The sequence below is a fragment of the Neophocaena asiaeorientalis genome, unplaced genomic scaffold (assembly GCF_003031525.2).
Source record: "Neophocaena asiaeorientalis asiaeorientalis breed wild unplaced genomic scaffold, Neophocaena_asiaeorientalis_V1.1 scaffold141, whole genome shotgun sequence".
NCBI lineage: Eukaryota > Metazoa > Chordata > Mammalia > Artiodactyla > Phocoenidae > Neophocaena > Neophocaena asiaeorientalis.
The window spans coordinates 2,428,944-2,501,032 of record NW_020174267.1 but is presented as its reverse complement, the minus strand read 5'-3'; the positions used below and the strand labels follow the sequence as shown (position 1 = coordinate 2,501,032).

The window sequence follows — 72,089 nt, the reverse complement described above, 5'->3', positions numbered from 1 at the left end:
GGAAGGGTAAATCAGGCTTCTTGATGTCAATTACTCCAGAGAGGTGGAACCAAGTTAGGTTTGGTTTGGTGAATTTCTCTGAATTTCCAGAGGGGTGATATAAGAGCCCTCTCATATCAGAAGTAGTATTTGCTGTTGTCCTATCCAGTACCACGTGTGAAGGGGTAAAGAACCTATTTCCAGATAGGAAGCTTCATAACGCTTCCAGCATTCCATGCAGGGAAATGATTCTTCTTTGCCTGGAAGTTTAGACTGACTCCTTGGTTATGAGGATGGAACAGAGATTTTTCTCCGAGAATAAGTTGTTGGTTCCTGCTGGGTGAGAACATTGGAATGGGATGTCACTACTCAAAGCAGTAAGGCTGAGATTGTCAAGTGATTCGTCCCCTCTCACTGAGATAGCACACTGATGCCTCTGTCAGGACTTTTCTGGCATATGACACATTGGAGAAATCAGAGTGGTGAGCATATGTGTATTTTTACAAAGGCACATACCATACTGTTGATAGAAAGGCACACGTTGTGGGAAAAAAAATCTGCTGGGGGGACTCAGTGCAGTTTCTACTCATTGAAAATCTTGATCAGATGCTGAGCAATCCTGTGTCAGGCGTGATTTTGGATTTACAATGCAGCTCTAAGCTTCATGGGCAGAAAACAGCCACACCAATACACACAGGAGTCCTTTATGAATCTCTGCGAATACAAATCCCTAGTCCTTTACTCCCACCAAGCTGGTGATGTGCTTCCTTCTTCAGTTGTCGTAAATGACTCTCAGCTACACGTGTGTGCGAGTTACCACCTGCACCTCCTCATTCCCTCAGCTTTTACCACAGCAGCATCGGCCCCTGATTGCAAATGCAACTTAGGGGGTGTTTTGTACCTAGAGAGAGCAGCGCCCCAAATGTTGCTTTAGGGAGGAAGAATTCATGATCACTCATGGCAAGGCTAATAACACTGGGTATAAAGAAAAGCTGAGGTGAGGGAGGAAATAGTCCTTTATTGCCAGCTGATCTGCCCCGTCAGAGATAAGGGGATCCTTTGGGCTGGACAGTTGCATCAGTTGTCATCTTGGTTGCAGCTCACCCCTTGCCTGGTCCCATTTATCTTTCCCCTGATATTGTTCATGACTCAAAGACTCCCATCCACAATAGAGACTTCAGATAGGTGGGGAGGAGAATTAGGGGCTTGTAGACACTTGGTGATAGGCGACTTGGATTTAGGCTTAGACGTTATAGGATCTCCATTTTAAAACATCCAAATGTTCATTTTGTGCAGTTTGAAATGTGACTTTCAAAGATGACCCTAATCTCTGGGGAGTAGATAGTCCGTCCAACCGATGTGAACTTTGCTAGACAGCCCGTTTTTGCTTCCCCGTGAGGAATTAAAGTAGATATGCTAAAAGGTTGTACCTCTTTCAAAGCCGATTCTCCCTGCAAGAAAGTGCTAAACCTCAGAAGGCGATGGAAATGGCCGATAAGGCGTCTGGTCGGTGCCACCGCCTCCGTGGGTGGCTGCTCTTTTGACACATCTGAATTCAGAGCGAGAGGCTGTTGGTAACAAAGTCTTATATACAAAATATCCACTGTCAGAAAGGTTTGCGGTATAATGAACACCCTTATCCTCACTCGAATCTTTACAACAGCTTGGATGACTTTCTAATTGTGGCTTAATATAGTTAATTATGGCAACCCTTCCCCATTTTCCAGGATGATGCATTAATATTACAGATCATTAACGTTACTAAATTGGCATAATGATACAGTAGATTTAACGTCCTAGTTACGTTAAGACCTGCTTTATAATTTGGCTCCTTTGTTATTTGCCTTACATAGGAAAAGTATGCAAGCAAGCCTCTTAACAGTAGGCTGCATGTAACTACTTGTGTCATTTTCCCTAATAAATTATTGATATAGAAAACCCCAAACGGAAGACTTCTTCATCTTCAGACTGTATGGGAAGCCAACATTTTCTTTCTAATATCCTCTTCATCAGTATAAAAGTTAGAAAGCTGCAGCTCTTGAGCCAGGTTTTATAATTAGACAAGACTGTATTTTACATCTGCAAAATACTCATGCTTAGTGGGGAAAAAAATGAGAAACGCGATATGTTCCATTCTGTTGCAATGGTTATACCATTTTAATCTCTTAAGTTCAATATATATCCTCTAGCAGGCTAGACTTCTAGGATTTCATTTTTAGATCCTTAAGGCTGCATATATCTGTCAAACCAACATAATGAATTTAAAGTGCTAATGCCTAGAAGACCAGAAAAACATTGAAATATATCCTTGGTTGATTAAATTACCACCTCCAGCTACTTTACATTCTTATGTCCAAATAGATTTTCTTTTTACTTACCAAGTGCTGGATCTGGAAGATGTGGAAGATGTAATTTTATGGTAAAAACATGCACATGTCTTTAGACAAGAGCGTTTTGTTTAAGCATCTTTTTAAAGTCTGTAGAGTATTTCTGTGATAGGGCTTGCAATTTGATTACGGGGCCTTTCAATTATGCTCAACCTGCAGGTTAACCAGTAACTTTCAAGCATATTCTTGGAATGGAATTTATGTTAAACATCTGAAGTACTAATATTCAAATGTTCATGACAACAATATCTAAAATAATGTGAACTTGTTTTGCAAAAATATACAGCAACCATGAATACTAATCTTTATGTTAAAAAAGTTGTGTCTTCAGGAACTGCTTCGATTGACAGACTGACAACTCGAGATAGCAAAAATGACTCAGAGATATTCCCTTCTCCTAAACAGGGTGGCTTGGTCGTTTAAGTAGTCTGTCACTTAAAAAGATGAGACCGGGTGCAAAATCTTATTCCTCCTTGTAAAATGGGCAGTCAAAATCATCCTAGAAATAAAAATGCTGTGGACCTGAGTGGGGAGAAAATATTGGTTTTCCACTCAACTTTTACTGCTGGAATTTAAAGTAGAACCAAATCTGAAAGATTAGTCATGTCTTTCTATATGCCTGTACTCAGAGACTTAAGAGTAGTACCTGTACACACTTACCACGTGGTCTGGTTCAAACACATATATGAACACACACATACACACTCAATCACACAATCACAGAACTCAAATGTACGCATATTTCAGTAATCGCCCTCACACAAAAGAAAAGTAGCAGCAAATGTAGCTGCAGGATGTGGGGCTCAAGTTCTAGCGGAAGATGGCTCATTACAAGCATCCACTGTTGGACACCTTGTCCTGGCCACCAGGCTCTGGAAGGACCAATTCTGACCATACGTTCACCGTTCACACCCCTCCGAACCTGACCAAGGGGGTGAGAGAATGGTCCTGCCATTCCAAGGGGAAGTTTCTAGAACCTTGCAGTACTAACACATGGTGTAAAGACAGTGGGTATCAGTGGTTAGACATTGGGGTGCTGTGATGTCGGGGGGTGAAACTAAAGACCGAAATGAATGAAAAATAAAATGACAAGTATCAGAGGAAACAGGGGCAGGCACCAAAGGCAAGAGAGCAGATTTGTAGTGCTTTGAAATGAAACATTATAATCCCTCCGACAATCCTGTTGACTATGAGCTATAGCACTAGGAGTACAACACAGGGAAAAAGATACATTGTGGGATAAACAGCTTCTTATAAGGTAAAACTGAATGGCCAAAATAGATGAAAAATGACACACAATGGAAAGAAAAAAAAAAAAAATGAGTCAGTGGCAATACGAGGAAAAGGCAAAAGTGAACAGAGGACAGAAAGGCAGAAGAGAAAAAAAATGTAAATGAGTGAGACAAAAAAGCCAAAAGACAAAAAAGAAAAAGAGAACAAGAAGGGGAAAGAAGTAATATTTTTCTTGATAAAAATGCACAAAAGGGAAGATGAACTTTGTTCTTTCTCTCTTTCTACTCTCCTCTCTCTTTCTGCTCTTCGCCTCGCGGCACGCCAGCCTGAGCTGAGAGCTGTAATGTCATTAAATTGCAAATGCTTTCTCATTTCCGACACACACTGTTTACTTATCTGGCAAAAACATATGTTGGAAGGAATCCGTTAAATTCTGCCCATTGCCTTGGGTAAAAGTGCAATGGAAACGGACCCACCGAGCGTCCTCTTTCTTCTTCTTTAGCACTCCCCTTATCTACAAGACGGCTTCGCAGAAAACTGGCTAGTTCAATGAAAAATGAAGATACAGCGGGAGATTAGGGAAGAACACTGAGCACAAAATTCCTGGAGAGAGGGTCACTCCATTGCAAATGATTTCACTCCTCTAGATCTGCATAAATTACTATTTTTAAGGCATCTCCAAAGTCTGTATATTTTTCTCACTCTGTCAAACATTTAATTTCACGCCCCGTGTTCTGAATATGCTAAAATGCATATCTCTGATGCACCTTTAAGCCAGAAAAACGAATGCAAAATTGAAGATAAAATGATGTGATTTGCACTACAAGCCTATTACTTGAGGTATTTACATATAGTTTACCTCTGCAGTTCTGAGGATGATTTATTAAAAAAAAATCTGGATTAAGCTCATATAAATATGTATAAATCTTTGTTTAGAAAATAGATTTTGCAGCTGTTGTGTCGAAAAAGTTCTTTAAGATTCTGTGAAGAATTTTCCTTTGAGCATGCTTTGAGAGGGAAAAAAAGGGGGACAGAATCTGACATTCTGCTTTGGTTGGGGGGAGAAAAGCGTATTCCACCATCCGGCAGTTATAAAGACTCCTTTATTGCCCTTCCTGGCCCAAAGCAGGTTGGCCCCTCCTCGGTCTTTTATTATACTTATTTAATTTTCTTTTTTTCCCCCTTTTTTGCTTGGGCCCAAATAATAGTGCCCTGGATTACTAAACTCAAATGAAATATCGGTGTTTAATGACTGAAACAATCGTGAGCCTTTAGGATCTGCCCCCTCACGCAACCTCGGCCCCTTCTCGCGCCTTTTGTTAATACGCTCTCTTCCAATGCATCCTCACTGACACCAAGCCCGGGACCTGCCGGGAGCGACTTCCAGCTACCGATTTGAAAATGATTATTAACACACTGCAAGCAAGATCTCTTATCCGATGGGAAAGCAACTCTAAAAATACGATGACTGCTCTAAACAATCCCCACGTGTGTGTTTTTGCCCCTCTTCCTCTCTCTCTCTTTCTCCCCCTCCCCGCCAATCTCGAGTTTTGCCTCTTTGTCTGAAAAATGCTTTATTTAGTCCGGGCTCTCCCACACCCCTCTGATCCCTGTCCCTCTGTAATCGTTGTGGGGGAATTACTCTTTGCTATTTTCTTGTGAGGCTTTGGGTTTAGGAGAATTTAGATAACAAAGTTGACTAATTCAGAGCTGAACACACATTGGACTCTGCAAATATACCTCCTGCCACATGATAAGGGCAGGGCCAGCTTCTGGGCTGCACCTGCCGAGATGCTGTGGGAACAGCTGCTTCTGGTACTGGGTACAGGGAACAGCTATTTCTTCAAAGCCTGCATTAATCCTTTCGCAATTAAACAAGAAAGGGATGTTTACAGGCATTTGATCGCTTTCAGGGGGGAGATACAAGTTTGCTTACAAAGACTGAATTCCAGTTCTGGTGTGCGGCGCCGCTTAAAGTTGACTAATGACAATTTAAAAGAGCGAAACTGCAGTCATTTTCAAAAGTTAAGTCATTCTTTTTGCACAAAATGGCTGAACAATCCCCCCTAGTGGTCTGTTTCCTGTTACTGTGATTTATGAACACTCTCCTTTCCAAAACTGCCCACTTGGTTTGTTTATAGGTTCATAGCAAAGAAATTGGAAGAAAAAAAACAACAACCAAAGTCAGACTATTTGGAATTGAGATGAGCTTTCACTGAATTCGTCCTTTCGACACCCAGACAGAGTCGAATTTCCCACAAAGTGATGGGGCTAAACCCTACTGTAAAGCCAGCTTTCTATCTCAAGGGTTTTCTCAAAACTGACAAATAACCTCAGAGCTCTGGTGTTCACACTCCCCTCACCGAAATCAAGGAATAGACCAGGGGTGTGATGCACTCAAAGTGCTGGGTTTGGGTTTCTGAAGGGAAAAGGAGTAAATCATGGAAATGGCCTGTGCCTTTCTTTCTAGAAGGTTTGGCCCCAACTGGATTATTTCAATCCTTTAGGATAGAATTACCTTTAAATGATTAAAGAACCCTGTTTCTCAAGTGTAACTGCTAAGAAAATGCCTGGTCATTGATGCCATCCATTGTCCCATCCTTCTGTTGACTCTGTGCACGAAGGTGGGGAATCCTGCTTCCGTCAGTGTCTGCAGGCGAGATGAACTGCCTAACATCCTCCACTGCTTCCCTCTAGGCCACCCAACACACGAGGCCAGCTCTCACTGGGTTGAGGTCACCCAAGCATTTCAAGCTCTGAACACTGAGATGAGGAGACATCCCATTCCCCTGAGCGCTGGCTTCCTTTCCGTCGGCCATGTTCCCAGTCACGCTCCTTTTCCAGACTAGATAGAAATGGAATCTAGCATATCCACTGATCATGGAAGAGACTAGATTGCATTGCCCCTGGACAGCTCAGATGGGGAGAGTATCAAGATTTCTTATATTACTGGACATCTTAGTCTGTTCAGGATGCTACAACAAAATACCCCAGACCGGGTGCCTTATAAAGAGCAGAAATTTACTGCCCACGGTTCTAGGGGCTCAACATCCATCACGGTAGGGTTCTGGTGAAGGTCCTCTTCAGACTGCTGCCTTCTCACTCATGGTGGAAGGGGGAGGGCTCTCTCTGGAGTCTCTGTAAGAATACTAATCCCATTCATGAGGGCAGAGCCAGTCACCTCCCAAAGGCCTCCCCTCCTAATACAATCACATTGAGAGTTAGGATTTCAGCATATGAATTCGGGGGGTGGGGAGGACACACATCCAGAGCATAGCAGTGGAACATGGGAGAAGAAGAATATTAAATATTTACTAAATATTCATCTACCAAAAACAGTGCAAAATAACCCTAAAACCCTAAGCCCTGACTCCCAAGAAGCTTATGACATAAGAAAAAAGTAACATCAAAAAACAAATCCATTGCCAACCTCCTTGCACTTCAGCCTTAAAGCTTGCAGACTTTTAAGTCTGGTTTTCTCCCAAATGTCTAGACTATTTTTTTCAATAACACTTGGACTTGGCTTCATTTCCTTCCTTTCAGTTTCTTCAGTCTCTGTCCTGGTCTACAAAATCATCATTTCTTGCTAGAAACATCTCTGGGAGCCCCAAGGCCTCTTTTTATTTATTTATTAATTCATCTTAACCCCAGTTGCAAGATAAGATCTACCTAACCATGTAACTTTCCTTCTCAGAAGTGTGCTCCAGTTCCCAGCTACATCATCGTGAAACTTAATCTCCTTAGCTTTGAGGCCCCCTTAAAAGGACTGTGGCCTTTTCAATCAACCATTTAGTAACAAAACTGTCACCTTCCTCTATACGTTAGACCATAATTGGATAAACCTGTTTGCTCTTCCTTGAACCACGACTTAGATTTTTACATGTACACATACCCCTCCTGTGGAGACAAATTCACTGTCAGTCTAATGAAGCTTAGGCCTCAGGGCCTATCACCTCGGTCATTTCTAAGAACTTACACCTAATTTTGCCTTTGTTTCTTAAAGAGGATCCTTCCCCACCAAATTACATAACTTTCAGGCTCCACAAAATTGGTACCTGCCCCAGCCCCTCATCATTGCACCTGGATGTGAGCATTCACTCAGTCCAGAAGCTTCTTAAGACCTACACACATGCCAGCTCATCCTCTCTCTGAATTACATGTCTCACTTGTGCATATTATCAGTTTTAGAAGGTTGAGGGCTTTTCCCTGTGATTATGTTAACTTTTCCATAAGATGATCTAGTGAACGACTCCACAGTAGAGACTATCTTTTTTTTACATTCTGTACCAGAATATCAAAGTGTTGGTTTACTATGTGTAATGTACTGAACAAACATTTGGCTGACTGTTTCTGAGGAAGTTGGAAATTGTTTATTTATAGGTATCAATATTAAAGATTATTAGAGGCTAAAATTGTAACTTCCCAATCCCAAGGTCATTCAAATCAAAATCAAAATAAGCAGATATTTCTGGAGCATGTTCGTTGCTGCATCTTTAAACTTTGAATGGGTGGGTAAAGAATACTTCTTGAATAAGTCATACATAAGTCAGGACAGGGGTGAAGGGTGAAGACTGTTACCCATTGGCTTATCACTAAAGAAGCCAGGGGAATTTAATTGGCTTCTGGCACGGGCTAGACCCAGACATCAACCTCTTCCATCATTGGTTCCACTGTCTTCTGTGTTGGATTCACTCTCAGGCAGGTCTAACCCATGCACTAGCACGACCTTCAGAACCTCTAAGCATATATCCCATTAGCACAGAAGCCCCAGAGTAAAACAAAACAAAACAAACAAACAACAACAAAACTCCTTTTCCCCAAAAATTTCCAACAAAAATTGTGTCACTGGGCCAACTTGAGGCACAACCTGAGTCACCTGTCCCTCCTGACCTGTGCCTGGGGAATGGGCCAGGCCTGGGCCACATATGTGTCTGGGTAGTGGGATGGGGGCCAATCCCCCATTGTTTTTTTCATTATGATTGAAAAAACAGCAGGAGGTGGTTTCCTAACAGAAAATTGAGGAGGCCACTTTCATTTCTTTATAGAAAAACATGAAGAATAATTACGAAGTGACAGAAATCTTTATAAACTGGTGGTTGAAGTATACGTTGGCAGAACTGCTGTAAAATATAGTTTGGGATTGTCTTGTGAAGTTGAATATGTGTGTTGTCCCTGACCCAGCAGTCCTGCTGGGTCAGGGTGTGTCCCAGAGAAGTGTGTCCAGAGAAGTGCTTCCACACACGCACAGGAACATCCACGGCAGCAGTACCCAGATTACCCCTGAGTTGTCTGGAGTTGCTAGGTGGTGGCAGTCCACCACCCCTCATTTATGAGCCAGAATACTTGTATAAAGAGAAACGTCCCCTCATCTACTGGTACAGTTTACATAGGTAAGACAGGGTAAACATTTGATTTTTTTCCCTTTTATCAATTTTCAAAATCAAGATTTAGTTTCTTTCAACTTTTTGGTATCCTTATGAACTCACATGTTTAACTGTGTTTGATGCATTTTAACCCATTGCAGTTTCTGTTCTTAATAATATCAAATTGTTCCATCTTTGGCTGCTGGAAACCTTTTCAAGTTGGCTCCAAAGTCCATTAGATAAGATCCTGGTCATCTTTAATAGTTTCCTTTCTTTCTGGCTTGACAAGATGCTCTGACATCATCTTAGACATTCCCTGCCCCAAAGCAGCAAATTCTGCAAGAAGCCCTAGCTCCTTTGAGGGAGAAATGATATATGCAGATGGCACTAGAGGTGCTCATTGCTGCTGGGTTCACCATCGTTTCTGGGTTTTTCCAGTGGACAGTACTAGGCGTGAATATATACTGAAGATAAACTATATCAAGTGTTCATAATGATAGTTCTAATTTAAATTCAGGGCTGCAGGGTTTTACTTAAGCCCTTCTATATTACATTGTATCTCTCTTCTACATTGAGAATGCTGGTTCTCAAAGCACTTAATATTCGATCAAAAAAACTTGCTTTTAGTAGTTGATCATTTTTACTAATTGGACAATTTAATTGACAATAATGTTTCAATTGTTCTTACAGTTTTAATAGTTTACTCAAAGAAAATTATCTTAAAGATATCACTATTTTCCTACAGAAAAATTTAAATTGCAATATTTTACATTTTAACTAGTTCAAAACATTATGGGGGGCTTCCCTGGTGGCGCAGTGATTGGGATTCCGCCTGCCGATGCAGGGGACACGGGTTCCTGCCCCGGTCCGGGAAGATCCCACATGCCGCGGAGCGGCTGGGCCCGTGAGCCATGGCTGCTGAGCCTGCGCGTCCGGAGCCCGTGCTCCGCAACGGGAGAGGCCACAACAGTGAGAGGCCGGCGTACCGCAAAAAACAAAAAAAAACATTATGGGATATCCCACTTCTCTTCTAGTAATGTTAGTGATATGTAATGTTGGCAGTGTTAGTATTTTCCTGTTTGGGGCTTGAAATTCAAAAAACATGACTTTTGACTTTTAGTCAAATTTAGTCAGATAAGTCTTCTGTTCACACATTCCACATGTCTTTCTGTGTAAAACATGTGATACTAAATTAGAGCAATGATTATTTAGTTTTGTATTAAAGAATGTCTTGTGAGAGAGCCTGGAAATGGCTTACAATGGCGTCAACACATAAAAAGACAGGCCCAAACTTTCAGTTCCTCGCTGGAACAATAAAAATTTTATCAACCCTCCCGAGCAGGTTAGTGGGGAGGTAGGCTTAAATGCCAGTCTAGGATTAAATGCCTGAAGGGTGGGTTCCTTCCTAAGCAGGCCCCTCTCCCTTCCTTCAGGAAAGTTAAGAATTTAAATGTATACAGAGTTATATCACTAAGTGATGGCAATGGAATGATCCTTGAGCTATAAGAGGCCAATGTCCACACATGTTCTTTCCACTAAGATAAACTGTTATGATTTTTAAATACGTGAACTGGGACTTCCCTGGTGGCCCAGTGGTTAAGAATCTGCCTTCCAATGCAGGGGACGCAGGTTTGAACCCTGGTTGGGGAACTAAGATCTCACATGCCACGGGGCGACTAAGCCCACGCACCACAACTACTGAGCCCACGTGCCCTGGAGCCTGCACCACAACTAGAGAGAAGCCTGTGCGCCGTGAAGAGCCAGTGCGCCGCTATGAAAGATCCCACATGCTGCAACTAAGACCTGGCGCAGCCAAATAAATAAATATTTTTTTTTAAGTAAAAAATAAAATAAAATATGTGAACTATCCACATGCCTAGCTCTCTACATACTCACATTGTATCTTGTATATATTTGCATATATATGTACACATGTGTATATGGCTATAAACTCATATATACACATATGTGAACGTGTACATATATTATACATACATATATTCATATATAAATAAAATAAAGGATAAGTATGTAGGAAGTCAGGCATTTCTACAATTCATAGATATATCCAATACATATATATGGCTGACACAGCCTCTTCAGGTAATGAGTTTTTTATATTAACTACGTGTTTTAACAGCTTGTCTTTAAAGTATATGCTTATTTTAGATCATAAATCCAAGCACCAAGTTTACCTTCCAGTCTTGAACCTTGTTTAAATCTCAGCTTGTGCTCAAGAAATATTAAATTGTTACCATAATGTTACAGGAAACAGAGTGAACAATTCAAAATCAAAGGTCATACCAAGGAAAAAATTAAACTGGTCATTTATGGAAAAGCAACAGTCATTGTGATCTTAACTTTTCTAACCAAGATAGACTATTAAAAAAAAGAGCAATGTTCCAAGTAGATTACACATGAAAGGAAGTGTACTGATTTCTGAAATCCTTACTTATGTAGATGTTTAATAGTGCAAAATCTGGCCGCTGAGGCAGGGTGGGGCAACTTAATTTTAGCATTTCAACCATAACTTTAAATTTCTCACAATTCCAAAATCAATCAGGCAAAAACAAATGTTATTAAATTTTGTGTCACTTGGTGGATGTAAGGAGAGTGAACTAAACTGTATACTTCCAACACACAATTCCACAAATGTGGAATCCAGTGAGTGAATACATAATAAAATGAAATGAGACATATCTGAAAAGTAGCTGCTGTACTTATGTGCTAATCACACCTCAAAGCATAACATTGTTTGTTTTTTTTAAATAACAGAAGCAATAAAATCCTATTACGGATTAATCTTGTGCCAAATTTTGTTTTTTAATCAAATCTATTCTGAGCTAAAGAAAATTCAAAAATGCAAATGAAGGGCCTGATCCTTCAGATCTTGTGAATACGTAAAGGCTGATACACTTCAAAGATTCTTTTTTTAAACTCAAAAATTAAAGTCATCGTGAGACAGAGCAAAACATACTTATTTGTAAACATTTTAATTTTATATTCCATGTGAAATTTCACCCTAATAAAAGTCTTCAGGAGGGAGGGTTTAAAAATCCTGAAGCTAGATGTTTACTGAATAAATACTGCTCTAGTCTGATTTCTCACATATGTACCACACTTTTAGACTGCAAGTGAGAATTCTATTATTTCACATGGCAAACCAAACCAAACAAGAAGAAAACCACGTTCGAAAAGAGTCAGTGCTCTCAAATGTGCAGCCCCGTCCTCTCCGGATACACACACCACTTGAACACAAAGGGTGGGTGAGTTCATGGAAGGGTTGTTAGTGCGGCAGTCCCCTGTGTGTTCCCTCCACCGGGGATGAAATATTCATTAGTAGACCTAAACAAACTCTTCAGAACATTTTTATCTCAAAGTGAGAAAATGCTATTCACACAGGCTGTTAATGAAGCCATCCACCATCTTGTTTGATGTTGTTCTTGTAGTTAAAAGGAGCTCTGAAAGGCCTCAGGCAGTGCCTACTCTCAGTTGGCAGCTGTTTTATCCTTTGTGGGGCAACTGTGTAGCTGTAACACAGACTCTTCCCATAAAATGCCAACCCACATGCGGCAAATGCAAAATACACCAGTATTCATGGACACCAACTACATAATATCAGGTATCACATAAACTACATTTTACTGCATGAGATCACAGTCTGTAGAAGGACATAATAACATATCATTATAAGGATGCTTCTTCTTAGAATTCAAAGCATAAGAAAGAATGTGTTTTGGTTTCTGTCCTAAAGCCAGAGAACCCAGAAAATATTAGGAAATAAATGTATACTGTTGGTGTAATACATTAAACATGTGGTTTGTGCATCCATTTTTCATAAGAATATCTCACACTACTTAGAAGCAAATATATCATGGGAAAGAACTTCACGTTATTTTGAGATATGTGTATATACACATATGCACAAAACTATAAGTAAAATGTATAAGATTGAAAATTTACATCAAGGTTGTAATGACACAGTCAAAGAAATTTTAAGATGCTCTTATCATTCACACAACTACTACTTCTGTCCCATTGGATGGGTACAGTTATTCAGAAGATGGTTTTGCAGTATTTGTAATGGAGTGGAATGGTTGCCAAAGTCCATGGGGACTGTGGGGAAAGTCACCAAACACAGTATTCTACACCCAGGTGACACACAGGCATTTCAAACTCAATGCCTCAAATATTAGACTCAATATTTAACCCCAATAAAATTGCCCATCTTCATGTATTTTCTATTTCAATGCATGACACATTACCTGTGCTGGGCAGAATCCTAAGGTGAACCCCAATGACCCACACTCTTGAGTGTGGACAGGACCCGTGAGTATGGTGGGATAGCACTCACACTCACTGTGTGTCAAAGGTGAAGGGATTTTGCAGATGTAGTTAAAGCCCCTAACTGGTTGACTTTGAGTTAATCAAAAGGAAGATGAAACTGAATGGGCCTGATTTAATGAGGTGAGCCCTTTAAAAGAGAATCAGAGAGATTCTCCTGCTGGTTCTGAAGAAGGAAGCTACTTCAGATGTAATACATTGGGAGAGGACCACATGTGGATGGCCTCTAGGAGATGAGAGTGACCCCTGGCTGACAGCCAGCAAGAGAATAGGAACCTCAGTCTTAACAGGTGCAAGCGACTGAATCTTGCCAGCAACTGCATGAGCTTAGAAGAAGACCTTGGGCTCCAGGAAGGAAGATGGCCCGGCTGCTACCATAACTGTACCTTTATAAGACTCTAGGCAGAGGACCCAGCTAAGCCATGCCTGGTCTCCCAACCCATGGAAACTGACATAATAAATGTATGTTGTTTTAGGCCACTAAGTTTGTGATAATTTGAAAATTGGAAAACTCGACACAGTATACTAAGGCAAGAACCTGTAAGCAGAAGCATAAAGGGGGAACATCTAACACAGCCTGGGAGAAGGGTGAGCCAGAGAGGCTTCCCAGAGGAGTTAACACTTAAGATGAGCCCCAAAGATCAAAAGTCAGGGGATTCTTATTAGTAAAAAAATCATTAACAAACATCTTCCTTTATTCTGTAGTTCATGAGAACCGAAATGAATGAGGGTGTGTACTGACTTAGGGGTTTCCTTCCTAAGTTCAGTGTTGGTACTTAGGGGTTCAGTACCAACACTGAACTTTTTTTTTTTTTTTTTTTTTTTTTTTTTTTGCGGTACGTGGGCCTCTCACTGTTGTGGCCTCTCCCGTTGCGGAGCACAGGCTCCGGACGCGCAGGCTCAGCGGCCATGGCTCACGGGCCCAGCCGTTCCGCGGCATGTGGGATCTTCCCGGACCGGGGTACGAACCCATGTCCCCTGCATCAGCAGGCGGACTCTCAACCACTGCGCCACCAGGGAAGCCCAACACTGAACTTTTAAGGCTCCAGTGTCTAACCTTTGGCCGGTGCGAACATGTTCAATCACTAAATTCTTTCTAAAAGTCTAAACTAAATTGCTCTTACTATAGTTTTGAATTATTGCGTATAATTGTCATCTGTGAAATATAAAAGAGCTATTTCCTCCATCGACTCTTTTATTCACATTGTTTATTTGTTTTTTAAGAAGCCCCTCTGCCATTTCTTGAATCTGTAACTGTCACTCATTCACATTTTCTCATAGAAACAACTACACATTGCTTTGTTTTCTACACTCTTCAATATATCCATAGTCCTCTCAAAATACTAAAATCCAATTGAACTGGTTTCAGTAACAAAATAATGCATTTCCAGCTCTTCCATGTAATGTTTCTAAACATTTAGTACATCCAGGCTTTGTAGAGTAAAATATACTCTATTGTTTAGTAATATTCAACAGTAGTCCAATATGAATTTTTCTTTTATACCCTGTGCATACTTTTTTTTAAATTTTAATTAAAAAAATTTTTGGCTGTGTTGGGTCTTCGTTGCTGCGTGCAGGTTTTCTCTAGCTGAGGTGAGCGGGGGCTACTCTTCATTGCAGTGCACAGGCTTCTCATTGCAGTGGCTTCTTTGTTGCAGAGCACAGGCTCTAGGTGTGCGGGCTTCAGTAGTTGTGGCTTATAGGCTTAGTTGCTCCGCGGCATGTGGGATCTTCCCGGACCAGGGCTCAAACCTGTGTCTCCTGTATTGGCAGGCGGATTCTTAACCACTGCGCCACCAGGGAAGCCCCTACCCTGTGTTACTTAGTTATACCCCCATTTTATGTGAAACAACTTTGTTAGCTATATTCATAGCTATGAATACAATGGCATCTTTTAAAAATATTTTTTAGGTAAAATTTATATAGAGTAGAATGCATGGATCTTAAGTGTACAATTTGGTGAATTTTGATGTGTGTACATCCATGTAACAAACATCCAATCAAGATAAGAATATGTCTAGTACGCCATAAAGTTCTCTTTGTCCCCTTCTAATCATTTCTCACTGTTCATGTTTCTATCACCACAGATTAGTTTTGCTTGCTCTAAAACTTCATATGAATGTGAGCATACTCCTTCATGTATGGCTTTTTCTTTTTTTTTTTGCGGTACGTGGGCCTCTCACTGTTGTGGCCTCTCCCGTTGCGGAGCACAGGCTCCGGACACACAGGCTCAGCGGCCATGGCTCACGGGCCCAGCTGCTCTGTGGCATGTGGGATCTTCCCGGACCGGGGCACGAACCTGCGTCCCCTGCATCGGCAGGCGGACTCTCAACCACTGCGCCACCAGGGAAGCCCGGGTTTTTCTGTTTAACATAATGTTTTTGTGATTCACTTATGTTGCTGCGTATATCATAGTTCATTCCTTTTTATTGCTGAGTAATATTCTATTACATGAATATAGCACTATTTTTTAATTCATTCCCCTGTTTACAGATATTTGGGTTGTTTCCAGGATTTGGCCATTCTGACCATTCTTATTTAAGTCAAATGACTTGTGGATATAAGTTTTTTCCTTCTGGATAAAGACCTAGGAGTGGAATTGCTGGGTCTAGGATCAATGTTCATTTAACCATATAGGAAACAGCCAATAGGGAATTTCCTGGCGGTCCAGTGGTTAGGATTCTGTGCTTTCACTGCCGAGGGCACAGGTTCAATCCCTGGTTGGGGAACTGAGATCCCACAAGCCGCGTTGTGTGGCCAAAATAAATAAATAAATAAGAAACTGCCAATAAATTTTCCAATGTGGGTGTATCAGTTTACACTCCCAACAGCAATGTATATGAGTTTGAGCTGCTCCACAGTCTTACTATTTAGAAACAGCCTTATTAATTTCAGCCATTCTACTGGGTGTGAAGTGGTATTCGGCTTTGATTTGTATTTCTCTGATGATAATGATGTTGAACATATGTCCATGTGCTTATTAATCATTCATATATCTTTTTTGTGTTCAAGATTTTTGCCCATTTTTACAAATTAGGTTGTGCTTTTCTTATTTGATTATAGGGCTTCTTTAGTCTGGATAAAGTCCTTTTTTGGATATATGCATTGTGAATATTTTCTACCAGTCTGTGTCTTACCATTCATATTTTCATGATATCTTTTGAAAAGCAAAAGTTTTGATTTTGATGAAGATACTCTCAACTGTCTCTAAGCTTCACAAAAAGCTTAGTGCTTTTTGTGTCTGAAGAAATTTTTTGCCAACCTGAAAGTCACAAAGTTTTCTTCTAGAAGTTTTGTAATTTTAGTTTTTATATCTTAGTCCTATTATTCCTCTCAAATTAATTTTTTGGGTGTGGTATGAGGTAGGTGGTTCAAGGTTCATTAGTTCATTATTATTTACATACATCTATCCAGTCATTTCAGTACCATCTGTTGCAAAGACTTTCCTTTCCTCATTTAATTGCCTTGACATGTTTGTTGTAAAGCATTTGATTATGTAAGTGTGGGTCCGCTCTGGACTCTATATTCTGTTCCACTGATCTGTCTGTCTTTACACCAAAACCATATCATCTTGATTATTGTAAGTTTATAGTAGGTCTTAAAATCAACTCATGTGAATCCAATTTTGTTCTCATTTTTCAAGAATATTTTGATTACCTCTTTAAAATTATATACTGTTTAATACTAATAAATATAATTTTTGAAAAAAAGTCACTTTTTTTAAATAAAACATTTCAAAATGGATCTTTTGGCCAACAAAACAATAGCCAACACAGTCCCTCTTTGCCGTGAGGGTCTTGACAAGTCTGTTTAAATAGATTAGCAGTCTTATATCTTATGTTGACATGTGTACATAAAATCATTCAAGGAGAGATTTCTGCACTCCCATGTTCACAGCAGCATTATTTACAATAGCCAAGACCAGAAACAACCTGAGTGTTCATCAATAGATGAATGGAGATTTCATGTATATATACTTAGAGTATTCAGCCATAAAAAAGAAGGAAATCCTGCTATTCGCAAAACCATGGATGGACCTTGAGGGCATTATGCTAAGTGAAATAAGTCAGACAAAGACAAATACTGTATGATTTCATTTATATGTGGAATCTAAAGCAACAACATGACAACAAAACCAAACTCATAGAAAAAGAGATCAGCTTTGTGGTTACCAGAGGCAGGGGGTGGGGAGAGGCGGAATTGGATATCAAGAGGTACAAACTTCCAGTTTTAAGATACGTAAGTACTGAGGATGTAATGTACAACATGATGACCATTGTTAGCACTGCTATGTGCTATATTTGAAAATTGTTAAGAGAGTACCTCCTATGAGTTCCCACCACAAGGAAAAAATAATTTTTTTCTTTTCATTTTCTTTATTTCTTTTTTGTATCTATATGAGACGATGCGTGTTAACTAAACTTACTACAGTAACAGTAATCATTTAACAATATATGTAAGTCAAATTATTATGCTGTATACCTTAAACTCATACAGTGCTATATGTCAATTATACCTCATAAACCTGGAAAAAAATCATTCAGGAATGTGTGTGAACAGAACAAACTTTGACTCAAATTTTAGAATTTCATTTAAAAAATTTTTTAAAGAAAATGTTGCGATGACAGAGGGACATGTAAATGCTACATACTATTCCTGAAGAAAGCATTTTACAGCTCTTACCAATGACATGCCTATTTTTGAGGCCATGCTTAATACATTTTTTATGGAATGTATTTGCAAAGGGATGAAAACACGCTTAAAAATTACAATTGTTAATAATGAGATGAGTAAATACACTACATAAAACATAATAACAAAATAAAATAAAAGATTCTTATTTTCTTTAACACACCTCAAAAAAGCATAATAGTTAATAAAAATGAGCAATAATCTGGTTGATGAGAAAGATGCTATGCTACTAATAAAAATCAGCCTATGTGGCTGATTGACCTAGGAGATTCGAATGCTTTTCTTTCCCCTCCCCACAAGTACAGCACAACAGCAACAGTGAAGGACTCCTCCCAACAAATGCCCTTCCTATTCTTCTCCTGGCTGGGGCTATGAATGTTTTGGCAAGTCTGTGAAAGTATCTTCTGCAAACGTGAGAGACCCAGGATGTCCATCTTCTATGCAGTATAAAACACTTCACTTGAAGTTTGCTTTAATCAAAAGAAGGGAGTATCATGGGGCAGCTAATAAGCTTTAGAGCTTGACACACTCTCAGTTCTGTCACTTAACTGTGTAACGTTGGGTAAATTACTTAATCTATTTGAATGCATTACCTCTCAAGGTTGTTGAGAGGATTACATTATAGAAAGTACTTGGCCAATGCCTTGAACTCTGTAAGTGATAAGTCACCACTGCTGGTTTCTCTTTTAGATTTTCCCCAGAGTAGATGAAGCAAACACTTACAAAACAAATATGTCCAAATAAGCATATGATTTACAAATTCAGTGCATTTAAAATTACTTAAAAACCACAATCACCATATCCCTGAATACTGGGAATGTGTAACAGTGGGAAGTGCATATTAGACTGGGAACCTGGGCCTAGATTCCAGTCCTGAGTCTGCCTCTATGTGACCATGTGACCTTGAGCAAATTATTTACACCCCCTCGCCCCTGCCCAGAGCCTCTAGATTCCTTATCTGCAAAATGAGGGGATTGTTTTAAGAGAATCTCTAAGACTCCTTTTCAAATCTGTGATTGTAAGATTTGACTAATTAATATAATTGCCACTCTGTTCAGAGTCAAACTAGTCAAATATTTATGATAAAACGTTTCAAATCCCCTCACTCCCCTCTAGCACTTAGGGAAGATGTCAAAGCTATGGCAAAGAGGGAGCCTGAGTCATTTAACTAATTAGAAAGCTTTTGCAGAAGAACGCTTACTAGCAATAAGACTTTACACTTAATATGGCAGAAACAAATGTCTCCAGTGTCACTTCGATTGGTAGGAAGACGTGGCCTCTGATCCTTCTCAGGCTGACCTCCCACAATAATACCTTTATCACTTGGACTAGTACAGCTCTTAACAAATTATCATACAAATCCTTTCTTCACTAATCTCAGTTATAACTTCGACAAATTAGTTGTCCTCATGGTATAGAACATTTGAATATTAAAGTTTAAATCCTGGATGTATTGGAAAAGAAAGTCTCCTCATCTTTCTGTATCCTCATTTGAAGAGAAAAATGCCTGTGTTTCGATTCTAAGATGCATCTATGTTTCAAATTTTAAGATCTTGAAATTGAATGCATCTAATAGTCGATGTGTTTGGAAAGCATTGTGTCATAATTTGGTTAGCAGTAATTTGTTTCTTAGTAAAATTAACGGTGAATCTTAAAAACAATGGAATCTTAGATTCAATTACATACAGTAAAATCTCGCCAACTGAATACAGGAACTTGTGTAAGGCGCCAATGTAATAAATGGTCTTCAAAAAGTCTCGTCAATTGTCAACATAAACAATAGGGACCTACTGTATAGCACAGGGAACTATATTCAATATCGTGTGATAAACTGTAATGGAAAAGAATCTGAAAAACTGAATCACTTTGCTGTACACCTGAAGCTAACACAACATTGTAAATCAACTACACTTCAATTAAAACAATTTTTTTAAAATTGTCAATAGGAGAATGGACTGAATGTTGTCTAAAGTTCTTAGTTCCTAATGTCTACAGAAGTCCTACATGAATGCAAGGTCTTAGTATTAAATTGAATCCCTTCTGCAGAATGAGGAAATGTGCCAACACAAGCTAAGATAAAACCATACTGGCCACTATGATTTCCTCATTGGCCCAGAAATCAGATGCTGAACTCTACAGATTCTTTTTATCAGTCTTCCCCAAACTGTATTTTATTCTCAGAGATAAGTTGATGTTAAAAAGTAAACATTTTGGGGTTTCCCTGGTGGCTCAGTGGTTAAGAATCTGCCTGCCAATGCAGGGGACACAGGTTCGAGCCCTGGTCCGGGAAGATCCCACATGCTGCGGAGCAACTAAGCCTGTGCGCCACAGCTACTGAGCCTGTGTGCCACAACTACTCAGCCTGCATACTGCAACTACTGAAGCCCACACGCCTAGAGCCCATGCTCCGCAACAAGAGAAGCCATCACAATGAGAAGCCCATGCACCGCAATAAAGAGTAGTCCCTGCTCACCACAACTAGAGAAAGCCTGCACGCAGCAATGAAGACCCGATGCAGCCAAAAATAAATTAAATAAATAAAATTTAAAAAAGCAAATATTTCATAAACTTAAAATCAGTTATAATGTCTATAAAATAAACATGTATTTGTTTATAAAAATATAAGCAGCAAACAGTAAAACTTATGTATGCAAGTGCAATGTCCCCATTTACAGGCCACCTTCCCATGTCACAGACCTAATCTAATGAAAATTGTCACAGTTGAAACATTTCTCCTATTATTCTACGTACTGTTTAAAAAATAATGAAGACTAGAAATTAATCTTTTAAAAAATCTTTTAAAAAATTACATAAGACTAGAAATTAATCTTTTTAATTTTTCTTATTATAAAGGGTAATACATGCTCCTTGTAGAGAATTTGGAAAATGCAGAAAAGAATAAATTAAATAATTTGAATTCCACCACTCTGAGATAATCATCACTAAGATTTGAATGCATTTTTTCAGCCTTTTGTATAGTTCTATATACATTAGTGTAAAGTTGGATTCAGAGGGTATTGGTATATGTGCCACATATGTGTAAAGTTTATGTCAATTTTTTTCACTTATGCTTATTTTATCATGACCATTTTCACATTAGTAAATATTCTTCAAAAACATCTTGGTAAGGTGGATTGGAACAATTTGGAAAAACAAAACATTGGATTCATACCTGACTCTTTAAACAGTGATTGTTGACTCTGTTTGCACACCGTCAATCACCTGCAGAAATTCTAAGAAAAATACAATGTCCAGACCCCACCCTCAGAAAGTCTAAATGAATTAATTAGTCTGGGATGGCATCTAGACACACAAATTTTTTTCTCATGTAATTCTAATGCGTAGCCCTGGATGAGAACTATTGTTTTACATCTAGATAAACTCCAAGTAAATTTAAAAATTGTGAAAAAAAGAAACCATGGAATTAGTGAATAAAAATGTAACTGTATATATAATCTTAGGGTACTAAAGAACTCTAAAGGCAGAAACATCAAAGGAAAATATTCATATATTTAGCTGTGTGAAAACTTTACATTTCTGAATGCCAAAAAAATCACAAACAAAATGGAAAAGCAAACCACAAACTAGTAAAAATATTTCCAATATGCATTATAGGTAAAGCTCTTAGGAAGTATAAAGGAAAAGATGAAGAACTAAATAGAAAAGGTCAGGTATAGGTAAATCACCCAAGAAAAAAAAAGTCACTACATATATGGAGATAAAGAAGCATTTCCTCTTTAAATGAAAAAAAAGCTGATCTTCACTTCAGACTATATTCCTCCTTTCCTGACTCCTCACCTGCCACTCATAACCCAGGGGCTATACAGTAGCGTTTACATTTATACCCTGAAGCTTTACCTCATTAAAGAAAACCAAACTCTAAGCAAATATATTGAAACTAAAATACGAATACATAAAGAGGAGAGTCACACTGACACATAAAGGTCTCATAAAATCAGATGCAAAGGAACATAACACCGCTTTATTACTGAGTCCAGCTCTGCACAGGTTCAACTCTCAATCAAAGGAAGTCTTTGCAATCTGCTGCAGTGCCTTTACTCTTATTAGAATGCATACTCATTAGTTTCTGATTGCTCCTCTACATAGAACATGCCATTTTTGTACCTCGGTTTCCACATCTCTTGTACAGTATTCATATTTTATCTCTAAAGATTGTAATAAATCACTTCAAATACAATAACCCATTTAAGAATTGATTTTATAGGCTGAAAGGCACACCTTTGGTGATGTGATCGCAATCATCAGATGCTCTGATTCTCCTCAAGCCCGTATTATACGGTGTGTACATAAATGATGCAGCAAGGATAGGAGAGGTGATTATAGGCGAATGAGTCAACTCAACCCAAAGTGTACTTCCTGGTTTCAGGGTGTATCCATAGAAACCCTTTGAAATGTTTTGTTTTATTAATTTGGCTCCTTTCTATTTTTCACTTGTGCCAACACTTTCAAGATAATGCGGTTTAGACATGTCATAGCTGTTGAAAGTCATAGCGTGAGCTTGAGCTGACAGTGGTGTATCATCAAGAACTAGAAACAGCAAAATAACATTATGGTAAAGAGTATGAGAAAAAAGAAGACAAAGGGCAGGAAATATTGCCTTACCGACTTAAAGCAGAGCCCTGGGGGAAGACACCTGGTTCGGAGCACAGTGATTCTTTCAACACTGTGAAGGGGTCCTACTGGATAGAGTGAGAGAGATGGGTTCCCGGAAGCTGAAGAGCAGGCTGTGAAATGTTGCTCTCTGGAAAGGAATTTATATTTAAAAAGGTGAGAGATCCATGACCTTGAAATCTAGATATGAGCCATAATTTGTGATTTTTGATATTGTTCTTAAAGCCTGACTTTACTACATGTAGAATGCTTTCCATCTAGAATTCTCAAATTAAGCTTATGAACCACTCTCTATGATTTTAGGAACAATCAAAGATAGAATTTACAGGGGCTTAAAAGGATTGTTAGTTTGGAAATAGTAAACTTTAATAACTATTGAATGCCATTTATTTCTCCAGACCCTGATATCTTTACAAAAGGAAGAAAAGAATATTATAGTTTACTAATCTGATAAGGAACTTTGGTCATAGAAATTGGTGTATCTGAGAAGAAACCACTTTCTACTTTAACACCCCCCTCCCCCCCAAAAAATCTTTTACAAACACTCTAACTCTGGATAAGTCTTAAAAGCTAATCTTCTGAAAGATCTATGAGGCTCACAGGCTAGGCAACAGATTTTAAAGTTTATTTTGTGTGGGTGTATGTTGGAATGTAGTCACGTGTGAATTAGATAGAATCTTGAATATATTCCAGTCAAACCTACTTTCTGTTCTAACCACATATGTACAATTATTTAAAACAAACACTTTCATCTCATGGACATTTAAATATTATCTCTATGAATGAATAGATTAGGAAGAACCTCTGGTTCGCTGAAAGTTTTGCACACAACCTTCAGGTCTATAAATAAAGAACATCGCACTGAGTAGGCACAAGCACCATCCATAATCTTTACAACAATCCTATGAGTTAGTAATATTAGAACCCATCTCTCACTTTTGGACACTCCTTACTCTATTCAGTAAGACCCCTTCTCCATGCTAAAGGAATCACTGTTTGCTCCAAAACCAGATTACACATGGGAAAATGACTGAAAAACGGCAGAGCCAGGATTGAAATCAGTCTGCCTTGTTAAAAAGTCCCTGTTCCTTCTAGTAGGTAATACTACCTTCTAAATATGAAAGATTTTGGCACCTTTTACAACTAACCAGCTATACTCTAAAGCATCTAGTGGCAAAAACCCTGAAATATAAGTGATGCATAAAGCAAAAATTCAAAATAATACAACTGATTTTAAATGCACTTTTCAGATGACTCTTGTCTTTCAAAGACATTTACAATAGCCAGGACATGGAAGCAACCTAAGTGTCCATCAACAGATGAATGGATAAAGAAGATGTGGCACATATATACGATGGAATATTACTCAGCCATAAAAAGAAACGAAACTGAGTTATTTGTAGTGAGGTGGATGGACCTAGAGTCTGTCATACAGAGTGAAGTAAGTCAGAAAGAGAACAAATTCCGTATTCTAGCACATATATATGGAATCTAAAAAAAAAATGGTTCTGAAGAAACCCAGGGGCAGGACAGGAATAAAGACGCAGATGTAGAGAATGGACTTGAGGACATGGGGAGGGGGAAGGGTAAGCTGGGACGAAGTGAGAGAGTGGCATGGACATATATACACTACCAAATGTAAAACAGATAGCTAGTGGGAAACAGCCGCATAGCACAGGGAGATCAGCTCGATGCTTTGTGACCACCTGGAGAGGTGGGTTAGGGAGGATGGGAGGGAGACGCAAGAAGGAGGAGATATGGGGATATATGTATACATATAGCTGATTCACTTTGTTATACGGCAGAAACTAACACACTATTGTAAAGCAATTATACTCCAATAAAGATGTTTAAAAAAATAAGAAAAGACATTCTCAAAGAATGAGAGAAACTGAATGTTTTCATTCTCTAAACTGCTAAAGTTTATACCCTATTAACTATCCTAGTTTTTAAAAATCTCATTAGTTTGGGATGGTAAGACTTTCGAAAATATATGGTTCTTCATCAGGAAATCTGATACTACTACTCACTAGTTAATAGAACAATAGAGAAAAATCCTATCATCATATTCTTGGATGCTGAAAGGCATTAGACAACATCCAACATCCATTTTTAAACACTTATTTTATTCTCTAAATTATGACACAAAATTGATTTTTTTAGTGTGCAGCTTTTTGACTTTCAACACATGCATAGATTGATGTAGCCACAAGTCAAGATACAGAAAAGTTCCAACACCTCCAAAATCTCCTTGGTGTTACCCCTTCATAGTCTTACCCTTCTCCCACCTGTAATTCCTGGCAAATACTGATCTTTTCTCCATGACTATAGTTTTTGTTTATTTGAAAATGCCATCTGAATGGAATCATGTAGTATATAATCTTTTAAGACTGACTTTTTTATTCAGCATAATGCCTTTGAGACTCATCCAAGTTGTGTGAATTAAGTTTGTTTCTTTTTATTACTGACACTATTCCTTTGCATGGATATATCATACTTTATAAATTTAGGACATGTGGGTTGTTTCCAGTTTTTTATGATTGTGAATAGAGCTGCTATAAACATTTGTGTACAGATTTTCGTGTGAACGTAAGTTTTCACTCCTCTAGGGTTATGACCCAGAGGTAGGATTGCTGTGTCATATGGTCATTTATTTAACATTATAAGCAACTGCAAAACAGTTTTTCTGGAGTGGCTGTGCCATTTTGCATTCCCACCAGCAACGTAGGAGAGTTCCAGATGCTCCACACCCCTGGTAGGACTTGGTGTTTTCAGTATTTTTATTTTAGCGTTCTAATAGGGGGTATCTCACCATGATTTTAATTAACATTTCCCTAATGGCTAATTATGTTGAACATCTTTTCATGTGCTAATCTGTCATCTATATATGTTCTCTTGGTGAAGTGCCTGTTCAAGATTTGGGTCCAACCATCAGACCCGGGCCCTCTGCAAAGCGCTGAGTCCTAACCACTGGACCACCAGGGAATTCCCTGGTCCATTTTTTAATTGGGTTGTCTTCACACTGTAGGGTTTTAAGAGCTCTTTACACATTTTTTAATATAGAGCACTTTATTGCATAAGTGATTTAAAATATTTTCTCCCAGACTGTAACTTGTCTATTCATTCTCTTAACTGTGTCTTTTGCAGAACAAAAGTTTTCAATTCTAATGAAGTCAAATTTATCAATATTTTCTTTTGTAGATTGTGCTTTTGGTATGTCAGAACTCTGACTAACTTTAAGTCACAAAGATTTCATCCTATGTATTCTATAAAAGTTTTAGTTTTGTAGTTTTACATTTAAATCAATGATTCATTTTGAGTTCATTTTTGTATAAGGTGTGGGGTTTATGTTGAGGTTCATTTATTTTGCACATGGATGTCCGATAGTTCCAACACTGTTTGTTGGAAAGACATTCATTTCTCCACTGAATTGCCTTGGCATCTTTCTCTCTTTCCTCTTATATTTCTCCGGAAGGGACTGTGTAGAATGTGGTATTATTTCTTCTTTAAATGCATGGTAGAATTTACTAGTAAAACCATCTGGGCCTTGAGATTTCTATTTCAGAAGCCTTTTAAACCTTTTAAACAAGAATTCCTTAGTCATTATAGGACAATTTTGGATATTTAGTTCATCTTGAGTAGGTTTTGGTGGTTTGTGGTATTGGAAGAGGTAATCCATGAGCCCAGTGAATCCCTGCATATGCCTTTGCTGGGTATGTCAAGAATGCAAGGCTCCAAACACTCTCTGTCTGGGTCTTTCTCAGGATTGTGTCTGCAGTGAGAAAGGTGAGGTAACTTCTCCCTCTCAACACAAAGCCAGTTACAAAAGAGAGAAATTCCCCAAGTTCAGAGTTCCTTGAGGGCTACACAAATCCACTGCATGTGTAACATCCATCTAGTCTTACCAGTATTGCCCCCATGGACTTAGAGGTATGTGTAACCAATGCAAAACAGCCTGAAGCTCATGGTGCTTACTGTGTTCTGAGTAATAAAGTCCTTTGTCTCTGACCTAGGAGTCTGATGTGTTCTGCAGCCTCCATGAAGCAGTAACAGGTTAACTAGTTAGGTAGTAAGTAGGGTAAAATCTCAGACCCTTCATAGTTCTTTACATATGGTTTTCAGGAAATGATTATTTAAACTAAATTGTCATAGTAATGTCAGCAGAGGTTTTGTTTTTGGTTTTGTTTTGCAGTATTTCCTTGTTAGTCTGTAAATGTCTGCCGAGTCTGATATCTCCTCTTTTTTTCCTGATAACAGTAATTTGTGTCTCTTCTTATTTTCTTTGTCAATTTTATTAGCAGTTTATCAATTTTACTGATTCTTTTCAAAGAAGCAGTTTTGGTTTTATTGATTTTCTTCATGGTTTTTTGGTGTTCACGTTCATTGATATCTGTTTTTATCATATTATTTCCTTCCTTTTGATAGCTTTGGGGTTATTTTTCACTTCTTTATTTTCTTCAGTTGGAAGCTGAGATTATTAAGACTTTTCTTCTTTTCTATACAAGCATTATTTTTTAAGTTTTCTTTATGTCTTTTCATGCTTGATAGCTCATTTCTTTCTTTTTTAAATTTTTATTTAATTTTATTTATTTACTTTTATTATTTTGGTTGCGCTGGGTCTTAGTTGCAGCAGGTGGGCTCCTTAGTCGTGGCTCACAGTCTCCTTAGTTGCAGCTCACCGGCTCCTTAGTTGTGGCATATGTGCTCCTTAGATGTGGCATGTGAACTCTTAGTTGCGGCATGCATGTGGGATCTAGTTCCCTGACCAGGGATTGAACCCATGTCCCCTGCAATGGAAGGCGATTCTTAACCACTGCGCCACCAGGGAAGTCCTTATACAAGCATTTGGTGCTATAAACTTCCTTCTAAGAAATACTTTTGCTTCCTCCCACAAATTTTCATATGCTGTATTTTCATTTTCTGTCAATTCAAAATATATTTGGTAAGCCATGGTTCATTTAAAAAGTGTTTGGTTTTCAAGTGTTTGTAGATTTCCCAGTTATCTTTCTGCTCCTGATTATGATCAGAGAGCATATTTTGTATAAATTCAATTCTTTTAGACTTGTTATGGTTTATGACCCAGGATATAGTCTTTTTTTTTTTCAGTCTATTTTAATGAATGGTCCATGTGCACCTGAAAAGAATGTATATTTTTCTGCTGTTGGGTTGAGTGATCTGTAACTATCAACTAGATCTGGTTGATTGGTGGTGGTGTTCAATTCTATATTCTAGCTGATTTTTTACTAGTTCTGTTGATCACTAGGAGAACTCAGGTCTCCAACTATAATATGAGTTTGTCTATTTCTTCTTTCAGTTCTGTCAGTTTTTGATGTATGTATTTTGAAGATCTATTGTTTGATGTATACATTTAGGATCGCAATGTTGTCTTAGTGAATTGTCCCTTTTATCTTTTAATCCTTTCTTTATCCATGGTAATTTTCATTACTATGAAGTCTATTTTGATCTTAATATAGTCATTCCAGCTTTTAGTTGATTATTGTCTGCATGTGTATATCTTTCCCATTATTTTATTTCAACTTACTTATATCATTATATTTGAAGTGAGCTTCTTACAGATAGCATATAGTTGGGACATTCAAAAAAAATCTATTCTGACAATCTCTGTCTTTTAACTGGTGATTTAGAACACTTAAAGTTAACGTAATTATTGATGTGTTTGGATATAGGTCTATCATTCTGTTGTTTTCTGCTTTTCTATTTTTCTCTGTTTTCAATTCCTTTGTTTCCCCTTTCCTCTTTTTCTTTTCTTTTTTGAACATTTTTTATTATTCCATTTTAATTTTCCTGTTGCATTTTCGAAAAAAAATATATAGTTTGTTTTTTTCTTAATTCTTATTCTAGGGATTACAGTATAAATATTTAACTTTTCAAAGTCTACTTGGAACCACTTCATGTGGAATGTAGAACTCTTACCACCATGTTACCAAAACGAATTAACCTTGTTCTGGAGATACTAGCAATAAGGAGTAAAAATGAGAGGTGTAAAAGGGAAGAAGAGAAGTTAAATGGTCATTATTTGCAGATGACATGACTGTTTATCTAGAAAGTACAAAAGAACCAACTAGAAAGTTATTATAACTGTTAGGATATTTCAGCTGGGTGATTGAAAGCAAAATTAAAATACAGAAACCAACAGTCTTCACATGTAAAACAAAAGCCATATGCCACATATAATGAAAGAAAACATTAAAATATCTTAGGCATTATCAAGAAATGTATAAGTTCTATATAAAGAAGTCTTTAAAAAGTAATTGACAAACACACACTCATATTTAAAAAATAGAAAGGTATTTCATACCAGTTTCATGAATCACTATGGAAGCAACCACAGTTCAGACAGTTGATGACATGCTTGGCTAAGGAGCCAAAAGGACAAGCTACCATCTGTGAAATTAACATCCAACATGTTAAGGAAGTCAAATCCCTAAGTTGATACGGAAATTTAATACATCCCACTAAAAACAGTAAACAGGATTTGTTTTTCTTTTTAAAAAAATCAGAAGAAAAAGGATTCTAAAGCTCATATGAAAAAATTGGCAAGAATAATAAAAAAAATTATGAAAAAGGAGAGCATTAACAGGAAATTACCCGTATCAGACAGTAAGGCATATTTTAAAGCTACAATAATTAAAATAGTGTGGTATTAGACCATGACTCAACAGTTTATTGAAAAGGCTTAAAAGTCTCCAAATAGATTAGCTACAAATCAATAAATAAAACGTGGATTATACAATATATGATGTTGCAATAAGGGGGCAACCATCTAAAAAAAATTAAGTTGTATCCCTAGTTCACATTTTACAGCAAAGCTAACTCTAGGTGGATCAAAACTTTAAACATATTAAAAAAAAAAGACTGTTAGAAGAAAATATGAGGGGTTAAACATAATCTCCAAGAGGTAAGGCTTTTCTACCTATGACACAGGTAAAACGCAGTGGCCATTAAAAAAAAAAAACTTTTAATTCTACCTGTATTTTAAAAATCTATAAGCTCAACTGAGCTTCAGTGTGCAGAGTATTTGTTGGGGTTTCACTACATGGGCATGATAGAGTCTCTCACTGACCACAGGGTTGAACTTAATCCCCATCCCCTTTTCCCTCCCCAGAGGTCAGGCTGATATCACTGTGATTCAAAGCCCCAACCCTCTAATCATATGTTTGGTCTTTCTGGTGTGGTCAGCTTTCATACTGAGTCATCTCATTAGCATAAACTATCAGTTTCCACCATGAATAACAAAGACACTTCTAGCACTCTGGAAGTTAGGGGAAGAGGGCCAGGCAAATTTTTAATTCCAAGAGTTAAGAGGCTACCTGTAATAGCAAAAGGCTGGAAACAAAGTCTAGTAACAGAGGACTGATTTAAAAAATTAAGATTCATTCATAAAATGGAATTGTAAGCAATCGATGAAAAGATGGGGCAACTCAGTAGTTAGGGATACAAAATAAACTGCTGAATGGGATGCTCCGATCTGTGTTCCACATATGTTTATATATACATGGGGCCATCTCTAGAAAAATATACAAGAAACTGGTAACAGAGGTTGAATCCAGGGGAGGGAAATAAGTGGCTGCAAGGACTTGCTTTTTTACCCTTTTCAACCTTCTAATTTTTGTACAATCAATGACATATATTACCAATTTAACAAGAATAAAACATTAACAATGTATTTGAACATTTCTATGAGGATACTGAACATAATTTATAATTTAATCTTTGAATACTAAGGGCTATTGTCATGAGCTATATTGAACAATAAAGCTCTAAGTGTCTATCGAGGCACACAGGGCTGTTTTCACCCACACTAAATGACCCCAGGCTGCTGTGATTTGAGTGTTAGGGTCATTTTTAGTTTTTCTTTCTCCCAGCTGCTTCTGACTACTGTCAACATTCCTTTCTCTAGCTAACTTAAACGTCTTTTAAATTGGTGCTTTTAGTGCGGTAGACTAAAATGCCAGTCACATGGTCCCAATACAGTCTATTTAAAACAAAGGGAAACTGGCTCTTTGACAACTTGAGGAATTCTCTTAAAATTGATGAGTTTTAGAGGTTAGACTTTATTTAACAACTACTTGACCACTCAAGATTTTTACACATTCTCAGTTCCATATAACTTAATAAAGAACAGCAAGGCATTATTGAAGTCGCTATATAGGAGGTATTGCTAAATACATGTCTGAAACTTTTCCAGAATTGCTTTTATCCATTCATTCAAAAGTATTTTTGAGCATCTAGTGTGCACCAGAGAATGTTCTAGGTGCTAGGGATACAGCAATGAACAATACAGACCATGGCCAAACTCCCTCAGAATTTACATTCTAGTTGGGGAGAGAGGCAAGAGGCAAAGATAAAGCGGTACTATAAAGAGAAAAGAAAATACTGTAATAGAGTGATTAGGATGGGGTGCAGCATTAGACAGGATGGTGTATCTATAGGGTCTGTTCAGAAAAGGAAAACCACTAGGATCTCTCTCCCTCTCTCTCTCTCTCACACACACACACTCCATTTTTAATATATAAAATAAGGCATTTATTATAGGGATTCTAGGGGGCTATTCCTTTTGTGTCTGGCAAGTGAGAGGGAAGATGAATGTGACGTGGGGAAAGCAAAGATGCACTGGGACCTGCCAGGATGAGCAAAACCCATGGGAATTGGGTGGAACTCATGAGAATGGACTGCAAGTCTCCAACCTCGATAGTGGGGTTGTCCTGCACAACCCAGCACCCTTTGTCATAGAGTAATACACACATCTGGCCCAGGAGTCAGAGAAGCTGAAGGAGGTGACCCAGTAGGAGCTGGTGTTCTGTGGACCTGGCTGCTGGCCCACACACCAAGAAGGTGAACCAGCAGATAAGCAATAACCTGGGTGAGCAGCAACAGTGCGTGCCTTGCTTGGACCTTTCAGTTTTAAAAACAATCTGCATCTGGCTACTTTAATTCAGCCCACTAAATCTTACTCCAAACATCTCTTTGACCCATGCTATTCTGGCATTATGCAGAGGTAATTCTGAGAAACATATCTCCAGCTTAGCTACGTTGGCCTCATATAAATCCACCACCGATGGTCAGAGGTCTCCGAAAGATATCTGAGCTGACAACTTGAAGGATGAGGATTCAACCATACAACCACATCAAGATTTGGAAGAGAATATTCCGGGCAGAAGAAATAGCTAGTGCAAAGGCTCTGAGGCAGTGATATAAATGAGGTATTTTTGGATGATGAGACAGGGGCATAGTGAGAGGGACAGTGGTATGAAATGAGATCAGAGATAGAGGGAGGGACAGATCACGTGGGGCCTTGTAGAACATGGTAATGAGCATGAGTCACTCTTTTCTAAGTGCAACGAGAAGCAAGTGGAGAGTTTTTAATAAGACAGCAGTAGTTTGATCTGATTTACATTTCTAAACTATTTTAAAATAATTTCAAATAGGGCTTCCTGGTGGCGCGGTGGTTGGGAGTCCACCTGCCGAGGCAGGGGACGCGGGTTCGTGCCCCGGTCTGGGAGGATCCCACATGCCGCAGAGCGGCTGGGCCCGTGAGCCATGGCCGCTGAGCCTGCGCGTCCGGAGCCTGTGCTCCGCAACGGGAGAGGCCACAACAGTGAGAGGCCCACATACCACAAAAAAAATAATAATAATAATTTCAAATATAAAAGGCATCAGGTTAGCACAAAGAACTCCATCATCCAGGTGATTTCCCTTTGCTTTGTGGAGACTGGGCTGTAGTGGGCAGGACCACCCCTTCCACAACTCCAAGCTTCTTGCTCTTCTATGTAACTGTCACTCCTAGAGCACAATGTGCGTGATGCCCTTGGAGTTGTGCAGAGAAGGCACCCAAGTGTGGAAGCAGCAATATTACAGAACTACTGCACAAGTTCAGTTTTCAGATCTCATTGGAAAACCAATCTCATTATTTTAGTCTCAATTCATAAATACATGTTGGAACAAAAATTGCTATTACCTCTTCAGATCTAGTCTCAAATTTATTGGCTATATCAAATCACTTCTCAAAAACAAAGAACCTTAAAGATTTGACACCACTGAAGCTATTTAAAGTGAACGTGTCACAAATAATTCCAGATTTCCAAAGAATTTCCAGAGAATATGCATAACTGCCTAAAGGAAACATGGTGAAGGGGCCAATGTTTATGCTGATGTATAGATTCTAGTCTCCTTATGTTAGAATTGGTCTTAGACTTGTATATCTCCCATTTTCATGAGACATGGCTTATTTTCCTCGAGATCATGAAAATTTTTCCTAAAGCAAGCTCTTCTGCCTGGATTATCTCTCCCTGCTAGCAATACTGTATGGCTGAAAGCCAAGTGTTCAAATATTGAGGGTACAGATATTCAAGCTCATTTCTGATTTTCAGCACAATTCCAGGTTTAATGTTAAAAACCAACAGCTAAAATTAACTATGGATAGCCATTCATTCTCACTAAAATTTAACACAACATCTAATAGGTGCTAATTAAATCATGAGGGTAAAGTAGAAAAGTGAAGGAAAGTCAGGTGACCATGGGGAATCATTTATCCTCTCTCGTATACTCAGTTAAAGGGGCGTGTGGTTACAGCACTAGAGCTTAGGGATGAGTGTGAAGGGCCTGATGCACAGTAAGCACTCAATTAAATAGGGGCTAATATTATTATACATGTCAATAAAAATAAACACCACTATATATATACCTTCCTAAAAGAAGAAACACGATGCTTCTGGAAAAAAAAAAAAAGGCTCTCAAGAGACCACTCACCTTCTTTAAGAAAAAATAGCAATATATTTTTAAAAAAGCATTATCTGACAGAGAAAGAAAAGTAGAAGACTTTTGATCTTTAATTAGCGCTGGCAGTATACACTTATCTTTCTGTAATCTGTGGTGACAAATCTCCATGTAAACATTCAGAAAGAGAAAAAGAGGGGACACTGTGTCATGACTTATGAACTATGAATTTTGAGCTCGGATTACTAAGCTTTATTCACAACTGCCTTATATATTTACTAACTGTTTTTCTTCATTTAACAGTGGCTCTTAAATAACAAAATAAATTATCAGCAAGTTCAACCATAACTTAAAAAATAGAGTGAAAAAACCCCTGTTCAAGCCTCATAAATGCAAGCACAGCAATATATTTCATATATGTTGATTACAGTTTCCATGTTCTTTGTGTAAATAACACAAAGATTATTCTCTTCCCACTGCTGCAAGTTCACAAAATTTATGAAAAGGCTTCACTCTTTTTCCCCAGCTCAGTTAACTGTACTTCAGTTGAACACAACAGACAATAACTGGGGTTATTAGTGAGATGTGGTAAAAGAAAAGGTCATGACCACTCAGAACAACACGTAAACCTAAGATATACCTCAGATTTTCTAGTCTCAACCTGTAGCTCTCATTTATTAAATAATTTACAAAGAACTGTTGAGGATTTAATGAGCAGGCTGAACTCTGTCACTCTGCCATTTTGCTAGTCATGAACACACGTACCTTCCCTTTAAAATGAAGCAGAATACTATTCATTTCCAATAAGACTAGATGTAAGGGAAAAACAGACAAAATCATAGAGATTTTTAAGTTGTGCTATGTTGCTTTAACTGTTTAATTTTAAAAAGGTTAATTACCAGATCAGTGCACCATCTCTTGCTTAAAAACATAATACCTTTGCAAGTAGATAAAAAAATATCTTTAAAATAAGCCAGAGGTAAAAATGTAAAGGCCTGAATGACTTGAAAAACAGAAACAGAATAATTTCTGATCAGTGACTATTAATGGGCATAGTCATTTTATACAGCAAGTAACGACAACAATTTAGCAATTTTTTAAACAGGCACTTGATAGAGTGTATACTCAATACTGGGGCATCATACGCAAAAATATGGCTTTATTACAAAGGATTCAAGATGGCAACTACTTAGAATCCAGTGCCAACACGGATTATAACAAATCCAGTGAGTATTTTGTTTTTCAATTATTCATAGAAAATTTAATCCTGATTAAGTATCCTTGGGCAGGAATTCATGGGTAGTTGATGACTGAAACCAGCATTTATATGAAATGCTTCTGTTAATTTAATCTGTGTATACAGCTTAATTATGATTGGGGATTCAGTGTAAGAGAAATGAATTATATCAGGATTAAAACTTTAGTACCATAGCACAGAGTACTTTCTCCTTCTTTCTTTTTCAACATGTAAACCAGCTTGTCCCTTCACCTAAGTGCTCAGATTTTAAAACCCTTTGTAAAACCAATGCAATGTATCTAAGTTTTTCATAAACTATGTCAAAAACGCTTTGCTAATCAAGCTAAAACCTAGCTAGAGCTAAAATAGAAGAAAATGGAGAATAACCCCACCCACAAATAAACAAAAGCTTATTCACTTAACTATGAATATATTTTATACTGATTTTCTGAAGTAACTTCATTTTCAATTTCTTTAACTCCAATACAAAATGCATAAATGCATAAAAAGAAGCAGTTTTTAACCAGTGTATTACACTGATTTCATAACTGGACTTGGTTTAGACATGTATAAGCAAGTAATCATTTAACTGATTACTTTTTATAAGACTATCAAACCTGAGTTAATTATTGATATAAGATGAGGCATTGTAAGTGGTGAATCTCTTACCAAAATATCATATAATTCTTTTCATCTTTATTTCCATATGGAAATTGCATAAATGACCTTATAACAACACTCTTTCTTGAAAGTTTATTAAGTATATTTTAAAACATTTATTACCTTTTTTTCAGTTTGGTACTGCTTAAATGCAGTTGTATAAATAACATGCTCTGCTTTCTCTGTTCAGTTTTTCATACCAAAAGTATGAAAAGAAAATTCACTGTATTTGAATCCTTATTGCACTCTGGTAAATAAATTTACTTTTCCTCTAAAGAAAATCAAGTATCAGAAGTGAGGCCGACTTTTGTGTCCAGATGATATGGTCAGTGGCAGTGTTACTGAGGAAAGTGAAGAAACTTCCCAGTATAGACTGTGGGATAGAAAGAGTCTGTAGAGAATCACCATGGAAACAGACTGGCAAAGGATAACGCCTACTGTAATGACCTGAAAAGAAAAGAAAGAGAATGCTTTACTGCATGCAAAAACAGAAATTATATTCATTTCATCATGGACCTATAAATACTTTATACATATATAAACTTATATATACGTTATATAAATATATATAAATAAAAAACTGTATCTGTCCCATCTTTACTGTGGGTACATTTTGTAAAAGAAATTTTCAATAGGAAAATGAGACTAATGTTCAACTATAATTGTTCCAAAGTAAAATTCCTTTAACAGTTAGTTTATAGATGTCAAAATAAGACACAAAAGAATAATTTGCTAAACCATCTTCTCAGGGTGCATGCACTAAAGAAAGTAATAGGAAAAATCAGACTCCTGGCTAATCTAGTAATAGGAATAAAGCATGCCCCTACCTGAAGCCTGGAGAGTGCTCTAAAAGCCCTTTCCGAAATTCTCAAGTCACTTCTCTATTTTTGTAGACTGCCTTCCTATCTATTTGCCCTTTGTAAATACCTCAGGTTCAAGAAACATTTGTGTGTTCAACTGCACACTGCATGACTTGTAAAGGGCTCCTGGCAGAACTCCACTTCGAAATGATGGAGTAATTCACCTAAGAAGGTAGGTATCAATACAACCAATACAACCAATAAAGGGCTCCTGGCAGAACTCCACTTCGAAATGATGGAGTAATTCACCTAAGAAGGTAGGTATCAATACAAGCAAAATGTGGCATACTTGAGCATGGCATTCCAGTCTGCAGGCTGTTAAAGCAACTAGACTGACTTTTAGAAAGCTGTCTTGATTTTTAACATTATGTAGCAAAAAATTTTAATCATTTTTTCCTTAACTACAAAGATGAGTTATAAATTTTATAATTTAATTTATAAAACAGTATTATGAAATTGGCTAAAATAAGAATAACAAAAGCTATTTTCCATCATTCTGCTTATAAACTAAATTTAAATACTCACTGGTTCAAGATTTTGTTTCAAAGTTTTATTTTAAAGAATCCAAGAAACCACTGAATGGATAAACAGGCCTTTCCTACTTTAATAATTTCCCAATAAAGACTACAAAAAACTATTTTGATCATGTATATTATTTACCTTATCTCTTTGGTAGTCATTAAAAATGATAGAAATGCATGCAAGACCTGGATGGCACAAAAACCACAAGATACAGCCCTGAAACAAATGAAAGATAAGTCAAGTAAGCGCAGCTATGCTTTGTTTTCAGAATGTACCAGATAAATAACATTACTAGCATATTTAGGAGGTCTTGATTGATCTCAATTGGCCTGTACAGTAGAACTTGCAATAAAATGTGGAAATATATTTGCTACTGTTGTGACAATGATATTCTGTTTCTAATCAAATGGGTGTTTTTGGAGTATTTAAAATCTTACATCTTCCTCATACATATATTTTGAGGTTTTGATATATAAGTAACAAATCTGAGAAAAACAAGGTACAAATGTGAATATTTCTATAAAAAACAAATAAGAATATACATTCATATTTGCATATAGATACACAGAGAAATTCTGTAAGAATACACAAAGACCTGATTAGCAGCGGTTACCTGTTTGAGATTTAGTACAAAAGACACAGAATTAGGCGAGTAGGAATGGGAAACTTTTGAACACTATACTTTTCAAATATATATGTTCTATTTTTCCTAGAACATGGCAACTTATCCTTTTCCAAAATTAAATTTGAAATAAAATAATAAGTTAATACTAGTAGCTGTTGAAATGCTTGGTATATTGAGGTTATAAGAAAAAAAAACAAGATATAGAAAAATGTGTTCACAATGCTACTATTTGTATAAAGGTGAAGGGAAATATATATATATATTTTTTGAATTTTATTTATTTTTTTATACAGCAGGTTCTTATTAGTTATCCATTTATACATATTAGTGTATATAGTAATATATTTTAAATTCTCTAAAAAATAAATCAGGAATTAATAGCAGTGATTATACGAGGAGGTGATAACTGCATAGATGGGAGAGAAGAAACACGTTTGCTGCTTTTTAAATACTTTTGGATGTTTGAACCTATTCAAATAGTTATATTAAAACATATAAAAATTAAAGTTTAAGAAAAATTTTTGTACTGTTTTAAACATAGAAGAAAAGAAGAAATTTAGTTTTTAAATACCTGAAGTATATACTAACTTTTGAAACAATAAGCACTACTGTCTCTGGGAAGAATTCCAAAGTGAAATGGCATATCCTTGCCTGTTTGGTACTCAGAGGCCTGACATGGGTTCCTAGGGCTGCAGCAGCAGCTTTAAAATGCTCCACATCTGGAATAAAGAAGGGATTTGGCCCTCCGTCTGGAATAAACAAGGAATTTGGCCCTCCTCCGTCTCAGCCTCGTTCTACTGAGACTGTCAGCTAGGGTGGGCTGACCAAACAGCTTATCAGAATGATGCTTTGAGTTGCCAAGATGATGGGTTACGGATTCTCTCAATCTGACCAAAAAAATGTAACTTTCTAGGAAGGGAGGCTTCTATAACGTTACTGACTCAACCTGTCTCCTGATCTTTTCCTTTATTAAATGGGTACAGAAAAAAAATCCATTTGCCTTTAGATCTCACTAGCATAAGAAGGACACAACAAGGGGGAATGAAGTAAACGTGATCTCATATGGATCACATGAAATGGCTGAAACATAGTATGTACTCAGCCTCCTGGCTCCCTCTGCTTATGCTGAAGGACAGCTCTTCATAGTTTGTTATAAAACAAGGCATAATTCTGGGAGTAACAGTTCATAGTCCATTAGTGACTGTTTTTTGAGACATGCAAACCGTATCCTAATTTTTTTATTAAAAAAATTCTGATACTACAGAAAAAATGTAAAATCCCTATTGATAAAGAAATTATAATACAGGCAAAACGGATCTGCCAAAGATTACATGGAAACTACTGTTTCATGAGTTCTGCAAAATGGGGATAATATCATCTATATCTCATAAGTTGTGAAGATTAAATGATTTGAAGCACATAGAGTACCTGGCACGTAATAAAACCTTACTAAATATTAGCATATGGTTGCTCCTTAACTTCCCAAGTAAAGCAAAATGAAGTTGATAATGTGAAGAAGTCATTTTCTAACCAAACCCATACTTTGGCAAAAGTGATATAGAACTCCCTCTTGAGTGTACTTCTTTCCACTGTGATGATCTGGTAGAGTCCACAGCCTAATGACAACGCTAGGCAAATTCTTAAAACAATTAGAAGGATCCCTGCTAAGTTGTGGTGTGAATGGTGGCTGTGAGGACTGGTATCTTCAAACTGTTCCCAAAGTAGCAAAATACTCTGTAAAAAACAATATTTAGAGAAAAAAGTCATGTCTACTTACAATAAGGTACTTTTTTCAACTCTTTTCTATATCCCCTTAACCAGTATATAAACATTCCTAAGAGGCTCTAAGATTTATCAGACTATATAAGGTGTTGATTAATAAAGCACAAGCAGTTTTTCCTTCACTGATACCCTCAGCTGGAGAAAAGGGATTATAATCAAATGAGACCACATGCAAGAGATAAAAAATGCTACTGTTACAAGGATTCAAGTAAGACAGCTCTAATGATGAAAATAAGTCGAAAAGATGAAGAGAATAAACATAAAACTTTCTTCTAAATCTCTTTCTTACTTCAACACCTTATTAGGAATCAAACCGTTCTGCATTCAAGCCCATTATCTCAGGATAAACTTTCAAATATCTCAGTATCCTTTGTAATCCAGAAATTAACAAGTCAGAATTGTTGATTTCAGACCTCATTCTTTTCCCACAGTAACTTCCCTTCAATGTCCAACATAGCAACCAGGGCACAGTTACTTATCCTTATTTGTCTGTTCACCTTTTTTACCATATTGTTACTATCCCAGTGTAAAGATCGCAAGTTCTTCATTAAGCTGTTCTGTTTACTGCTATTCAGTAGAAATCAGTGCCCACATTCCCTCCACCTTTACCAAACAGCAATCACTTCAATTATGATAATTTTCACCATCACACATGTCAGGAGCCCTCTGTGCTCCCTTCATTTGCCAACCCAGCCTTCAGAACTGGGTCTTCAGTGGCTTCCAAAGAATTTAGGTCGAAACTCCATTATTAAATCCAATTTTAGGCTTTATGGGGTTTACCAGCAACCACTTCCTTTCCTCATTCTCAAATCTTCCACCCTAATTTTACTCCAGCTACCATTCTTGCTAGGTGAACTCTTTTCTCATCTTGCACACATAAATTTCCTTCTTGAAACAAAAATTAGATCTTTATTACAGAAATTCATTCCTCTACGCCAAATTATATCCGTCTGATTCCTTAACTTGAATTTCTAAACGTAACTCTTTACAACAAAGAAGTGCTATTATAGAACTATCATTTCCTGCTATGTGAGGTAATGGATATGTTAACTGGCTTGATTGTGGTGAACATTTCATAATGTATAAATATATCAAAACATCAAGCTGTATACCTTAAATCTATACAATTTCTATTTTTCAATTATACCCCAATAAAGCAAAACACCCCCACAAACTACTATTTCCCATGATTCACATTCTTACATGTTCATACTCCCATATTTGCACATATGTATGCTAATGCAGGACCTGTGGAATACACTGTACACATTTACGTGATCTCTTGTTGCCTGTCTCGTCCACCTAGTCTGGCTGCTGTTGAGAGTCAGGGCCGTGTCTAGTAACATTCTTCACAAATGCTCACATAAACTCTAGGGTAGTGTTATAACTCAATTTGTATTTGTTTATGATAATGAATTTAAATTGCAATGAAATAATGAAAATTCAATTTTTAAAACAGTTATTGAGAAATGAGAATTTAACTTGATATTAACACTACTCTCCATAAATCCTGGATCAAAAACATTAAGTTGGCAGAACTTACCCTTATTTTTTTTTTTTTTTTTTTATAAATTTATTTATTCATTTATTTATTTTTGGCTGTGTTGGGTCTTCGTTTCTGTGCGAGGGCCTTCTCTAGTTGTGGCAAGCGGGGGCCACTCTTCATCGCGGTGCGCGGGCCTCTCACTGTCGCGGCCTCTCTTGCTGCGGAGCACAGGCTCCAGACGCGCAGAGCTCAGTATTTGTAGCTCACGGGCCCAGCCGCTCCGTGGCACGCGGGATCTTCCCAGACCAGGGCCTGAACCCGTGTCCCCCGCATTGGCAGGCAGACTCTCAACCACTGCGCCACCAGGGAAGCCCACCCTTATTTTAATCACCTCTAATTCAGTTCTTTCTCACTAGCCCTCCCTTCCTGGCATCATCTCCTTTTTAAGTATCAATATCTGTGATATGGTCTCTTTCTAAATCAATCATGTAAATTCAATAAACCTTCACTCAGCACCTAAGGTACTAAAATAAGTACTAGAGGTAGATGGGCACAGGCCTTACCCTTCGCTAGTGAGTTTTTCAATTTATTTAATGCATTAAAACTTAGATTATGATTCCTTTACAGAGCCCAGATGTATATTTCATTTTCATCTATAGCTGATGGTCACAAACTCAATACAAATTTTTATGTTTATATCTTTCTTCTTAATTTTTATAAGTCCATTGTACATAGGCATATGGAGATCCTAGAATAATGTCTATAGGTCACTATAGAGAAAAACAAAAAAAAGGCACAGAGGACTCTTCTAAAAGACCACGTTTGTTTTTACATTTGTTTTCAAAAACAAGATCCTATTCTTTTTTATTCTACGTTTTGTTTTTCCTTTAATCTGATATTCACTTGAATTCTTTCATGTATAAAGTAGATTCTGGCCAATGAATGAACCTCAAATTCATTAACTGACTCATTTAATATTGAGTACTTACTAAGTGTTAGAAAATATGAAAGAAAGCTCTTAATTAGGAAATGAGAATCTAACTGAATATTAAATATACTGCATTGAAATAATCTGATAGGAAGCTCAGATTCAGGTAAATTACAATGAAATTCTACAATATACATATATCAGCACTCAGAAAATTAACAGGTTATTTATCTATCACTCTTTTTTTTCCCATTTTTTAAAAATTGAAGTATAGGTGATTTACAATGTTGTGTTAGTTTCTGATGTACAATAAAGTAATTCAGTTACACACATACATACATATTCTTTTTCAGATTCTTTTCCATTGTGGTTTATTACAGGATATTGAGTATAGTTCCCTGTGCTGTACAGTAGGACCCTGTTTATCTATTTTATATATAGTAGTGAGCATCTGCTAATCCCAAACTCCTAATTTATCCCTCCCTCTCCCTCTTTCCCCTTTGGTAACCATAAATTTGTTTTCTATGTCTGAGAGTCTGTTTCTGTTTTGTAGATAAATTCATTTGTGTCATATTTTAGATTCTACATATAACTGACATCATATGGTATTTGTCTTTCTCTTTCTCACTTACTTCATATATGATCTATCACTCTTTAAATTCATAGTTTAAAATGACACAAATTCCTCATGGGTCCCAGGTTTCTTGACATGAGATATGTTCAAATTTGCATTTCTCAATATTGCAAAGCAGAAACATTTAGTATCACTACTAACCTGTGTTATGACAATGAATATAGCAATGCCAGTGGATGCAGGAGTAGAATCCCACTGGAGAGGTCTGCTCTGAGACTTCTTCATTCTGACTATTGTCCAACCCATGCATAGACTCAGAAGTAAGTATAACATTTGAATTTGGGAAGCGATGTCAAAAACTAATGGGAAATGAAAAGCAAAGTCAACTGAGTTTTCACAATACAAAGAATTTTATCCTTTTTTTTTTGGTCACACTGCGCAGCTTGCGGGATCTTAGTTCCCCGACCAGGGATTGAACCTGCGTCCTCAGCAGTAAAAGCATGGAGTCCTAACCACTGAACCACCATGGAATTCCCAAATTTTATCCTTTTTGCATTGAGAATATAATTATTTTATTAACCACAAAAGACAGGCATTTTAAAAAAGAAACTGATGAAATTCAGTAAGAGATATTCATGTATAATAATTCTTAAGAATTAAAATTTTGCCATTAAATTTGTAAACTTTCTGAAAATAGTTAAACAATGGCAATACTCCTATTTTTAAAAATATATATGTGTCCATATCATATCTTTATTAAGGCCAACTTTAAATCTCTTTGTGTTTCTTATTCTTCTTAGTTTTTCTAATTACAATCTATAACTCACTCCTTATGAAAAGAAACAAATTTTAAATATAACTTCTGCAATGTGGAGAATACTTCTGGGTTGTTAATTTTTTTTGGTGGCTGACCTATAATATGAAGAGTATTTTCTAAACCTATTAATAAGAAATAGCATGACAATAAAACGCAGAGCTGCTGTAACATCCAATTATGTTGGCCCTAGTGTCAAGAGTCCTGAAGACGAATGAAGCGCTCCATGCATTAGTGTGATGTGCCACCCGGTGGCCATCGCTTACACTGCAGGGGAAGCTGGCTGCGGTAGAAAAGACGCAACGAAACCGCCTGCACCCAGTTCAGTGCGACGAGAAAATAACAAGCAATAATACTTCAACTGCCATGTGTATTCATTTTAGAAGTTCTATTTACTGATTTTTAAAAAAATTATTACTTTTTCATCAGAGTGTATTTTGATGTGGATTTTGGAATAAACATGTGATCACAATTCAACAAAATAAAACTTTCTTCAAATTGCCATTTATAACTTTGATGTCTATGACTTTTATTTCTTTTATATAAAGATATTCTTAGAGAAACAGATAAAACTAGCTGTAGTATCAAACTTATATTAAAAGTTACAAGCCAAAAACTTATTAATAATAGACCTTTTCAGCTTTATTTTGCCATATTTTTCTCCAGCTCTGCCACCCAAATTAAAACCGGATACTTTACATTTATGCTTATATACTTGTAATAGCGAATTCTAATACTGAACTCTCACTACACTTTAATGATATAAAGTGTCATGGCCTTTCAGAACAAGCAACAATTTTCTTACACCATAGATTTTAAATGACTGTGATGCTAATTATTTTTATTAAACATTTCACAAATACATATTCAGTTATTTAAAGAAGTTAGACAAAGGAATATCCCTACATAAGTTGCTAATTAGCAAAAACAAATACTGGGGAGGAGGGAACACTGATTTTCTGGCTCATTTCTTTACACACTAAGTAATGCACATATTGATATAATACCATAACTGTGAGGGTAGGTAGACACTGCTTATCTGTTCTTGAAAAATAACTAATGTAGATAAAATACACAGATGACACAAAAACCCCATTCTGTGGAATTTGATTAAAAATCTTCATTAACCAAACCTGTTGTCAGAACTACCAAAAATGATCAACATTGATTTATTGCAGTTTTTTTAAAAAGACTTTTGCTTTTAACTTACCATGAAGATGCCAGACAGCCTAAAACACTGTTTTGAATACAGTAGACACTCACAAAACTTCAAAAGTCCTTGATTTTAGTAACAGCTTTGCTACTGATGGGCCTCTGTGTGCTTTGCCTCTTTGGACCACAATTTCTTCATCTAAAATGCATAAGCTAAATTATTTCTATGCTCTGTCCGGCTTTAAAACTCTAGGATTCTCTTAAACATCCTGAGTCATCTAAGAGAAAACAGGGGTTGAAACCAGGGTTCTAGTAATGTCAAAAAAGGAGAAGCAACTCTTGTTCATGCCCAAGAGGTAAACAGTATCCATCCTCTTCACAAGGAAAAGAAAAGGTTCTAGAAGTTTTAGAATCTTAAAATAGGCAGCAAGATCAGGATAAGTGGGTCCTGAGATGATTATAGAGATTACCATAAGACACCCTATTAAAGAGTGAGGAGACTAGAAGAGAAATATGGAAATATAAGGAAAGTAAATCCTAGAATGTCTTCACATTCAGAATCTGCTTTTTTAGAGCAAATCTTAACTTGTTTTTCAGGATTGAGAATGGCATATGACCTGATGTCCCTCTAAAGTTCCCTTTAAAAAGTCATGATTATAGGAACTTTTAGTTTTTCACCATCATATTTAATTGAAAAACTACTTCACAAAAGTTCCTCTTATAAATTAAAGAACAAAGCTGAGAGGTCAGCTCAATTATAGGTATACTCTATGGCTCTGGGTTAGAAATAGAGACAAAAGAGTCACAAAAGGGGTGAAAAAGGGGAAAAAAAACTTTAGCTTTGTGGTCAGAAAATTTGGGTCTAAATCTTGGCTCTACCATTCACTAGCTGACTGACATTTGGGAATGTACTTCCTGTCACTGAGCCCAGATTCTTTATCTGCAAAATAGGGATAAGCATATCTACTCCACTGAGTTTTTACTGAGGATAAAATGAGAGAATGTGGGAATCTCCTGGTGGTCCAGTGATTAAGACTTGGCCTTCCAATGCAGGGGGTGCGGGTTTGATCCCTGGTCGGGGAGCTAGGATCCCGCATGTTTTGCAGCCAAAAAACCAAAACATAAAACAGAAGCAATATCGTGACAAATTCAATAACGACTTTAAAACTGGTCCACATGAAAAAAAAAAAAATGGTCCACATGAAAAAAAAAACGAGAGAATGCATATAAATATGCTCTAAAGACAATGAAGAGCTCTACACATTACCTATGACTAAGAAGAAACTAAACAGGATATGTGGAAACTAAATGTATAATCTTGTTTCCAGTTGAGCTGAATCTGACCAACCTTGGATAAAGAAACTGTATTATGACAAAAAAGGAAAACATACAAGAAGCAGACAGCAAGTTTATGTTTTAAAAAAATGCTCAGTAAGATACTCACATTCTGCCAAACTTCCCATAAAAGGTACCCCTATTCCATCTTTGGAGTAACTGAAGAATTGAAGAGGAGAATATTAGCATCAATTACAAATGTGAAAAAAAGCATTCATAATCAAAGCAAGCATAATTTTGGTGGACTAATTAGGATTAATTAGACGTAACGATGAACACAGTTTTAATGGTTTTGAGTTACCTGGAGAAATGAATGTAATTAGCGAAAGCTGAACCAGCTTGTAACAGCAATGCAGTTGTCAGAACCTTTAAAACCACGTGCATGGGTCCTCCTTTCTTAATAGCCTGCCACAATGACTGTGCATAAATGCAAGCAATCACGAAGTACACTAGGACTAGGAGGAAAAAGAACTCATGTAACCCTGTGAAGAGAAGAAAGGAACAAGCCAATTATAGTGTTGGGTTTTATAGTGTTGTTTCTTAACTGAAGTCACAGCATTTACTTTTGTAAAAGAAAAAAAAGGAAGACTGTTGAAACAAATAATTTTCTACTTTAGGATACAGTCTTAACTATAAGAACACAGATTAAACTGAAGTCAATCTATAAGAAATCATATTGGTCAGGGAATAAGCCCAAAGACTAACAACAAGATCATAGTTTTGGTCGAAACAGTAAATTAAAACAATGATTTCAGCATTCAGTTAGATATGCTTTTTTACCCCCCAAAGTGGATTTCTTTTATAAGACGTTTAAAAATAGATTTAGTCAGTCAATAAGAGTTTTATATACCCTGACAATGATTCTCAAAGTGTGAGCCCTGTGCCAGCAGCACCATCAGTAGGGAAGTAGTTAGAAAGGCAGATTCTTGGGACTCAACCCATATCTACTGAATCAGAGATTCTGGGAGTGGGACCCAGCATTCTGGTTTTAATAAGTCCTTCAGTGATTCTGATACAGCTAAAGCCTAAGAACCAAGCTCTGGAATGTATCATAACCTTAAATTCCCATTTGGACAAAGCATCAAAATACCTGTCACGATCAGGCCTCCTTCTGAAGTAAATGGCATTCAGCTCTGTCAAAGAGGAAAACCTATGGAGACCATGGGACTCCACTCCACAGGTGACTGAAACTGAAACACCTGACCAAGTGGCTACCAATCCAAAGACTAGTCACTGGCCAGCAGCATCACTTGGTTCTCAAAGATACGAAGCCAGTCATGTTCTCTTGGGACATCAAGCCACAAAACATAGAAAGGATGAGGCAAGAGAAACCGGAGTTGAAAAGAGTTGATGACGGATAAGGCCAAAGGAGTCAAACCAGGCCATGATGAAATCAAAATTCTGGGCAAGCAGAAATTCTGAATGAGCAGAGGGAGCTGGTTGGTAGAGACAAGAACAGAGCATAGGAATGTGCAGATTTTATATTAAAAATGGTCCCAAAAAAAAAAAAAATGGTCCCAGTCATTAAGCAGCCTCCAGTTTCTACCAGCAGCTTTTCAGTAGTCTTCACACATCCTCAAGATAAACACCCCTTTTTCTGTGTTACCTGGAATCTTTTGACTGTGTCTTCATTTTTCGGAAATTTCAGAAAATATTATAACGAACCAGGGGCCAGCTTTGAATTTAATGGCTTACATTTACTTGGTTACATCTAAACCTAGTCCCTAATATTAGGGCTTTTATATTCTATCTAAATAACACTGGATATCGTGACAGTGGCTATAGCTGTCTCCATTGAATCTGTGGATAAACGTCTAAACTGTACTCACTTCCATTCCAACTGTGACCCCTGAAACTGCTCTGGCTTCCCATGTGGGATAAACTCCAAACAACAGGCAGAGAAGGGAATATTTACACTGTATGGAAAATAATTTTAGAAAAGTAATCCAGAAGATGCAAACAGTAGGAAAAATACTCAATAAACAGTTCAATCTCAATCATGTTTTTGGCGTTGTTACGAGAAAAAGAGAGAGAGAGAGAAAGAAGTATTTCAGCCACTGGGTGTCTCTCTTGCTCTACGTACATAAATGTTGATGGTCCACTTCTCTAGTCTAGCTGAGAAAGTATGTTGACTTCAGGAAGAGAATATCAAATAACAGAATGGGCATATTTTCTTTTAAAATTCCTGATATAGAGACGTATTCTAGCTTTAGAAATAATGGGACAGTAAACCTGGGATTGTTATAGTAATGGAACAAGGCAGAAAATAAGCTAAACATATTATAACTGTGTGTCAGTAAAAGTCTGCTATCCTGTGTTCTAAATCTGTTTTTACCTTTTCTTCTTAGTATAAAGAATTAAATATGGCATTCTATTTAAATTTTTATTTATTTATAATACCTTACAAAATATTCATTACAAGATAAGGTTTCAGACTCTATTAGCTTAGAAATGCACCATGAAAAGAAAATCCCAGACTATTTATTGAGAACCAGAATAATATAGGAGGAAGAGACTTTTGAAAATAAGACACATGTCACTAGCAAAAAATGTTTTAGGATTATTCAAGATTAAATGTATCTTACATAAAAAGCTAACACGGTAACCAAAAGCTTATTTCATTGAGATAATATATTAAATAACTTGAACTAGGACATTTGTCCTACGCTTTGCTCATTGCATTTTGCATAAATTATTCCCTTGACCCTGATACTTTAAAGATAAAACTCTGGGTCTGCACTCAAGTGTTCTTTTAAATAAACCACCTCTAGGGAAAAAAGTCTGTTTTTTTTTTTTTCTTCAATCAACTTTTACTTTTGTTCTGCCACCATCCTTCACAGGAAAGTAATCTACGTTCACCTTGAAATTAAAATCTAATTTTAAAACAGGTGGAGGGCTTCCCTGGTGGTGCAGTGGTTGAGAGTCCGCCTGCCAATGCAGGGGACACGGGTTCACGCCCTGGTCTGGGAAGATCCCACATGCCATGGAGCGGCTGGGCCCGTGAGCCATGGCCGCTGAGCCTGCGCGTCCAGAGCCTTGCTCCACGACGGGAGAGGCCACAGCAGTGAGAGGCCTGCGTATCGCAAAAAAAAACCAAAAAACACAAAAAAAACCAGGTGGATACTAGATATTAAAACTTACCTATACACAAAAGAAGAAAAACACTCTTAAATGAGCATGCAATAGGTGAAAAACACTTATGTTATAAGGGAATGAGCAGATTTTATGGCAAACTTAACTGGAAGCACTGGCAAAATTCAGTAGGAAGAAAACTTCCAGGACAGCTTTAAAAAAATTCAGTTCCGGCTAAATGATGGGAGATGGGAGAAAATAGATTAAGAAAAGGAGAGAGTCAATGGGTCATGGGGCAGCCCCTGGAACACTCTCGCCTACCTGTGCTGCTTGCTGTCTCAGAACCCCAATGTCCATCCCACCCTCAAGGGTCTCAAGATAAATCCTGATTAGTCTAAACCAATTAGAGAAATTCCAATATTCCCCTTTCCCAAAGAGGTAAACCTAACCCTTTACTTCGACATGTTGGTTTACCCTTATCACCTTTCTGATACCTTCACTTACATTTCTCTTATGATGTTAGACAACAAGGTCACGTGTCGAGTTCTGGCCAATGAAATAAGGGAGCTTCTGGGAAAGGTTTCCTTGCTCTTAAAAAAGAGACACTGAATTTTGCAACTGCCTAGATGTACGGCCCAGACTGCTGCAGTTAACTTTGAATATGAGGGAGCTGACAGTCAGAGGATAGCAGGGTAGGATAGTGTTAAATAAACTACCCTGAAGAAGCCTCAGAAATTATTGTTATGTAAGAGAATTAATTTCCTTATTGTCTATACCACTTGCATTAGAGTTTTCTGTTACTTTAAGTTACAGAGCCAAAGGTTAAGATCCAACCCATTATCTTTCAGGACAACGGAGGAGAAAAGGGAACAAGAGAAAATAATAAACATATCTGGAATCTTCAGAACAGTGAGATGGCAGGTGTGACAGAGCCTGTAATACCATTCCAATGAAAACCAGTCTACTTCAGACAATAATGCTTTAATTCTCAGGATTCTGAGTACTTCTTCTTTTGGTCTCTACCAATCACAAATACAGTTAACAAGGATTCTAATTTTTTAGGAGGTAGCTTTATTTTATTCTACCTTGAAGCATGATATTCCTATGTAGTATTCTGTCCAGTAGCATCAAACTTGCCTTAGTCTACATTCAAAAAAACCCACCAAAACAAAAAAACCTAAGTCTGTAAAATACAGGACTAACTAAAGTCTCGTAGATATAAAATACATAGTTGGTTTGAAAGAAAACAAACTGTAAGATTTAACCAGAGTAGCATGTAACATTAATTGTAGCTTTCTGCACCAGGTTATTCTAATTCAAACCTCTAAGATACATGCTTTAGCAGTCAATTCTCAGTAAAAAGCATAGCAAATCAATTTTCTCTACTTAGGGCAGAAAATTAGTCAAATGAGGAAAAGTTTCTAAAATGAACTAACTGGGAATTATTCCCTGGAAACAAATTCTATACCTGAGGCTACAGAATAGGAAGAATCCCTCTTAAGGCTCTACGTTGAAACCAACACATTACCAAAACAATGTGGAATATGGACTTTTAGCTAAGTGGCTCTGCACATTAGAATCAACTTCAGAGCTTTGACCAACTACAAGGGCCTGGCTTCCACTCCAAAACCAACTCTATCTCTCAGTCTCTGGGGGTGGACATCTGTATTTTTTCCAAAGCTCTCCATATGCATACACAGTGACAGGTTGAGAACCACCGATTTAGACTTCAATGTAGAATTAATCATATTTTAAGGCATTTAAATAATAAAATGATGTGATCCTTGGAAATTATGCCAGACATCTAGCAATGAATACTTTTGAGTACTTATGGCACTTTTTAATAATCAATCCCTACAGATTAGCCTTGCACAGAATCCCATGCTTAATGAAAATCCATGTTATAGTGAAATTTTTTCCCTCATTTAAATACTCTTGGTGACATGACCAAAGTAACTCTCCCCATTCTAGTATAAGAAAGACAGATTTTAGACATACTATAAGTATCAAATCAAAATCAGTCACAGGAGAAGACAGGTCAAAAGGAGTCAGGACTAAGAACTGAGTCTGAATGGTTAGTGGGAGCCCTAAAGAAAAAGCTAGCCATAATTCAGGGTGTTGAAAAAAACACTAGAAGATATGGGCAAGGTTCAGGATGAGCCAGGGTAAGGATGACTGACATTCAGTAGTCCAAGCACCACACAGGGCACACATGTCATTGCTTTATGGCCTATGGTCAAAGTTCAGATATCAAACTGGGAATGAGGAAAGAGTCCAGAAATGAGAGCCTAGATAAGGAGGCAAGAAAAAGAGTATCAGGATCCAGCAAGTCTCATGGATCCATACAATAAATAAAACAACCTGGAGCCTCCACCCTCCTGCCTGAAGGCAGGAGGGGGAAGGGCTACCAGATGTGGACTCCACTAGAGGCAGTAGGGTTTGCATGTACAGTGACTACAGAAGAGCATTACTTCCTGCTGAAGCCTGACCAGTCCTAGAGATAAGTGTCATATGAAATAATAAAGCCTTATGGTTAAAAGAAACCTTAAAAGCAAGTTAATCCAACCACCCATCCAATGCTATCACTAGACCTGGGTTTCATCAATGCCTTTCCAAACTATGTAAAATAAATGTCAATATTTCTTACTAAGATAAAAGAAATGGTAGGACAAAATTAACTTTCAGTAATGATCTACATTGATCCAAAATAGTATCAAGTGAAATTTAACCTTTACATTCATTTGCAATCAAAAACAATTATGTCATTTCCTTCACAGTAAAGACTTTTAGAATGAATTATTTTTAAATGTTTAGGACCCTATTCTGTCACTATGTAAGTATTTTCTCAAACTAAAGGATATTTTTTAAAAAGTTTCTTTCTTCATACATTAAGTTACTTGTGACTTATTGTTTATAACACAAGCTCCTTGAGTTGCTTTTCTAGCTGTGGCAATTTACACTTTGAGCTTAACAACTGGTTTAGTCTAATGTGGCCTCAACTCCTGGCCTACCTCCACCCACTCACCTTGATGGCAAATGTAATGCAATGGGATTGAACTTTTCTCTAAGCAGACTGACTCTTCCAAGTGGGTAATGAACTCATGAAGAGGTAAACACCTAACCCTTTTCTTTGACAGATGGCCTAGAGATTTTAGTTTTCATTCTGACATGTTAATTTACAAATCCATAATATTTTATAGCATGTCCGCCATTAATCACAAGAAGTCATTCATTTCTGTTTGGGCTAGGAATTCACTTCAGTAGGGCAGAACATAAAATTTTGTCAACCTAAAATTTTGATGAAATATTTTATGGGAGTAGATTTAATTTTGGAAAGTTTTATCAATTTTGATCATTTCAAAAATGGTTGCAATCTCCAATAAAGGCAACCCCTAAATATGTTCAAACAACCTAGTAAAGGACAGCTATACAAAGTAGTGGAGTTTCTATCTCACTTAATCATTGGGTTACTAATTTAGACTGCTCAGTTTCTTAACATTTTTCTGTTTATAAAAATAAAGCTAGCTTATCATAAAAACAAAAAGATTTAGAATGTAGAAACTGAAAATTATCCATAATTCTACCACCCAAAATATGGAAACAATCTGTTACTATTCTTGTACTTCTGTTTATTCTCCGCATTTTTTAACACACTTGAAACCATACAATACAAAATTTCCAGTTCTGCTTTAAAACTTAATAGTACAGCTGTTACAATTCTATAAGATTTATTTAACCATTTGTCTACTGTTGGACACAAGTTGTTTTTAATTTTCAGTATTCTAAAAACACAACATGAAGATACTTGTTTTAAATACATATTCTTACCAGATTCTCCAGCACTGAAATGATCAAATGGATTCCCTTCAGCATCCGGGTTTAGTAACATCATTTCAAATGGGATATCTTCCCCCTGAGAATTCTCATTGTCCTCTTTGCACGTATACTTGTCTGCATAGAACACGTGCCACATTTGTGGATATGGAATCTGAGACACTGTCAGATTATGTTCAGTCTGATTCATGGCTACTTTAAAGAGAAAAAAAATAGCACTTTCAAAGCAAAATTCTCAAATGTATTCATTGTTTTAGTCACACAATCAATTTGAAATGAGAATTCTTTTGTTTAGTTCTTATTGTCTCAGTAGTCCAAGCCCTGATGTAGTATTGGAATAAGTTCTGTAAGTCATAAAGCAGGTAAAAATAATGTATTTTAACCAACCAAAGGAATCACTATAAAAGTTCTATGAGATACCACAAATGACTAGAATAGTTTCACTGAAACTCTGAATTTCAATTTTAAGTATTTTCAAAGTTTTCAAGTGAGTTAGCAATACTAAAAATTTTTTTGTTGTGGTGGTAAAATGTACACAATAAAAAGTTACCATTTTAACCATTTTTAAGTGTACAGTTCTGTATTAAGTATATGCACAGTGCTGTGTAGCCATCACAGTAACATTTCCGAAAATTACTTGAGTTAAATTTAAAATGGAGCATTCAACTTTGGAAATTATTATATCTAAAAACCATGACTGACAAACACCTTCAAAAGATTTCCCAAAATCTCTTCCTGATTGGTTAGTCTTTAAAAAGGTACTAAAAGTCGAAAAATAGAAGTTACAGGAATATGAGTTGTTATACTGGGTCACATCTATATAGTGTGTTGGGCTGGGGTGGGAACTCATGAATGTTGGCCTCACACAGACCTGTGCTTGCATCCTGGCTCCAATACTTACCTTCTATATGACTTTGGGCAAGTTACATAAGCAATGACACTCACTTTCTTCATCTGTAAAATGAAGGTAATACAGCAAAGAGCTGATGCAAGGACTAAGTTATATGAGTCACTTAACATGGTATCTGTCATATAGTAGTTGCTTAATAAAGGTTAATTGTCCTTTTCCTTTCTTTAAAATATGGTGATTATACCAATAAGTGGTTCTCAATCGAGGGTAATGCTACTCCTCTGCAGGGCATTTGAAAATGTGTAGGGACAGTTCTGTTGTCACAGCAATTGTTCTCAACTTCAAGATACTTGAAGCGGGGCTGTGCTAAACCTCATACAATCCAAGCTTACGTGACAAAGACCCGTTCTGCCCAAAATGCCAGTAGCACCCCCGTTGAGAAACACTAAATGATGTCTAAGATCCCTTCTCGATCTAAAACTATGATTCTGACCTAAGAGAAACTCACTACTACCCTGAATGTTGTATGAAAGTGGCGTCTCAAACACTATGTGTAATAAAGACAATGGAAGAGTTACAGAAGCAAGTCTTACGAATCATATTCATTACTTAACCTCTCTAAATTTCTTTCTTCTGTAGTAAACTTAAGATACTTGCCCTATCTGACTCACAGTTCTTGTGAGGAGCAAATGAGACAGTATACGAAAGTCCTGTGTGGAGAGTCTGATTCTCTATAAAGTAGAGTATTCTTAAAATATATGATTATGTTGGGTGCAATTCCCAAGTCTAGATTGCCCCCACTGCATGCCAGTCAGTCTTGATCTTTTCCTCAACTGAAAAAATGAAAGTTTTTAATAAATAAAATACATTTCTTGAGATAACTGTGGAAATTTGTATATGGAAGAGATTTTAGAGGTTACTATGAAATTATTCATTTTCTTAGATGCAGTAATGGTATTGTTATGGTAATGGTAATGGTTATGGAGAAGAATGTCCTTACTCTTTTAAGATGTATGCTGAAATACGGTGAACTGCTCAAGGCACCCACAGCTTACTTTCATTTCAGTTAAAAACAAAAATCACACACATACAAACATAAAGCAAATGTAACAAAATATTGATAAAATTATTAAATCTAAGCCAAGGATATACAGATATTGGTTGTACTATGCTTTCAACTTGTATGTATAATTGAAAATTTTCCTAATAAAAGGCTGGAGAAATATTATTTATACGTTGTCTTTATAAATGAGATACAGATTTATCTTGGCATAATTCAAATTTTGAGGACTTAAACTTTACATTTGGGAATTTCATTAATAGTAGTTAAACTGGACAAGATGATTTTAAGAATACCACAACATCGTTTTTTTGGATAGCTTAACTTAGCTGACATTTATACTGTTTTTCTTACTGCACCGCTTCTAGAAAAAAGTAGCAAAGACTCTAGTTTCTCTAGTTTCTGTTAAATTGATGACCTTTAATAAGAATTCAATATATGATCAATAGCAGCTCAGAAATAAGGCTTTTGAAATGTGCAGCTCGAAATTCTGTAATCTGGACTTCATTATATAAAGGCTTTGCTGTGTTGAGGTTTTATCACTTGCACTTTTTCTCTTAGATAAAACAATATAAAAATTTAACCATTACATTTTCACCAGTATACTTTTTGATGTTTCATTTTAAATTAGGTAGATCTACATCAGATAAAAACAGAAGTGTGCTTCATAAAGGGATATTGGCCTCAGTTTTTGTCTTGCTGCCTTTTTCAGTGCGCCTAGGAAATAAGCCTCTTGACAAAGCTGCATGTTCATTGTTTTTGAAACAAAACGCTACAGCACAGCACGCTTATTGTATGCTGATGTAATGAGTACCTCAAATATTAACAAAACTTGAATTGCAGAGAATGGTGTTGAAAGGCTAATCGCCCAATAATATTACAGAGGAAATGAATACTGTTAACAAAGTTACCCAGAATAATAAAATACTACACCTTTAAGCGATTTATACAATATACCAAATGTACAAGAGGAAATATATGCATATGATGTAAAAAAATAATACTGAAAATGTTTTATATACAAAGTTACATTTAATTCTTATAATTTGACAGCAAATTTTTTTGCATATAAACTCATCATTTTCTGTGCATTTAAATATCTTCTTTGTTTGCTTTAAAAACCTACAAAATAGTTTTTATCGTTTAAAAAAATCTGATGTTTTATGAATTACTGAAAGAGAAAAAAGCAAAAAGTAAGACTGAAAAATAATTTCTCAAACATTGATTTGGGAGAATGTATAATCACAAGCAACATTCAACACTGAGATTTTTCAAATCTACTAATCTTTTCATAGTTTACAGCAGCAATAAGGTTTTACATAGGAGTTAGGCATAGTTAATGGGCTCATCACCAAGTAGGTGGAAGGCTATTAATTCTTAAAAGTCTCATTAATGGTCAGGAAATGAGAATTATTTCTATAAGGAATTATTTTCAAATACGTGATACTACTACACTGTCATGAATTTAAGGATATGCTTTTTGTTTCAATGCATCAAAGCTTCTAAATAACAATATACTATAAATATGAAAATAATATATAAAAGTTGGAGAATACAGATTTTGTTAAGACTTGGCTTTTGTTAAGGGAAAAAGAACTGATTACATATGTAGAAAGTGATATATATGTCATTAGTACTCAATTTATTTCAGACCTCCAAATTTAACAAAAAATCTTCATTCCTCAAAAATTCCAGTTTTCTGAGATCTTCCGTTCCAACAATTCCAAAGAACACCCTTGCACTTAAGAGTAGGGAAGAGGAAGGGAAAACAGAAAAAGAAACGACAGCAAGAGGTTTTATAAATTATAGCTCTCTACATATCCAACTCCACCTAAAGAGTCATAATTAGAATCACAGCATTTTAGGACTTTTAGGAAGCTTAGAGAAAACGAGTCCAACTTCCTTGTTATACAGATAGGTGAAGTGCAGCTCAAAGATAACAAGATCTTATTACAAGTTACTAGCAGTGATTCTCAAGTTTAGCTGTCGTTGCAATGTAGCAAGTCTCTCTATATACGTAAGTTCTGTGACTGAAGGTATTTGACTGATAAAAAAAATTATGCTTTTGCAAGTGTATATAGTATATGGTATAATACTGATCATGTAATATAAGAAAACAAATCGACTCCTATAGCTCAAAGCTTTCAACTGTCTGATAAGTTACTATTTCATTTAACTTCACTTTATTTGGCTGCGCCGGGTCTTAGTTGCGGCACTTGGGATCTTCCTTGACACATGTGGGATCTTTAGTTGCTGTGTGCAGGCTTCGATCTAGGTGTGGCCTGTGGGTTTTCCTTCTCTAGTTGTGGTGCGCAGCCTCAAGAGCACGTGGGCTCTGTAGTTGAGGCACGCGAGCCTCTAGTTGAGGCGCTCGGGCTCGGTAGTTGTGGCGTGCGGGCTTAGTTGCCCCGCAGCATGTGGGATCTTAGTTCCCTGACCAGGGATCGAACCCACGTCCCCTGCATTGGAAGGTGGATTCTTTACCACTGGACCACCAGGGAAGTCCCTGATAAGTTTTTAATAGAGAAAGAAAAAGACTTTGAGGTGCGAAGTACAAAGCAAATGACCTACTAACCAAAAACCCCTCAATCACTAAGTTCCATGACAATTCATCCTACAAATACTTAGTCAATGCTTAACTGAGCACTAGTGTATCATAAATTCTCACTCATAGTACCATGTAACTAACATTCATAGTCCTTATCCAATAGCAGTTTCACATTTATTCACAGTGAACTTATTTATACCCTCAGCAGCCTTAAGGACTGTGAGAGTGTCAGTATTTTGGTTCCTTGATGTATCACTAGTGCCTAGCATAGTACTGGAAGTGCTGTGAATGAATGAATGAATGAATGAATAGACCAAAAGAGCCTGCTGCTCTCACTGATTGATTTTATAACAAATAAAATGTAAACTTGTAACTAAAATAAATGCTGTGGAGGAGAACAACAGGCTCTAAAAACTCAAGTGTTAACTTAGTGGATGGACGAGCCAAAGAGGGGAAGGAAGAAAAAGCGGAGGAAAAGCCTGTGCAAAGGCCCAGGGTGGCACTGAAAGAACACCTGCACTACAAATAAAATGAGGCCCAACGGGGCAGTGCTGTGAGATGAAGCTGGGGTCGGGGGTAAGCAACAGCCAGACTCGGACGGCTCTGCTGATCAGATTAAGGAGGGCCGCCTTTGTCCCAGAGCCGTAGGAACCCACTGAAGCACTGAAGGGCATGGTGAGGATGCCAATGTGACATGATCAAACCTGTCATTCAGAAAAATCACTCTGATTCCAGAGGGGGACCAGCATAGCTGCAGTGGCCAGGTAGGAGCTACTGCAATAGTACAGGCGAGAGATTACGGCAGCCTAGAATAACATGGTGGGGTTAGAGATGAAGAAAAGTAGATGAATTCAAGAGATACTGAGAGGTAACTTACGAAACAAGAAGGGGATAACTGGGAACAGAAGGCTAGAACATTTTATACATATGTGGAACACCTAGATGATTAAATTGGTGTAGAAAGGAAAAGAGAATTGATAATGAGCATTTGTATGAATTTCCCAGATAAGTTCTAAAATTCAGAGTTGAGGTAAATAACTTTATGTAACTGTCTCTTTGATATCTGAATCCAGTCATTCAGCCTTCTTCAGCATACTGTCAATGTCATCTCACAAACCTAGACAAAAGATCCCCACAATGGGTGGCAATGACTGGGGACTTGTACTCTTATCCCTATTCAGGTTATGAGGGAACCAGACAGCTGCTAAGACTAAGAAGACTGGATGTTTAGAAATGGCAGTGCTTTACTGACTAGACTGAAAGAAGAGTCAGAGACTCATCATTATGCAGAACATGGTAGGGGAAATACAGGGGGGAAAGGGGAGAGGGATAATTCCTATTTTTTTCTCATGGATGTCTCATATTCCTAATTAACAACCAGTTAAGTTCCAAGGGGTAAAATGGGTAGCATGGCATATGCTCTTCATTTCTATATTAAAAAGATCTGCACTCACTCTGGATGGCAAACACCCTAATGCATGGGACAGCGTTGATGAGAACGGAACAGCTCAAGAATTCAGGCAACTAGAATAATAAAAGTAGAGCCTCTCCAGAGGCAAACCTAGAGGTTTACAAATGATGTGGGGCTGCTATATTCTAAAATGACACATTGTGTCACCATATGACTTGGTCCTGAGTCCCAATAACATGTTGCAAAACAGCATCACTTGGGCTAAATTATACAATTAACTGAGATAATGCAAGCTTAGTGTTTAGCTCAGTGCTACCAGATAATAAGCATTCAACAAATGTTATCATTCACTCCATACTGCCACTTGGTCAAAATGTATCTGCCATATTGGTATGAATCATGTGACCTGTGAGAAGTCTGAATGTAGGAACGTACACCTTTATACATTATCTGGATATTTTTTCAAATATTTTGAATAAGATGGGGAAAAGGCATTCTATCTTTTGATCAAGGAAAAGATTAGTTTCCTTAAACTTTAGCTTAAAATGTACTCAACAGAGTGTGATATGTGCTGTGCCACGAAACATCTAGATATGTAAATACTATACTCCCGACGTTAAGGAAAAAAAAAATATACATAACGATCAAAGAAAAAAGGATATACTCACATGTCAACTGAGCTTTGGATAATTTTTCGCTACAACTATAACCGTGACCGCTTTCCTGCAGCTTTAGCCATTCCTGGGCTTGGAACAGGTAGAGTTTAGCTTCCTTTCCAATGGCTACTGCTATGTCATTGATTCTGACACAGAGAAGAGCATGGTCACCTGGACATTAGAACAAAAATTATCAACTAGTTTGGTCTTATATGGAACTGAGACGGTAGGACAATTCAATACCTCTAGGTATCAAAATGGGAATTAAAAGAGCACAGTTTTTCTTAAATCTCATTTTAGCTAGGTAGGTCACATTAGAATGACCATCCCATTCAGATGCAAGTCAAGAGATTATTCACATTAATTATTCAAAACAATGTGTGGTGTTTCCTTATACTTCAGCTGATAACGCATGGTTTTTCACTGAATAAACAGCCACTTCTGTATGTAGACATTCACTGTGATAGAATTTTGCCTCATTTTACAACCACTCTACATCTTTAACACTTGCCTATAAACTATCCATAGAAATTTCCTGCCAAAGTTTCTTTTGTTTTTTAAACATAATATGTATGTTAATATTTAATTATTTTTTAACATAAAAAACAAAAACATCTTATAGCAAGAAAGGTTAAATAAATGAGTTTTAGGGTAGACCTGATACAAAATTTGACATCTGTGACTTTTACAAAGGAATTTTCAGAACGATATACGTTGTAAGACAACTATAGAATGAGCCTTGTTGCTCACAGCAACTACATTTAAGGCCCAGGAGAGAAACAGCAAAAAGTAGTTGCCTCTAGGGAAAGGGACTCTGGGTAAGGAGAAGGGAAACAGAGCTGTTTGTTCATCTGAAGATCTTTTTATTCTCCTGTTTCTGTTGTTTTTACTATTATCACTTTGACTAAACATTTTAAATAAATTTAAAGTTATAGTATGTATCAAAAACTGTCTAAGTCTCTGATATAAACTAATTACGTTATAAATTATCAACAGCCTTAAAAGTGACTCTAAGGCCCTATTAACATCTTAAATCACATTCTGAATTAGAGTTCATATTTCAGTACTATGTGGTCTTAGTATTATTATTTTCCTGAATTCGAATTCACTGAAAATTGGTAATAGTAAAATACACACACACAAAAGATAGAAAGTGTGTATGTTAATATACTTGGAACACTCTATTCCTCAATCTTACCTGAGAAATCTGGATTTACTACATGTTTCTCCTCTATGTTTATCAGGTAATCACCATGAAATATCAGGGTTGTCTAAACCTGTCTGGGAGTCACGAGTAACAAGCCGCGTCACAGCTCCCATACATGCCAGATTTTCTGGAAGCGTCCAGACTGTACCATTTATTGTAGTGACATTACCATCACTGTCAATAGTCAAAGTATAGTTACAGCCAGTTGATTAAGTAACTGAAAATGTTACCTAAAAAAATAATAAAACCCTCGAGTTTCTTCTTCATTCACCCAAGGTCTACTCCACAATAGATTTTGTTAAATGGATTGCATCTCCTTTTCTGTTATTTTTAAAACTTCAGATTAAAAATAATAAAGTTTCCCTTCCCTTCACATCAACAATTCTGTAATTCAATACTTTCAATTTCTTTCCCAACCAATTAGCTTCCTGTTTTTATTATCTTCTTCTAAGAATCCTCTCTAGGACAGTATTGTGATCTTGCATCTTTTAATGCTAAAGACTCTATGAATCAAGGATCCTAACCTCATCAAAGCAAATAATTATTTGAGATATAGTAGTAGTCAAATTAAGTAGTATATACCAAGAAAAACATTAAAATTTTGAGAGTGCAAATAAATAAGGCAAAAATTAGAAGGAATGCAGATTCATTCATTGAAGAATTATGGATTTTTGAGGGAGACCAGAAGGGAAGAATCGAATGCAATCTCATTTCAGAAGGGCCACAGAGGATACAAATTATGAAGCTTCCAGGATACACTTGCACACATTTCTGTAAAGTTAATTCTAGCCCTCGTGGTCCACAGTAAAGCTACTCCTTTCGTAGGGAGGTAACCAAACTGTCCCAGCAATTGTGACAACTAGATTATCAGGTGCTTTTGGGGGAGGGGTCGGTGATTCCAAAACCTCTCTGCTGCAAGGAGGTTTTAGCAAACTGATCTTAAGACAAAAAGAACAAAACCCAGGAAATCTAAGTTCTGGGACTTCACGAATTACGGTGCCTTAGTGTATACAATCAGGCTGAGAACGGAGCGAGCAAAGGATGCTTCTTTAAGCGAAGGATCTCGAAACTGGCAGCAAGAGAGTCATCAGCACATTCGTTAGGACGGGGAGGATTGGGGAAACGGTCATTTAGGTGCAGAATACAGCCACTAACCGGGGGCGGTACAAGGATCTGGGGAGCAGCAACACAGGGGCTGGCCATAAACGCATCCCACGATTCCGGGAAGCTACGATGGGGGAGGCTGCCGGCCACGCGGTAAGCGCAGGTGAGCTGGGTGAAGTCCCCAGCCTTGCCGCCGCCGGCTCCCGGCTCCCCACGCGAGGCGGGGAGCGAGGGGCCGCGGGATGGGCCCACGAGCCTTCATCCCTCTCCCCGCCCCCACACCTACCGTGGAATTCGAAGTGCCCGATGCTCTGGCCCTGAGCGTCTCGGGCCGCGGCGCTGCTGAAGCTGCCTCGCAGCGTCTTACCCTGGCTGCCGGGTGGCCACCAGCAGCAAGTGAAGGCCACCGCCAGCAGCCGCAGCCCCCCCATCCCCGCCTCCTGCTCTGCACTCACACCCCTGCCCCTAACCGCCTGTGACCGCGACCCCACGTCTACAGCTTGAGATGGGGAGGTGAGGGGAGAGGGACCGGCGTCGCGGGCCCGCCCCCGGGGGTCTAACAGCCAATGAGGGGGCCCCTCCCCCACGAGCCAAGGATACTCACCAATCAGAGGCTGAAATGGGCGGGACTTCAGGTCTGCAAGTCCCATCACTCCCCGGCCTTTTGGCTAGTTCCCGCCTTTTTTATGGAGACTCAGGAGGATGTTGCTTCAGGTTACGGAAAAAGTATTGCCCTCCTCGCCTCCTCGTGCGTGGTGCCATTGCGCATGCGCGGGCGCGCGGAACGGGCCCGAAAGGTTTGCAGGGATGTGTGGGATACGAAAAGGACTAAGAAACGCATAACAGCAACGTTTCTGGTGAGGCGAGGAATACTCCAGCAAAGAAAGCCCTATGTGCCCATGTAACGTACTGGACGTTTCCAATTTAATGTCTCAAAAGCACCTAACTGCCCCTGTCCATTTAACGCCTGGCCTCTCGGCACCTTCAACCGACTTTTACCTCCTAGGTTTCCTGTCTTCTTGAGCTATGCCATCATCCAACAGGCCAGACAGCTGAAAATTACAGCGACACCGCCCCCCCCCCTTACCACCACCCCTCATACCTCTACATCCAATCAATTCAATGAAACAAGTTTATTAGTGCCTCTTCTGGACGGTTAGGTTAGGAAGTGCCAGCCACTATTCTATGCAGGCCACCATCTTACCATTATTTACTTGGCTTATGGCAACTAACCTGGCAACAGTCTATTTTCTCGAAGTGGTTACACACAGTCTATCTCTAGCCTAGTACCACAGAAAGCTTTGGGAAGCGCAGTATGACTGTATCGCTTTCCTTCAAAGTCTCTCAGTTGCCTTAGGACATAACCCAAACTCTTCAGAATATGACTTTCAAGTCTCTCGAATTTGCATCTCTCAACAGTTGATGTCCATCCTTACTGAGCCACTGTCAGTTTGCTAAACACACTCCAAGTTCTCCCTTCTGGGCCTATAGCACTTGCAGATTCCTCCTGCTGGAATACTTCACACATTCTACCATTCAGCCTCCACTTCATCTCCTTTTCCTACTTTACTTTCCCAAGGCACGGTAAGAAGCCTTTCTCAAACCCTCACATCTGTGTTAGATACCCCTGGTACCAGAATCCCTTACTGCCCTACCAGGGCAGTTACCACAGTATTTTGTAAATGTCTATTGATTTATCTGAATCCCTTACTATATGGTAAGCGCCAGCTGGTCAGTGGCTATGTCTGTCTTGATGAGAGTAGAAGCTCAAAAATCATTTCATGAATAAATGTATATAAATTATTTTCACTTGACAACAAGCTTTTATTACATATAATCAAGTTCTCACGACAGACCTCATCATTTAGAAAAAGAAATCTTGAGGGAACATTTCATATATACCCAGCGTTTTCTATATCTCTGGATGACCAGGAATAAACTGGAGATATTAATATGAGATTTTTATTTATTAAAATATTTATTAAAATATTTTATTTATTTTTAATTATAAAAGTAATTATGCAGCTTAGAAAAAAATTCAGTCAGAAAAGTACGGGGAAAAAAAAGTATGAAGTAAAAATTGAAGTCCTCATTTCCTTCTTTCCCTGCTCATACGGATACCCAAAGGTAACTCCTTGTTAATAGTTTAGGGTGGATCCTTTAAGATGTGCATTTACAAATTATGTGGTGTTTGCAAACCAAGGACAGGAATAAAATTGGTCCTGAAAAAAGTCTGAACATTGGCCTTGAATACTGTGAATATTTCTTCTTCACTTTCTTCTCTTCATAATCAACTTTGTTTTTCTCTCTCACTGAAGACAGGCTTCTTCTTTTTTTTTTTTTTTTTTTTTTTTTTTTGCGGTACGCGGGCCTCTCACTGTTGTGGCCTCTCCCGCTGCGAAGCACAGGCTCCGGACACTCAGGCCCAGCGGCCATGGCGCACAGGCCCAGTTGCTCCGCGGCATGTGGGATCTTGCCGGACCGGGGCACGAACCCGTGTCCCCTGCATCGGCAGGCGGACTCTGAACCACTGTGCCACCAGGGGAGCCCCCAAAACAGGCTTCTTGATTCGTTTCATTTGAATGAGTATAGCTACCAACAAGTTGCAAGTTTTTATCGGTCCTCAGAGTTCAAGAAGAGCAACCGCACTATGCTAAAACCTCAGTCCAATTCCAAATCCCAGGAAGAGGATTCAGCTAGCCTATGGTGAGTCAGATGTACATCCTGTGGTCTGCCTGGGTGCGTCAACTTGGGGAGATGATAAAGGGTAGGGAAGTCTGGTCAGATAGAACAGTAAGTATTCACTACAATATATTTTGGTCCTCATTCCATGTTGGTACATTATTTTTAAAGGCTATATATCAGCCCATTGCATTGAAGAAGTGAGACAATACTAGTAGGCATTTAGATTGTATCCAGTTTTTCATTATAGCAATGAACATACTTATGTTTTTCTGCAATTATCTATATTATACATCATGAAATTTGGGGATCATAGAGTGGTGTGTACATTTGAACTTTTCATTATGTTACCACTTGGCACCCCAAAATGGTTGTAACAAATGACACATCCACATATACTGGGTATTCCCATTCTTCTTAGACTTCACCAGCACATTATGTGGAAAACAAAAACAAAAAACCAAGATATTTATCATCTGAATAAACAGTATTTACTGATGGTTTATTCTGTACCTGGCCTGGTCCTGAAGCCTTGGGATTATAGCAGGAAACAAAACAAAGGCCCCACCTTCATGGAACAGTAACAATGAGCAATTCAACATAAATGTTGAAGATGGCTATGGAGAAAAATAAAGAAGGGTAAAGTGGCTCGGCAGGGCTCGGGTACAGCTTGCTATTTTAACTGCAGTGATCAAGGAGGGACTCTCCACTAGGGTGGCATTCAAGCTGATACCTGAGGGTAAAAACTAGGCAGACATCTGAGGAAAGTGCACCCAAGCCCAAGAGAAGAAGCATGCCTGGGAAATGCAAGGAAGACCAAAGGAGGGCAGGGAGGCTGAGGCAGGGTGGGCAGTAGGGAGAGAACAGTAGGAAAGGATCTAAGGATGGGATCTAGGGAACATCTTTACCACGACTGCAAGCGGCCTGCACTGTCTGTAAATGGTGCCGACGAGAAAGTAAAAGGCCATTTTGCAATTCCAACCTCCCATCTCCACAGTTTGCAAGAGAACTAAGAGAACTGGAGTTCTCAGCTCAACCGGTGAGTAATCTGTGGAGACCGCTGTAGTTCAAGAATGAAAAGAAGGTAATCATTCCTAACGCCGACCACATGTGTAGCTAAGTAAAGCCTAATCCACAGTGGTGTCATCTGCCCCGGAACCTTTAAGACCCTACTTTCCCAGCTACCCCAGTCACTCCAGTCCTCCGAGGTGTTGGCAGAGAAGAGCTGCGCCTGCGCAGTGGCGCTGCGCGGACCGCACACCCGGAGGCCCCGCCCAGCCGTCAGTGGGCGGGGACAAGTCAGCCCGAGCTCCGGAAGCGACCGCTGCCTGCCCCGTTAACGTGTCGGGGGAGGGAGACGCGTCGCAAAAAGTCGTAGTGGACCTTCCCTACGATCTACAAACGTGGTGTTTTACGATTCCAGTCCCTGCTGAGCTGGGAGATGTCGGCTGCGGGACGGCCCGAGCCCTTGCGTCCTCCCAACGGCTTTGCGAAGCGGGTCCTGGTGACCGGGGGTGCTGGTTTCATGTAGGTAACGGCGCCGCTGGCAGAGTAGTGGCTCCCCAGAAACCCCAACCTTTCCCTGCGCCTCTGTTTGCCCTTGGCAATTTGGGATCAGCTTCGGGGATCTGATTGACAGGGGGAGGGTCTTAACGCACGACTAGGATCATCCCACTTTCTCTCCACTTCCCGGCCTGTGAAGACGTGCGTGGCTCCTTTGAAACGACTTCTTTTAAACGCCTTCCAAACTAAGCAAAAGTGCCGTGGTACTGTCCACCTTTCTGCCTGGCCCGAGAGGTACCTGTCACTCTTTTGAGTGCGCCCCCTTTGCAGTAAGCTTCTCACCAACTGCCCCAACCCGAGCCAAGGGCCCACGATACACAGGCCTTGGACGTATAGGCTCCATGAACCGGTTTTGGGATTATGATAAGGGTTTCATTTATTTAGCAGACTTAAAAAAATCCTCTGTCGGTGTTTTGACCTGTACTAGTCGTTTGAAGCCTCTTTCCCTCTCACACCCATATTTAATCAGCAAGTCTTCTCTCACTCCTTCCAAAGAGACCACTTCTCATCCTCCTCCCCTGTTCTACCCTAGCCCCTGTTAATGTCTGCTTTTGCCTAGACTGCTTCTGTAGCCTCCTGATTGGTCACACTGCTTCTACTCTTGTTCCCTTAAAGCCTGTTCTCACGCACAAATCAGTGTTTATTAAGTAAATAAGTGCGTAATTTCACTCCAAAGATTCCTGTCGGACTTAGAATAAAATGTAAACTCTTTACCATATCTGGAAGACTCTCAGGTGTCAAAGCTCAAACCGGATCTCCTGTCCTTCCACCTCTTGCTTTTCTGGGCCTCTTGCAGTTCCTGGCACCCAGGAGGCTAGTTTCCCCTATTTTGAGGCCTTTGAAATTGCTTCCTCTTTGCTTAGGCTGTTTGCATCACTCAGTTCAGATGTTTACGCAGAGGTCACCTCCCCCCGGCCTTAGCTGAGCACCCTATCTAAAATAGCCCCTCTCCCAACTAACACACTTATCACTACCTGAAACTATATTGCATATTTGTGTTTACTTGCTTATTGCCTGCATCCCAACCCTAGGATGTAAACCGAGTGAGGGCAGAGACTGTGGTTCCCTCAACACCTGGAAGAATGCTTCCCCCCCCACCATTAGTATATTAGATCACCTCTTCCAATCTGACAGTGGTTTGGAGGAGGGTACCAGGCAAGTTTCATTTAATGAAAAGGGGAGCATGGCCATAAAAGGGTGGAACAGTGCTGGTCCAGGAAAGGTACGTCCTAGAAAGTTCTGTGAAAGGGCTGTCAAGTACAAACTCTGAATTTATAATTTGTTCCTAGGAGCCCAACATTTTGGTGTATATGATAAAAATCTGGTGGATCATCTCACTGAGCGATGCCTCTGGCTCCATTTCAGGGTCCTCTAAAACCCACTGTGCCACTAACTTCAGGATGGTTTCAGCAGTTCTTAGCCTTGGAAACCTAGGTTTACCACCTTACACCACCAAATTCTTATACCAAGAAATAGCAATTGCAATAGGCTACTGTGAACATGGACAACTCCTATGCTCATAACAGCTTAACTTTTACATAGTTATACCTGCAGTCTCTGAAAAGGCACATTGTCGTTTAAGTCCATCTGCAGTGAACACCACCCACTGTATTTATGATACTGCTTTACTACCACGCTCAAAGTATGCATGGACAGCATCATTTGGTTAATTATTTTCTTATACCCAGGACCAGTAAATTCTCTCTTCACCATAGTGTAAAGGGAGTGGAAGACTGTATATCAGTACTGTTGAGAAGATTAATGAAAAGTGTGGATGTGTATATATTCAGCATAGTTATATCATTTCTGTTATCTTGCAACAATTTGAAGGTATCTTTGAATAGATTCCTAATATTCAACAACTTAGGATAACGTTTGAGAATTTAAGGAAAAGGTTAAATTTTCTGCTAACAAGATACGCTTTTCTCTATAGTGCATCACATGTGATTGTCTCCTTAGTAGAAGATTATCCAAACTATATGATCATAAATCTAGACAAGGTAAGCTTTATAAAAATGAGCTCTGTGTTTAAAAAAAAAAAGAGCCCTGTGTGCTGGAACTTATTTATATTTTTAAATATAAATCTTTAAAGTCTTGAAACTTTTAAATTTGTTATGATAGCCCATAACGTAAAGGTTTTAAGTGCCGTATTTTTACTAAAAGAAAATCTTCACTCTGAATTCAGTATTTAGTGTAATCTTGTGATTATTAACATTTTTTGGCATTGAGATATTCTGATTATTTTATTATATGATTTTATAACTGCCACCTCCTGAAAATTATATATTTATTTTAAAAACTAAAGTGCACATAAATTAATTTAGTTTTGAGAATTTTTCTGTAATAATTGGAAGTTCCCTGGAGATTCTGAAGGCCATGATTGGTAATCACTGTGTTGTTGACTTTAAACGCAAGATACAATTAGTTACCTTAATTTTATAAAACATAATAGTAAAAAATAGAGAGAGACAAAAAGTAATCTGTAAGTCTTAATAATTTTTGCCTGCCATAATATCATGGACAGTAGTTTTTTCCTCCATCTGTATACACTGATTTACCAACAGTTAACTCAGGAAAAAGCATAATGAGTCACGATATGTGTAACACAGGTGTAATTGTATTCAATCACTAATTCCTTTTCAGGAAGGAATGGTGAACTCTTACAGCCTCCAGTGGCTGAGGGCAAATCTGGGCAGGAAAATTTTTTAAAGGAGAGGCTTACAAAAATTAATTTTTTTGTATTTTGAAAAGGTAACAAAATTACATATTTTTGTTTGGTTTTTACTTTTAAGATATCAGAAACTTCTAAAAACACTGAGAGCAAACACTTTAAGAAGACACGTTTTTGTGTTATGATCAGAAATCTATAGTATTTTAAATAAATTGATATTTTATAGGAAAAGCTGTTATCACTTTTTGTGTTGTTTTTCCCCCATCCTTACTTATTTTAAGCTGGATTACTGTGCAAGCCTGAAGAATCTTGAAACCATTTCTAATAAACAAAATTACAAATTTATACAGGTATGGAAGTATTCTTATAGTTATATAATTATTTTATACTGTGCCTCTTTAGTCATTTAGACATTATATCTTTCTACTTTGTAAACTTGTGTAATATGGGCTTGGAAGCATGCTTATTAAAGACCTTTTTAATTTCCAGAAGTACCATGTGCTATAGAGAATACTACTTGTAGATTGATACTGCATATAAAGCTACATGTTATTTTTAGTGCCTTGGCAGATCTATGAGTAGCTGACTGAAATTCCATGGTGTGTGATTTTTAGGTCCTCACTAGCCTTCTTCATAAGGCCTTGCTGGTATTTAAAGAGATTGGTATAAAGTAGGGTATTACTCGGGCCAGTCAGTAGTCAAAAACCCCACCATACAAGCCCATGGTAGTCCAAAGTATAAACCAAGCAGCCAGGTCGCGGTACGCGGGCCTCTCACTGTTGTGGCCTCCCCCGTTGCAGAGCACAGGCTCAGCGGCCATGGCTCACGGGCCCAGCTGCTCCGCGACATGTGGGATCTTCCCGGACCAGGGCACAAACCCGTGTCCCCTGCATCGGCAGGCGGACTCTCAACCACTGCGCCACCAGGGAAGACCTGATTTATGTTTTTTAAAGTGATTCTATAAACTCTCTTTTTAACCACAAATCTTAAAGAATATACTAAGCAAACATTTCATAATCTTTTTCTTCTATCTCAAAGTGTCTCCTTTAGTCACTGAAGAATTGCTGAGAATACGTATTTTTAGAACTAACGTACATATAACATTAAAAATACTCATAAGTTTACTTAGTTGTGGTGAAATCCATCATTCCAGTCGTTATACTTACTTTGAATATATTTCAATAGTGGTTATCTCAAACTTTTAAAAGTATGTTTAAATTTTTTCCTGTTAACATAGTTACCTTAGGTTGGCAAGAATGTTAAGAAAAAAAGCTGGCACAGTCCACAGAAGTAGTTGGTGCTCAAAAAAATACTGTTTTAGACACTTATTTGCAAAAACATATTTTGAATTGAATATCTGGTATCCTAGGATGCTGAAGAAATACCTCATTACTGTATTTGACCCCTCAGTTGAATTTTCAAGATATTCTCTTTTATACCTGGGGGAGGGGATTAATTTTCTTTCTTATCATGTTTTTGTTCATGAAGTAAAATGGATATTATGGTTGGGAGTGCTCAATGAAACTTAGTTTTTTCATGTTTGTTTTTTTATATAGGGTGACATATGTGATTCTCACTTCGTGAAACTACTTTTTGAAACAGAGAAAATAGACATAGTACTACATTTTGCTGCACAAACACATGTAGGTAAGCATTGTTTAATGATGGGCAGATGTTTTTTTCCAGTGGCTAACTAGCCAAAATCAAGGTCCAATAACGGGGTTAAACAAGTAGGTACTTAATGTATGTGAAAGAACATATACCATGTTTTACCAGAAAAGCCCATAGTCACTCTGTCATCTAGATACTTGGTGCTATTCAGATCCCTTGTGTTAGTGTAGGGTAAAATGTAACCTTGAATGTTATCTTAAAACTGAGTTTAGCCAAATCCAGAATTAGTGATTACTTCTGGGGAAATGGGCCTTCAGCTATATTTTTATGTTGTTTTTCTTAAGGTGGGGGGTAGATACACAGTTGAACATTCTATTGTTATCTGTACTGTTTTGTCCTAAGATATCTTCTAATAATTTGTCTAACATTTTATATTGTGAAATGTAATATATATTCAGAAGAATTTAGAAGTAAGGTTAAATGAATAATGATAATGTGAATACTCATGTAGCCGTCACCTAAACAAAAGAATGTTGCTGAACCCTCTTTAGTAGTAGTATTACTACTGCCTTATTACCTGATTTTTAAGTTATAATTTCCCTTGGTGTTCTCTGCAGTTTTACCGTCTCTGTATTTATCTCTAAACAGTATAGGTTACTTTTGCCTGTTTTTAGATTTTATAGAAATGCATATATAAAATAACATGAAGGGTTTTTGGTCTTGCTTTTTCATCCTTGGAGATTCATCCATGCAGTTGGGTGTAGGTATAATTCGTTCCTTGTCCGTGACATACAATATTCCATTCTAAGTATACACCACAATTCCTGTGTCTGTTTTACTCTTGGTGGACATTTGGACTGTTTGCACATTGGAGCAGTTTTGAACCATACTACCATGAGCATTCTTACACATGCATCTTGGTACACATAAATACACATTTCTCTCAGTATATAACTGGAATTGTAAGATCTGCACACTTCAACATGGAGATAATTTCCAACTGTATTCCAAAGCAGTTATACCAGTTTCTTCTCCTGCAGGAGTATATGAGGCCTTCTGTTACTCTAGATCTCACCAAAGCTTAGTTGTGTCAGTCTTTTCCATTTTTGTCAATCTGAATAGTGTGTAGAGTGGCATCTGATTGTGCTTTTAATTTGTATTTCCCTGATTACTGATGAAGCTGTGTACTTTTTATATGTTTATTAATAATTTCAGTTTCTTCTTTTGTGAAATGCTGTTGAAATCTTTTGCCCATTTAAAAATTTTTAAATCAGTTCTCATTGATTTGTTGGAATATATATATATGTGTGTGTATATATATATATATATGTGTGTGTGTGTATATATATACACACACACACACACTGGATACTAGTCCTTTGTTATGTGTATTATATATATATCTTCTCCCACTCTGTGGCTTATTTTTTCATCATTTTGCTAATGTGTTTTGATGAACAGATGTTCTTATATAAATTCTCAGTGAATTTATATATCTTTTATGGTATGGTGAATGCTTTTTGGGTCTTAAGAAATTCTCTTTTACCCCAAGGTCATGAAGGTATTCTTCTGTGTTATCTTTGAAAAGCTTTATAGTTTTGCCTTTCACATTTAGATTTGTAATCCATCTGAAACTCATTTTTATATGCAGTATTAGATAAGAATCCAGTTTCATTTTTTTCTATTTGAATGCCAATTGGACCTCTACCACTTATGGGAAAGTTCACCAGTTTCACTGCTCTGTCATGTATCAAGCATCTATATGAGTATCTGTTTCTCAACTCCCCATTTGTCTTATCTGTCTGTGCCTGTGCTGATCACACAGTATATTGACTAATGTAGTGTTTTCATATCTGGTAGAAAAATCCTTTTACTTGGTTAACGATAAAGTGGTTTTCCTTCCAACAATTTATGAGATGCTTACCAGTACTTCCTGTTGTCAATCTTTGGTGGTTTTATTATATTTTTCCCTGATTATGAATGATGTTAAAAACCTTTGCATTTGTTTACTGGATTATCCTCCTCCCTTTCCTATTTGTATATCTCTTTAGAAGGTTTCTGTGTAAGTCTGTTTACCATTTTCAAGTGGGTTGTCAGTTTTTTCCTTACAGATTTTTATAAGTCCTTTATATATTCTGAATTCAAACCTTTTCCACTACCTTTTTTCCAATCTGTGATTTGCCTTTTCACTTCCTTTCTATTTTATTTTATCTCATCTCACCTCACCGCACCTCAACTCACGTCACCTCACCTCACCTCACCTCAGCTGCATTGTGTGATCTGAGTTCCCCAACCAGGGATTGAACCCAGGCCTTTGGCAGTGAGAATGCTAAGTCTCCAGGAATTTCCCTGCCTTTTCACTTTCTTAATGGTATCTTTTGATGATTTGAAATTCTTCATTTCAGTGTAGTCCAGTTTATCAGCCTTTTCCTTTATCGTCAGTGCTCTTTGCGTTCTGTGTAAGAACTCTTTTCCTAC

General features: G+C 37.7%; 2 protein-coding genes across 7 annotated transcripts in view; one reads left to right on the top strand and one right to left on the bottom strand.

The window, feature by feature from the left end:
• Window positions 1-35,343: 35,343 nt before the first annotated feature.
• On the bottom strand, window positions 35,344-61,589 carry GPR180 (G protein-coupled receptor 180). 4 transcript variants are annotated; one of them, XM_024755260.1, is made up of 9 exons: window positions 61,371-61,589; window positions 58,786-58,944; window positions 52,243-52,443; window positions 45,644-45,824; window positions 45,452-45,501; window positions 42,243-42,400; window positions 38,814-39,005; window positions 36,785-36,862; window positions 35,344-35,711 (listed from the first exon to the last, which is right to left on the bottom strand). In XM_024755260.1, the coding sequence occupies exons 1-9, from the start codon at window positions 61,513-61,515 to the stop codon at window positions 35,553-35,555; spliced, it is 1,323 nt and encodes a 440-aa protein (XP_024611028.1). In that variant the 5' UTR covers window positions 61,516-61,589; the 3' UTR covers window positions 35,344-35,552. The 4 variants fall into 4 exon arrangements, with proteins under 4 accessions (XP_024611028.1, XP_024611029.1, XP_024611030.1 ...); XM_024755261.1 differs by having other exon boundaries at window positions 52,243-52,440; window positions 61,371-61,580; XM_024755262.1 differs by lacking the exon at window positions 38,814-39,005 and having other exon boundaries at window positions 61,371-61,580.
• Window positions 61,590-65,080: 3,491 nt separating this feature from the next.
• TGDS (TDP-glucose 4,6-dehydratase) overlaps window positions 65,081-72,089 on the top strand; it is an 18,629-nt gene continuing 11,620 nt past the window's right edge. The window contains exons 1-4 of one of the 3 annotated variants that reach the window (XM_024755266.1): window positions 65,081-65,293; window positions 67,263-67,329; window positions 68,282-68,350; window positions 69,557-69,647. In XM_024755266.1, the coding sequence (XP_024611034.1) occupies window positions 65,208-65,293; window positions 67,263-67,329; window positions 68,282-68,350; window positions 69,557-69,647 (313 nt within the window). In that variant the 5' untranslated portion in view covers window positions 65,081-65,207. The remainder of the gene's footprint in view (window positions 65,294-67,262; window positions 67,330-68,281; window positions 68,351-69,556; window positions 69,648-72,089) is intronic. The other 2 variants (XM_024755264.1, XM_024755265.1) reach the window with 2 other exon arrangements.

What these genes read in the sequence shown, in the direction of transcription:
- GPR180 (XM_024755260.1), bottom strand. Translation starts at nt 61,515, where the DNA reads ATGGGGGGGCTGCGGCTGCTGGCGGTGGCCTTCACTTGCTGCTGGTGG. An exon ending in TATTCATTGTCATAACACAG is followed by an intron (nt 39,006 to 42,242) that starts GTTAGTAGTGAT and finishes TGTTTTTTACAG; the next exon opens with AGTATTTTGCTACTTTGGGA. An exon ending in ATGACTACCAAAGAGATAAG is followed by an intron (nt 35,712 to 36,784) that starts GTAAATAATATA and finishes TTTTCTTTTCAG; the next exon opens with GTCATTACAGTAGGCGTTAT.